Source organism: Schistocerca gregaria, chromosome 5, assembly GCF_023897955.1.
Source record: "Schistocerca gregaria isolate iqSchGreg1 chromosome 5, iqSchGreg1.2, whole genome shotgun sequence".
Lineage (NCBI taxonomy): Eukaryota > Metazoa > Arthropoda > Insecta > Orthoptera > Acrididae > Schistocerca > Schistocerca gregaria.
In genome coordinates, this window is record NC_064924.1 from 393,808,816 (window position 1) to 393,880,904 (window position 72,089).

Below are 72,089 nucleotides of genomic sequence, written 5' to 3' on the forward strand. Positions count from 1 at the left end.
GGGTTTTTATAGAGGTTGGCCTTCCTCGCAATCCAGGCGGTCAAGCCAAGATTACCATTCCCCGCAGCACACAACATTTCACCGCCGCGCCGTACGGTGGTCGCTGAAGCATGTCCGGGGGTTACGGTGACAGGACACTGGCGGCGCAGACCAGTCCCCAGCTCAGGACCCCGGCGTCGCCAAGCCCGTACTCAGCAAGTGAAATCTGAGCCCCTGGGGGAAATCTCATCAAAGACGTCGTTACTGTACCCCTGCTGCAGGACCTATTCCAGATCGGTATGAAAATAATCAAACCATTCAAATTCAGTGATGTACTTCACGCTGTATTGGAATCAAAGCGGAAAGAAATGTTTGAGAATTTATCTCTAGCTTTGAAACATCGCTCCCCAATTCGTTGGGCTGAAGCTTTGATGTGTTTGGAGATCCTGATGAAGTACAAAGAGTCTGGTCTTTAATCCACTGCTTCCGCTTCAGTTAGTTTCCTTAACACTGTAAAAGTGCTGGGTTAAAGTCGATTACTACGACATGTGTTAGTGCCATCACCCAACTTGAGCCAGACCACTGCCTGTTGTCTGATGTGCATCATTTTTCTGAAATTGCAATAAAGGTGAACTTTCCAAAAATGACCATTTCACACTATCTCCAGAAGACCAGCTATGTAGCACTTCTGCAGTCAAAAACACAACAAAATCCACTTGCAAGCCTACCCTTGCTGCGGCATCAGTCTGAATACGGAATATGAAAGCCACTGATGGGATGTTAAGGAGGAAGTATGCTAGCCAATGCCGCTGAATTTAGAGCTTGCGGTGGTTTCATCTCCTCGGATGGTGTGTACCGTGTGGAAAGGATTCTGTAACGGTCATCCACTGAGCCATTTCCCCTGGAAACTTCTCACTCTATTACTATTAACAGCTGGAAGGAAGTGCAATTAATCGAGCCATGAGAGAATCCATAGCAAAATTCGAAACAAGCATTCTCCTATAAGAATCGAAAAGTTAGTATTTGTGCAGTGGAACTTAAGTTGCAGAGAAGACACTGGATTTGTGTCTTCAAAAACTTCAGAAAGATGCACTGAGTATACTACAGTTCAGATCGATGACATTGATAGTGATACGGAGTAATGTTATTTTGAAAAGCATCACAGTAACCAAAATCGTAGTCACAACCAACAGTTGGTGGGGATAATTATTTCGTAATTTCTCATAAATTTTCTCAATTGTGTTGAAAAAAAATGGCTCTGAGCACTATGGAACTTAACAGCTTTGGTCATCCCCTAGAACTTAGAACTACTTACACCTAACTAACCTAAGGACATCATACACATCCATGCCCGAGGCAGGATTCGAACCTGCGACCGTAGTAGTCGCGCGGCTCCGGACTGCGCGCCTAGAACCGCGAGACCACCGCGGCCGGTCAACTGTGTTGAGGCGTATTCCAACAATTCGAGTTAATTTCGAGAATATCTGAGAAAACTTCTATCGTATGACTGAAAGGAAACAATGTTAATTAAGGTATGTTTACAGGTAAATGAAGTAACATTCAAAAGTGGTTTCCACAATTTTTAGTCACATTTATTTTACGAGTACCTCACACGATCAAAATTTATATCTATAATTGTTATCATTATTCGATATCACCAGACTGCAACGGATGAAAAATTGTTCTACATAGTTATCGTCCTATCTCCTACTTACAAATAAATAATATGTAAGCAAAACTGAAGCTGTCAAAATCCAATTCACGTGTATTCGAAATTTCTCAATTTTTTATGTGCAACAGAGGAATGTTGCAGTAAAAATAAAACATAACTTTACTGATTAATCGTAGAGCACCAGAAAGCAAAATTTCTTGAAAAAATGTAAATTAAAAAAAATGTATCAAACATTGCGACACTTCCTCAGGCTCATAAAACATGTTTCTGTTATTCATAAACAACTTTTACCTTATCTCTAGTAAGAGGAAAGGCACGCCTTAAATCATGACTAAGAACGTTCTACTGAGTAAAAAATAACAAAATAATTACCTACATTTTGGTGTTTGTGCATGTAAGCATTACTTGCGTCAAAAGTAACTGCTTTCGTTGGATAAAAGCACAGAAGTTAAGTGATCAACTTATTTTTATTACTTAATGAATAAAATCTATATTCTGTAAGGATATAAAATACACAATTGTCTAACACTAAATAATGTACAGTTTTAATGAAGTGCAAAACGAACAAAGAGAATTCGCTGGCTCCCAGTTTCTCTCCGTATCAATGCTAACAATATCACTGGTAATAGCGCCATTTACTACGTCACCAAAATTACCGAAGCCTAATTTTGGCACAGCGCAACTCTTCTCGTGTTTAACTGAAATTTGGGTTCCACGTCTTAAGAGGGTTGCCCAGAAAGTAATGCACCGCATTTTTTTCCTCAGCCGAAAACAATGCTACGTGTGCGAAGCGTTACGTAGGTAGTATTTGAAGTCTCTTCAGGGAGCGCACCAAGTTTCCGTCACTTCCGACAGATAGTGTAACTGCAGGAAAGCTTCATAATGGCGTCTGTAACTGATGTACGTTACAAGCAACGTGTCGTCATTTAATTTCTCACTGCTGAGAAAGAAACTGAGGAATATTCACAAACGCTTGCGCAAAGTCTGGAGAATTTGCTGTCGACAAAAGTACAGTTAGTCACTGGGCACGGATGGCCAGATGATTAGAAGGCGTTTCAGCGGAGCTCCACGATTTGCAGCGGTCTGGGAGACCACCCACGGCTGTCACATCTGACATGTTGCATTCGAGGCCGAAAAGAAAGGTAAGCAGCGGAGCATACGTCACAGGCCTAAGCTCGCTCGCTCAACTCAACGGGCAAATGCGTTTCTAAACCTGTTAACTCGCAACTAGCTGCGTACATCCTAACGAGAATTGCATCTTCTACTGGAATTTATTATTATGAAATCTTGCTGATTACTAGTCGTACGATAAAATTTAAAATCAATGCTCGACATAAATGGCTTGCTTATAGCTTTTCGTCTCTTCTGTGTAGAAGTCATTTCATAAAATAGGTGGTGCCTTATGCAACTGATAATCATCTTGCCATGATTTTAGTGGCATTGTATCCCAGTATAGCAGTAACAAATTATTAGTAGGCCTATAGACCTCCTATCATTGCAGAACAAATAACAGAAAGCTTCCATAATAGTGGATTCCACCAGAAGATGCAATTCTCGTTTGTACATACACACCTAGTTACGAGTTAACAGTTGTAAAAACGCAGTTCTTCTGGTGAGTTGAGCGAGCTTGGCCTTACTTCGTGACGTGCGTGCCGTGACCCGTCTTTCTCTTGGGAGTCAGTCGCAGCTAGCTGACGTCACTCGTGGGAACAGACGCATTAGGACTCTGCAGTTGGTGCTGCGTCCGTCAATCAGCAACGGAAGTGTGGATACAGTTACGCGCACTCTTGGATATTCAGAAGTGTGTGCAAGATGGATGCCACCGTGTCTAACGGTGGATCACAAGTCGCACAGAAGAAATCCTTGGTCTTGGTTTGTAGCAGCGTTTTGAAGCTAAAGGGGAGGCCTTCTTGTCGAGGATTGAGACAGATGATGAAACCTGGGCTTCACATTTTGAGTCCTAATCAAAACTACAGTCGATGGAACGGCGCCATTCCCACCCCACACAGAAGAAAAAGTTCAAAGCAACTCCTTCCGCCGGTAAGGTCATGACCACCGTGTTCTGGGATTGTGAACGTTTGATTCTCATTTATTTAATCCAAAGACATGGTAACATTAATTCAGGAGCATATGTCATCACATTAACAAAACTCAAGATGCGCTTCCGGTGCCACAGCAACCCAGGAGATGTTTTGCTGCAATACGATAACCCTCGGCTCCACACAAGTCTGAGAACTTCTGAACACACCCCAAAACAGGGTTGGATAGTGTCACCCCCCATCTACCCTACAGGCAGTACCTAGCTCCTTAGGACTTTCACTTGTGTGGGCGATTTAAGGATGCCATTCGTGGAACACATTTTGAGGACAATGAGGAGGTAATTCACACAGTGAAGCACTGGCTCCGCCACCAGGACAAGGATTGGTATCGACAGGACACTCTGGGAGAAGGCCATAGAACGAGATGGAGATTGCTTGGAGAAAAAGGGTGCGTAGATAAAACACCATTCTTTCGTGCGTGTGATTCTCATTATGTTTAATAAATAATTGTTGAAGAAAAAATGCAGTGCATTACTTTGTGAGCAACCCTCCGATAAAGTTAACCCTTGTGAATAAAATTCTTCTGGGTTAGAGACCGCATTGTCATTTATAAAATTCCAACGTTTCGGCGTCTGTTGCAAGACGCCTTCCTCAGGGTGTGTTAGCAACACAGAGTCCGCTCAGACAGACACCCTGAGGAAGGCGTCTTGCAACAGACGCCGAAACGTTGGAATTTTATAAATGACAATGCGGTCTCTAACCCAGAAGAATTTTATTGACATTGACAACGGCCGCGGAAGCCTACGGTTACAAAGTTAACCCTTGTTAAAGTGAAAAATACATCTTGAGTATTATTTATATTTAATTGAAACAAGTGAAAGGTTTGTATTCAATAATTCTAATAAATCAAATATATAATGGTGGCCATAGTTTATTTGATAAATATTTCAAACTTTTCACGTCCAGCCCGCATTACTACTCGTTGTTATTGTTGCAATACAGTTTTCACTGTGGCTGGTATCATTTTGGAGTGTTTCACATTAAAAGCACGACAATCCTACTGAAACACAGCATATGAAAGTTAATACTTGTAATTCACATAGAGTTTTTAACTGTAACCACTTGGTTCACTGTAAATCGGAAGACGGCTTACGACAATATTTTCGTTGTTATTATAAATTAACATTCTCCTCCTCATTTAATTTCCCCCGTCTTATCATAATCTACATTAATCTCATACTTTCTATTCATTACTACTCTGTGTGATCCCACTCTATGCCTTCACTTGACTTCAATAACCCAAATGCGCTCGATTCAAAACCCTACCACTATCAGCACAACAATGCCTACAACGCTCGATGAAGTCTGCAGGCTACCAGAGAACTTGGCCTTGGTAGATAAGGTACACCTATGAATCAAAAATCTAGCACTGTCAACACCACAACGCTCAATGACTGTTTGCCAGATTACCAAAGAACGCTGCCACAGTAGATATGGTACACTACTATGAGTCGAAGTGCTTACGCTGGGCCTTCCAGGTGAGATGTATTTCCCCATAATAATAAATTTCACAGAACTTCGACGAAACTCACAGAAAGAGCAGTCCTCTCATACCTAGCTGTTGCCACACAGATGCTCTGGTGGCAGAATATTTGCGTGAGAGGCTGAATCAGAGGTGCATGTAACTACCACCTGTTTCACAGCGTTTTCGTTCACCTTTAGAAATGCCATTCTGCGTGGCACGGATTGGACAAGTCGCTGCCGGCCGGGGTGGCCGAGCGGTTCTAGGCGAGACAGTCAAGAACCGCGCGACCGCTACGGTCGCAGGTTCGAATCTTGCCTCGGGCATGGACGTGTGTGATGTCCTTATGTTGGTTAGGTTTTAGTAGTTTAAGTTCTAGGGGACTGATGATCTCAGAAGTTAAGTCCCATAGTGCTCACAGCCATTTGAACCAATTTGACAAGTCGATGGTAGGTATCCTGAGGTATGTGGCACCAGATGTGTTAGTATTTGCAACGCAAATCCCGTAATTAACGGCCTGCTGGTTTGCTGGTTAGTGGTCACTGAGGTTGTGGCCGATAGCGCCAGGGCCCCATATGTGTCCAATCGGTTCAGATCGCCAAGTTATCAACGTGAGTTTACTATCATTCTCTTCAGACCACTGTAGCACTATTCTGTACTTATGACACATACAGTTGTCACTCTGGGAGACACTATACTCTTTGGTGAGGATATCAAGTATGAAATGATGCAGATGGTCCGAAATAATATTCACGTGGTATACAGCTGTCGTTATCTTTGATTGCCTCCGTGGGTCGATAGAAACCCAAGTGAAGTCCATCGTAGCACAATACCGTTTCCACCGTGCACTGCCATTGTTCCCCTGCCCATTGAAGCCGTTATTGACGATGTCAGAGGTCGTCTGCTGTTCAGCCCCATGTTCTACAATTTGTACTGGACACTGTACCCCGAAACACTTGCGACTGCACAGCATCATAGCCTGTCGTTAGATCTGCAACATATAGCCGCCTCTTCTGTGATGAGGCGTAGCACCTTGTTACCTACCCGTGGCATTACCATACTTCTACTATGTGTCACAGACCCTCACAACTGTTGCATCGGAACAACTGATCAGCTCTGCCATTGTATAGATTCTTGCCACATACTCGTGGTTTTACCATCCTTCATCTACGTGTCACAGACGCTCACGACGGTCTCAGCCATTCCGTAGATTCTAGTTTCCGGAAGCCCTCCCATAATAATCAATCGTTTGTAAGAGTAGCTTATGTCACTCAATCTCCATCTGCGGTCCGTATTGTTACTAAAACGATTAAATGATTTCTCATCTGTCGCTGCTCCACTGATGTACCATGTGGCATTGAGTTCAGCCGTGGACAATGATCGTGTTTTTGCTCAGCAGTGTGTGTGTGTGTGTGTGTGTGTGTGTGTGTGTGTGTGTGTGTGTGTGTGTGTGTGTGTGTATTTGGAGAAAAGAAATTTAAGAGACAAATTGTTTTTAATTAAGAGATGTTCGACTGATATGACACATGATCCGATATCAAGGTATAGTGAATTTTTAATCTGCGAAAGTGGCGGAGGTTGGGCTGCAGTAAGAAGCTTCAAGTTTGTATATTTTGCAATAGGTATGCAGAGATGAAGAGGTTTTTCATTGTAAAGCAATGTGTGAAGAGTTACCCAGATAATAGACTGGGAGACACAAACGTTTATAACGGGTGACAGGAACAAAGAAACCAGCAAAATTTTGTTTAGTCCATTTTCTGAAAATTACCTTCAGCAGTTAAACAGAGAACCGACTCGAAGCATTAACATATTAGACCTTCTTGTGACTAACAGACCCGAACTAATTGAAACATTTAACGCAGAACAGAACAAGCGATCATAATGTGGTTACTGCATCGACGATTACAGCCTTAAATAGAAATATTAAAAAAGGTAGGAAGATTTTTCTGTTTTGCAAAAGTGACAGAAAGCAGATTTCAGAGTACTTCATTCTCAGTGGAGAGAAGTCTTTAAAAAGTACAAGTGATTTCAGGTGTGCTACAGGGGAGTGTCGTAGGACCGTTGCTATTCACGATATATATAAATGACCTTGTGGATAACATTGGAAGTTCACTGGGGCTTTTTGCGGATGATGCTGCAGTATATCGAGAGATTGTAAGAATGGAAAATTCTGCTGAAATGCAGGAGGATCTGCAACTAATTGACCCATGGTGCAGGGAATGGCAATTGAATCTCAGTGTAGACAAGTGTAATGTGCTTCGAATACACAGAAAGAAATATCCTTTATCATTTGGCTACAATGTAGCAGTTCAGCAACTGGAAGCAGTTCATTCCATAAATTATCTGGGAGTAGGCATCAGCAGTGATTTAAAATGGAATGACCATATAAAATCAATCGTCGGTAAAGCAGATGCCAGACAGATTCATTGGAAGAATCTTAAGGAAATGCAGTCCGAAAACAACGGAAGTAGGGTACAGTACACTTGTTCGCCACTGCTTGAACACTGCTCATAGGTGTGGGATCCGTACCAGATAGGGTTGATAGAAGAGATAGAGAAGATCCAACAGAGAGCAGCTCGCTTCTTTACACGATCATTTAGTAATCGCTAAATCGTTACGGAGATGATATACGTATAAACTCCAGTGGAAGAGTCTGCAAGAGAGACGCTCAGTGGCTCGGTACGGGCTTTTGTTGAAGTTTCGAGAACATACCTTCACCGAGGAGTCAAGCAGTATATTGCTCCCTCCTACGTATACCTCGCGAAGAGACCAACAGGATAAAATCAGAGAGATGTGAGCCGACACAGAGGCATACCGACAATCTTCCTTTCCACGAACAATACGAGACTGGAATAGAAGGAAGAACCGATAGAGGTACTCAAAGTACCCTCCACCACACACCGTCAGGTGGCTTGTGGAGTATGGATGTAGATGTAGAACATAATACCATACGACATAAGGGAATGAAAATAAGCAAAGCAGACTAATTTTCGTGTCGAACGATGACTCACTTCAGATACAGTTCGAATAGTAAAAAGTGCAGCATTAAATCTTTGAACAATATCATGAACATGGGCTTTCCACAACAGTTTAATATCTATATGAACACCTAGGAATTTGAACTGTTCAGTTTCACTAATCATATGCCTATTCTGTGAAATTAAAACTTCAGGTTTTGTTGAATTTTATGTTAGAAACTGTAAAAACACACTGTGATTTAGCGTTGGTTTATTTTCTACAAGCCATGAATTGAGGTTCAAATGGTTCAAATGGCTCTGAGCACTATGGGACATAACATCTATGGTCATCAGTCCCCTAGAACTTAGAACTACTTAAACCTAAGAAACCTAAGTAACCTAAGGACATCACACAACACCCAGCCATCACGAGGCAGAGAAAGTCCCTGACCCCGCCGGGAATGAATTGAGGTCATGAAATGCACTATCTGAAACCGAGCCAATGTTGCACACAACATCCTTTACTACCAAGCTAGTGTCATCAGCAAACAAATGTTTTGGAGTTACCCGTAATACTGCAGGACATACCATTTGTATAAATAAGGAACAGGAGTGGCCCACAACACTCATCCCTGGAGCAACCCCCACTTGACCACCTGACTGTACCCCACTCAGACCCACAATCACAACCATTCTCAGCACTGTGAATAATAACCTTTTCCTAGCTGTTGCTAAAGTAAGAGGTGAACCAATTGTGAGCTACTCTCCTTATTCTGTAATGCTCCAGCTGTAGAACAATATTTTGTGATCAACACGATCAAATGCCTTAGTTAAATCAAAAAATTTTCCTAGCGTTCGGAACCTTTTGTTTCACCCATACAGTACCTCACAGAGAAAACAGAGTATAGCATTTTCCGTCATTAAAGGACTTTTTAAGGTGAACTGTACATTTGATGGCAAATCGTGTGATATATATAATGACCAATTATCCTTACACACACAGCCTTTTCAGTAACTTTATCAAACACTGATGGCATAGAAATGGGTCTAAAATTGTCTACATTACCCTTTTCTCCCTTTTTATAAAGCGGTTTCACTTCTGAGTACTTTAATCTTTCAAGAAACTGACCATTCCTAAAGGAAAAATTACAATTACGGCTAAATACAGGGCTAACGCGTGCCGCACAGTACTTTAATATTCTGTTAGGGACTCCATCATAACCTTTAGAGTCCTTAGTCTTCAGTGATTTAATTATTTACTCAATATCCCATTTGTCTGTGTCACAGAAGTATTTCAGCTATCAATCTCAGAAAATCATTTCCCAAAAACGTTATATGATTCCCTGTAGAAACTAAACTTTTATTTAATTCAGCAGCATTGCTCAGAAATTGATTGTTAAATACTGTGCAAATATCTGATTTATCAGTAACAGAAATATTTTTACTGCGAACTGACTTTCTATCGTCGACCTTGTGCTGCTGACCAGACACTTCCCTTCACAACTGACCATATGGTTTTAACTTTATCCTGGGAATTATCTATTCTATTTGCATACTACATACCCTTTGCCTTCCTCATAACATTTTTAAGCATCTTAAAATACTGTTTGTAATGGGGTACTGTAGCTTGATTGGTTTGAGTACAGTAGCATTTAGTGTAAAAATTTGTGCATCATGGTCTGAAAGGCCATTCACGCTTTTACTAACAGGAACCCCATCTAGTAATGAAGAATGGATAAAAATATTTTCTACGGCTATGTTACTGTTCCCCTGCACCCTAGTTGAAAAAAAAAGACAGTCCACGTAAGATTTCAATTTATGAAGTCTACCAACATCCTTTTCCTCGCATCATCATATACTAAATATATATTGAAGTTGTTTGCTACTTCCTACGAAATGAATCAAGGACCCTATCTAGCTTGAACAGAAATGCTCTGAAGTCAGAGTTAGGGGCACCATAAAAACAACAATTAGAAGTTTAGTTTTACTAACTTAAACTGCCCCTGCGCAACATTCAAATATCTGTTCAGTGCAGTGTCGTAATACGTCTATTGACTCAAATGGAATACTGTTTTTCACGTACATAGCCACTTCACAACCCTGCAAGGAATTCCTTGGTAAACAGCCAGCTAATCTGTATTTTGGTAAAGGAACCCTCTGAATTGTCAAATTATTTAAGAGGTGCTCTGATACACCAATAATATCAGAGTCAGTATCTAGAAGCAGATTACTAACTTTATCTGTAATACCTCATATTTTGATGAAATATGACAATTTTTCTCTACTGGGAGATATTACATCCTCTGAAGGTGGGTCTTTAGTGAGAATACTTCCGTTAAGCAGGTATACCTATCAGCTGACTTCAATTTTAAAAAGTGGCAGCACTAACACCAACTACTACAGGAACTTTCCCATGAGTGATCCCATCACTACCAACCACAGCACTGTCACCTATAAGCTTTGCCACCCTCCCCTCCCTAAACCTATTGAGGTGCAGGCCATGCCTAGTGAATTCCTGTCTACTGGCACCATTGAGATGTGATCCATGCCCTCTGACATCAGCGCCCTCCCCAGCGCCATGTCAACGCGCCGAACAGCCTGATTCAGATGAGGCCAATCATGACGCTGAAACAGTTGCACAAAATGCATATTAGCGCCACCAGTTTGAGTAGCTATCATTACAGAGTCACCACCTACATCATATTCCCCGTCCCTATCAAGACTGCTCCCTGCTGCACCCACTATCACAACCTGATTCTCTTTCGTAAAATTCCTACGTAACTCCCCTATGCCGCCAGTCATTTGAGCCAACCCTGCACTAGGCTTCACAATGCTGATGACCTACTACTCACTCCCCACCACTTCCTGCAACTGCTTGCCCATATCTTTACTGTGCGCACTACCTAGCAGATGCATCTTCTTTCTGTTTGACTTTGCAACTGACCTAGGCCTCCTATATGCTGAGGACTGCTGCATGTTCCCTACATCTACATCTAAAGCTACACAAGGCTCTTCTCCACTCAACTCTGACAGTTGGTGAAATCTGTTGCATTTACGCAAACTTCCTGAATATCTCCTCTTTCTTGCTGCCTTCTTGCCAACTGCCAGTTACCATTCCGTGTCACCATTCACCCTCCTCAATCTATCTAGTTCCTCCATTGCGCGTTGTAAATACACCTGAAGGGCACAGATGTTACGATTCTGCTCCTTTATCAACTTATTTCTACTACAGATTCTGCATTTCCAGGAATGCTAGAATGCCCAGTGTCTTCCCCACTGCATTACTCCAATGAAAATTCTTTGAACAAATCCCACACCGTACTCCACTACTCACAAACCTACGACACAGCCCACACTTCTCACTCATGGTAAAATTTTACAGTCACTGATAAATTCTATACACCTACGTTACCAAAGCTGAGCTACTACAGTAGAACTATTTATAGAACTACCAATAGCGGTCTCGAAATTATCTGTCTACCAAGAAAGCAGCTACTTGTATTGATACTACTACACTACAACTAATACCAATACCGACAAAACGTCACAAAATTACTAGTTAAAACCAAGAATTCAAACAGCCACTGGAACACTTAACGAAGTTAAAACACTGAATAAAAGTCTTAGTGAAATATTCCACTAGAAACAATAAGAAGCTTCAGCTAAAAACCAAAGCAAGGAGTTTACTAAACGACTTCAAGGCACGGAAAACTCTAAAATACACAGCGAGCGAACGTTTCCAAAAGTTTATTAAATCGTTTTTTCGTTATAAACAGCACGAAGCACCGCTTCTCAACTATTAAATTTATTAACTGTGTAACAGTGCACAAATAAGTTTGTCAGTACTTAGCTTTATAAGCGCTGCAGCTACACTGCATGCCGCCAGATGTAAACACACTACTGAGGCTTAGACGAACGACGTAAGCACACTCACGAATAACGGACCACTCTGGTCAGTAACACAGGAAGAAAGACTGAGATTAATGAAGTCAATAATAAGTTACTTTTACAGCACATATTAACACAAATAAACCTTAAAATAAGTAACAGGATACTAAAACCATATAAAATATCGACGAACAATTTCAACAGCAGTCCAGAACACGTGACGTCACTCCAAAGAGCAACATACATAATTACATTTCGTTGGATAAGAAGTGATCACTGCTGCACTTCAGCGCTATTGTTAACAGAGGGATTCAGAGGAAACGGAACATTCTGTTTTGTCTATGTGATACACATTCATCGAGTACCGGTTATTTTTAAAAAAGTAGTCGTACCAAAATTCAGCAAAAATTAAATATTATACTTTCTTTCAAAGACTGCAGAAGGATCGCTAAGAGAACAATTAAATTGTACAGCATTGGCGTAAAAAGGTTTTGCCCGCCAGGCACTAGAACCCTATGCAAAAGGGTAATGGACAAGCCCGAAATGATGATCCGGCAGGTGTTGCTCATAGTCAACATCTTAGCTCCAGAAAAGTGTCGAGTGCCTCTTGAATGAGTGCTTTGTTCTCATTTGTACATACGAAGCGTCACTCCATCGGCAGAACACTAAGGAATTCTGTGACTTGATTCTTACGCAACACGAGGACTGTAGCTTCTTTATTCTTGGAATTCGTGAACTTCTTTGTCCATTTTCAAATCACGAATAGAAGAATATTCATACACAGAAACTGAACTGACGGAAACAAAGTGAATATTAGAGTTAATGGAGAGTGAACGTTTGGTATGCCATTATTGGAGACTACTGTATCGGGCCTATGTTCATTGAAGGAACCTGGAAAGAGATACGTACAGCTTCTTGAGCAAAAGATACTTCCTCTCCTTTAGGAAGTACCAACTTAAATAAACTGATGGATGTGGAGCCAACCCCATGGGTGGTCAGCTTGCTCGCTTGTAGGTAACTAACAGTTCAACAAATGTTATCCCTGCACGTTTACTTGATTTGATGCCAACAGACTTCCTTCGCTGGAATAAACTCAAAAGTGAAGCCTACATATATGTTTCAATGTGCAATGATGATTTCAAACATAACATTGCTGTAGCATGGCAGGAATGTCCTCAGAATATGTAGAAGACCTCCAACCGTCGTCTGTAAACATTTGACAATAAGTATTTATGAGCAGTCTTCTAAGTGCTGAATTGCTGAAGTAATATCTACGTTTATAGATTCCTGTTATATAATCCTATTTAATTAATTTAAATGCACCATAAACAACAGCAGTGCTGTAACTGTTAACTGGTGAATTATACTTACATTCCAAGGTCCTTGCAGTCCAGTCGGTATGCCGATTCAGCCATATGTAACGAAATGTGATCAGTATTCGTTTCCTTTTGCTCCGAATTTGCAACTGAATGTAGCAGCCCATTAGTAGTACGAGGTAGTTCAGTGTGATAACAGGATTTATAGTGTACTTTTTCGAATAGAAGATACTAACATATTCATTCTAAATTCCAGATATTGCAATTTCTGTGAAACTGCATGGCGGATTTCGGGGAGAACATAGCTGAATTCGTCTTTTTGACATCTACACTAATTACTGCAGAACCTTCAATAGTTCCATTTGAAAAAGTGAGATTGTTCATGATATCTAATAACTATAAACCATCTCTGTCTCTAAAAACTAATAAATCGCGGATAAGTGATATAAATTTCAGTCATTATTATTATTATTATTATTATGAGAACAGATCTTATTATGTTTGGCGGTTGGATAAGTGTCAACCGCTGTGCAGTGCTCTTATAGTTGCGCAACTAATGGTTAGCGACGAAACTATTTATTCGTTTGTAGCAGAGAATAATTAAAACAAAATTCAAAGATATAAGCTCTGGCGCTTGGCCATGAATCGTCAACTTATACCGTAACACACAAGTCGTCTCCGTATTCAGAAAAATGGATTATTATACTGAATAATTTCAGGAAACCAATCATTACACGGAACAATCTCATCAATTTATTTGTCGCAATCTGCAGTCAAAATCAGATACTAACACGCCACTATTGACATCGAGTAAGTTTTAATAAAACCGACTGAATCAAACTCCCTTCATTTAATATGTTATTCTCTGTGTAAAGGCAAAGTCTGAGCGATCTTTTGAACATCTCACTTTTTGGTAAGATTCGGTGGGACAATTGAAATGTAGCAGCGATAACATTATTTGCACTGCTCTCGTTAATGCAGCTATTTTCCATTACTGCAACCACTCACAGAAAAGCTTCTTTGAATTACACACAACGTTTAACTTTTTGAGTTGTTACAGCTACACATAGAGGAGGAACATCCTTTAGTGTGTACATGCTACAGTTTTCCTGAGTAAAACAGAATTACGATAACTTAAACGGTCCTGAATATATTTAAGATAGACAGCTCAGCTCATATATAAATGAAAAGAGATAAATAGGCATTAATGGCAACTAGAAAGAGACTGGAATAAAGTAAATCTGCGTACACAACTTTCCGCAGTCTACCTACTTACATGTATCTAATTTAGTTATAGAAAGGACTGCAAAAACGTAGAACTTGGGCTAAGAGAGCATAAATTAACCACAAATATATGCATTGTATTAAATAAACCCACACTGTATGAGCTACAATATTATTTCGTATAAGTAACTGACCTCCACGCTTCAAATTTTGAGTGATACTCTGGACATATATGAGAGAAGGGGAAACAGAAACAACAGGGAAAGTCGGTGATACGTCAGTAGGATAGGCGAGTAAGAGAAAAAAGATGAGAAATGTGAATCCAATTTACTGAATTCTGCTACCTGAGCATCAATAATTTATATAATAAATAAATAAATAAACAATATTATGATGAAAATTGTACTTGCCGCACAAGGCTTTGGGAAGTATAAGCGGCGATCAAAAAATTACTCTTTGAGATATTTGCTGCAGGGTATATGCACGTAGAGTGACTCCGATGAGAGTATATAAGCACAGACATATACGCATGGGAATAGTGTACGTACCTTTCGTGTCTTTCCGACGTTCGCGCGGTAAATGTGGAAACGTGAACTATGGCGGAGTTAATACCAAATACGTCCAAAGAGGACCAACGTGCTCTTATTGTTCTTTTTTTTGGGGGGGGGGGGCTTCCGGTAGATATCCCTCGGAGAACGAAAAATATGTATCGGGTAGCATGCCTGTCGAAAACCACTATTTTGAAATGGTGCCCAAATTCTGTGCTGGTCGAGATTCGACACAAGAGGCCAGTCGATCTGGGAGGCTACTCTCATGTATCACGGTTGATGCCAACTCAAGTGGGAGGCACTCAGGCACCCGCCCTGTAGTCGTGATCTCTCCCTACTCCATTATCACACCTTCGGTCTCTTAAAAAGCCCTTGAAGAGTCGACTATTCCTGTCGGACGAAGGTATGCGGCAGGCAGCTGCAGCATCGGTGGGATGATTCCCCCCAATGCTCATGGCGATTATGTATTACTAGCATACCGATTCAGGATTGTACGACCTTCGAAATGGAAACTTATTGATTGCTCCTCATACGAGCCATTATAAGAAATATTTAAATCCAGAACTGAGGAATGAATTAATCAAGCTAAACTACAAGAAACTGCTAGTGCAAAGCCGAAAAACGTTTCCCTTTCTAACGTCTTCCACTGGAATTGGATGACTATCTCCGTGATGATTTCAATTTTTCTAAACGAACCCTTGAAGAAACAAGCTTCTCTTCCCTGGATCTACCCTTTTTCCTCTATCAATAATATCTCCTAAGGATTCCAGATTAGTAAATAAACGCCGGTCGAGAAAGACTTGTGTAAATACCCCTATCGGGACTCTGTCAACTTTATGAGGATTCTTCCAATGAATATCTGTCGGGAAACTCTCTCTGCTACCATATGCTTTACGAGATTGTTCAACTTTCGATCGCTCTACACACATACTCGCTGATAGTAAATATCATTGCTTCCAGTGTGTTTTTGGCGATCCCACAAATAAGAGGGCAGTGGGCGTTCTCGCTAAAATCGATTACATCAGCATTGTTTGCATTCGATGTCAGATAAATATGTTCATTTATACTTACATTTATTTACATTTTTAAGCAACAAAACATGCTCCTTACCCAGTACTAGCTTAACTACATGACCATAACACACAGGTGCCGTCTACATGACCACGTCATCAGCCACAGTCCCTAATTATCTACGTCTACAGCTACATACATACTCCGCAAGCCACTTTACGCCACCTAGCGGAGGGTACCCTGTACCACCCGCTAATAGACGGAGGGAGAAACGGGTATCTATGTGCCTCTCTACGCGAATTGTGTGTTGGCAACACAAGAATCGTTCTGCAGTCAGCTTCAAATGCCAGTTCTTTAAATAATGTTCTCTCCAAGGACTCCCATTTGAGTTCCCAAATCATATCTGTAACAGTTGCATGTTGTTCAGATCTACCATTAACACGTCTAGCACCCCTTCTCTGAATTTCTTTGATGTTTTGCTTTAATCTGACTTAGTGCGTATCTCAAACACTCGAGCACCCTATCATCCTACAAGTGGTCTCTTTTACAGATGACTCACACTCTCCCAAAAGTTTGCCAATAAACCTAAGTTGACCATTCCCCTTCCCTACCACAATCATCACTCGATCGTTCCATTTCATATCGCTTTGCAACATTACACCCAGATAGTTAAAACGACATGATTGTGTCAAGTGGAGCACGTATAACGTATCGAAACATTACGGGTTTGCTTTTACTACCCATCTCGATTAGCATTCCTTTACATACACGTCGAGCTAGTTTCCATTCATCACACATACTAGAAATTTTATCTAAGCTACCTTCTATCCTCTTACAGTTACCCAACTTCGACACCTATCCATCAGCAAACAACCGCAGATTGCTGAAAACCCTGTAGCGGTCCTATCACACTTCCCTGAGGTGCTGCTGGCGATACCCTTGTCTCTGATGAACGCTCGCCGTCTAGGACAACATACTGGGTTCTATTGGTTACGAATTCTTCGAGCCGCTGACATACCTGGAAACTTATTCCATATGCTCATACCTTCGGTTACAGTCTGCAGGAGGCCAATGTGTCAAATGCAGTTAGAAATCTAGAAATACGGAAAACGCCAGTTGCACTTCATCCAGAGTCTTCTTTAGTTATCGGACTTTTCTGTACCACCACCACAGTACCAGCGGCAGCTATTGCCAGAATTTCCTCAGCTCGCTGTCTTCAGTTATGGATGGATGGATGGATATGGTGGAAATGGGCGCTCAACAGTGTAGTCTTTAGCGCCCGAATGGAAATAACAACGGACAAGTGTCACTAAAATGCCGCAAGTGCTAAAATAGGACTAAAATTAAAGGTGAAAGGCTACATAGGCAGTTTGCACGTCAACAGTTGCAAAGTGGAATGCTGCACAGAAAGAGGATAACTGCAAAAGAACGTAGGTGAAAGGGTTAAAATGAAACACATAGCACATATTTGGAACTGGCCTATTACAAGTATAAAAGGAGTGGTAAGCCACTCGGCAACACACTAAAAATTCCAACCCAAAAATTTTTGGCTGAAGGCCAGAAACATCACAGTACCTTAAAACTTTCTTGACACTCGCCTCGTCATCGGCTAGAATCGAGGGCAGATCCCCACTAATATTAACTTCCGCCCTGACAGAACGATATAAATCACACTCAACTAAAATATGGCGTACAGTGATTCGTACGCCACAGGCATCACACAGTGGGGGTTCTTCTCGCCGTAGTAAGAAGGCATGCATAAGGGGACAGTGGCCTATGCGAAGCCGTGTAAGGGTCACTTCGTCACGCCCAGGTGACCGGCACGAGGAACACCACGGCTGAATGGTGGGTTTCACCAATCGCAGCTTATTTTCCCTCACGGCCAGCCATTCCTCCTCCCACAATTGCATATACTTCCGCCGCAGCACAGAAACAATACCTTGCAAAGGAATAGAACATTTTGTCACTTCCGGTAATCTGCAGGCGTCCTTTGCAGCTCTATCAGCTTGTTCATTTACCCGTATGCCCACATGCCCTGGCACCCAGTAAAAGGACACTTGCTTGCCCTGTCGTTGGAGGATGTACAGTCGGTCGTAAATCAGCTGTTCCAACTTCTCCGCTGGGTACAGGTTCTGCAGTGACTGTAATGTGCTCATTGAGTAAGAGCAAATTAGAAGGTTTTTGCCCTGAGTACACCGTATCTGCTCCAATGCCTTCAGGATCGCGTGAAGTTCTGCGGAAAAAACAGTGTATTCCTAGGGAAGACGAATCCTGATGACACGTTCGGGGAACACTACTGAGCAGCCAATAAAATCCCCCTGTTGGGATCCATCAGTGTATACTACAGTAAAATCATGATGCCTATCTAAAATGTTAAAAAATAAAGATTTGAAAGTAAAATCTGATGTACTGTCTTTCTTAAAATTTGCCAAATCTAAAATCAGTCTGGGCCTCTGGAGGAGCCAAGGTGGGTATCTGCACCAACCTCGACATAAAACATTGAAACCAGCCACACCCATCTCTAAAATGCAGTCCTTTGAACGAATCCCATAGGGCCTTGTTGCTCGTTGCCGGTTGCGAAAAAGCCTTTCCAGTGGAGGCTGAGCAACAGTGTGGTATGCAGGCGTGTATGGTGTGGATAATGTTTGATAGGCCTGGCGCACCATTAGTAGACGCCACCGGAGGTGAAGTGGCGGTTCACCTGCCTCTGCACACAGGCTCGGTATGGGGCTCGTTCTGAACGCCCCAGTGGCCAGCCGAATCCCCTCATGGTGCACCACATCCAACAGCTTCAAGTAAGACCCGAACACCGTGCATCCATAATCAAGCCGGGACCGCACGAAGGCTCTGTAAAACCGGAGCAGACAAGTCCTGTCTGCCCCTCATGTGAGGTGACTAAGACATTTTAAAATAGACAGCGCCTTAAGAGACCGTTTTTTCAGTTCCTTAACGTGTGGCAGCCACGTAAGCTTAGAATCAAAAGCGAGGCCCAGAAACTTCACAGTGTCTTTAAAATTCAGAACGGTGTCCCTCATCCTCAACTCAGGCAAGTCAAAAATGGAACGAGAATGGTTAACAAGAACACACACCGACTTATCAGTTGAAAACTGAAAACCAATTTTCTGTGCCCAGTCATCCAAACGTCGGAGTGTGAATTGCAACTGATGAGTCGTCGTTGCAAGGCTTGAAGAGGAGCAAAATACAGAGAAATCGTCCACAAACAAGGAACACTGCACAGGACTTTTCACAACAGACGTAATACTATTAATAGCAATAGCAAAGACCGTCACACTTAAAACACTACCTTGAGGGACACCGTTCTCTTGTTCAAAGCGACTAGACAGTACGTCTCCGACTCGGTACCGAAAATAACGTGGCGACAGGAAGGACCGAATAAAATTGGGAAGACATCCACGAAAACCCCAATCGTGGAGCTGCCTGATGATAAGATGCCTCCAAGTAGTGTCGTATGCCTTTTCAATGTCAAAAAATATTTCCAACAGGTGATGCTGGCGCAGGAAAGCCTGTTGTATGGCCGCCTCCAGGAGGGCCAGGTTATCAAAGGTGGAGCGATACCTCCTGAACCCACACTGAAAGCGACTAAGGAGTTGTCTGGCTTCTAGCATCCAGACAAGGCGGCGGTTGACCATCCGCTCCAAGGTCTTTCCCACGCAGCTAGTGAGGGCAACACTACGGTAACTACCCGGGCACGTGCGGTCTTTCCCAGGTTTTAAAAGAGAAATTAAAATTGCTTCACGCCACGAGTCGGGGAAGTGACCGGATATCCAAACTAGATTAACAAGTCGGAGGAGGATTTCTTTATTTCTCCCTGTGAGGTGCCGCAGCATGCTATAGTGGATTCTATCCTGACCAGGGGATGTATCACGAGCCCCACACAATGCAGAATCCAGTTCCCACATGGAAAACGGGCAGTTGTACTCTTCTGTATTGGGTGAGCAGAAGTCAAAACTGCTCCTCTCAGCAGCCACTCTGTGGGGCTGAAAAGCTGGATTCTGACTGGCGGTTGCAGTAATAGCTGCAAAATGAGCCGCCATAGACTGGGCAATATCTTTTGGGGTCGTGTGGAGAGTACCATTCCACATTATAGCAGCCATAGGGCATCTCCCACCTCTCCCAGAAATCCTCCTGATGGTCTCCCATACAATGGAACTTCGTGTAGAACGGTTAATGGTGTTAAGGAACTGCTGCTACGACCTCTTCTTGCTCTCTCGTATAATCCGACGACACCTTGCCCTCGCCACCCGAAAAGCTGCAAGGTTCTCTACAGTTGGCCGGCATTTGAATCTACGCAGAGCTGCCTGCCTAGCCCTGATTGCACAGCGGCATTCGTCGCTCCACCAAGGGACAGGCTGCCGCTTCGGTTGTCCCGTGGACTGTGGGATGGACGCTTCACTGGCGCGGTGGATCACTTCAGTAATATGATCCACCCATTCCTGGACACTGACCCGATGTTCAAACTGGGCGAGTTGACTGTACAGTGCCCAGTGGGCTCTACCGAGCACCCATCGAGGCGGTTTCCTTTCTGGTTCCACTGCATGTGGCAGGTGAATCCGGATGAGGAAGTGATTGCTGCCATGTAAGTCATCAACCACTTCCCATGCAGCAGTGTGGGCGATGGCTCGAGAGCAAAGCGATAGATCAATGGCAGAGAACGACCCAGTTTCAATGCAAAAATGCGTGCTTTGGTCTGTATTTAGCAAATGGGCACTGGCAGACAGAAGAAGTTGCTCTACCCCCAGGGGTGAGTACTTGCTCTACCCCTGGGGCAAGTACTCACAGAGCCGCAAAGCATATTGTGTGCATTAAAATCACCACAGAGGATTAAGGGGTGGGGGAGCTGTGTAAGAAGATCACTGAGAGCCTCTTCGTCAAGCACATCATGTGGGGGCAAGTAAAGCCAACATACTGTTATCATATGGCGCACATGTACTAATATTGCAACTGCCTGTAAATCCGTCGTGGGGGAGAGAGGCGAGGAGTGGTAGTCGGTGTTGACGAAGATACCTACTCCTCCTCGAGCTCTCTGTCCACTCAGGTCGTCCTTTTTGTGGAGGACATAACCACGTAGCTCTGGGGTGTATGTTTCACTGAAATTTGTCTCTTGCAGACATACACACATAGGTCTATCCTGAATCAATAGACGTAGTTCCTCCACATGTGTCCTGAACCCTTGCAGGTTCCATTGTAGTATGGGAGCCATCACGGTGGTTGTATGTTCTGCCTCTGTTTCTGCCGAGGTGGGGAGACTGTAGCGGGTGGAGGCTCAGTCTTGGGGCGAGATAATTGCCCCATATTCTCAGACTCCATCAGCTCTGGGGAAGAGTCTGATGAAGCGTCTAGCGGGACCACATTAACATGATCCGAGGGTTTACCAGCCAATTTAATCTGTTGGTGCTGCTTCACATGTGCTTTCCTTTGTTTAGAGGGCTTTGCTGGAACCGGAGCTGGGCTGTTTATGACCATGCTGGGCTTTGGAACATCCTCAGCAGTCGGATATGCCTGGGGCTCTTCAATGTGAGCTACTGTACCTTTCTCTGCTGTTCTAGGAGAGGCTACATGCTCTGATACAGTTGCTGTCTTACAAGTGCACTGACATGTGCACGTGTTCGTGCCAGCACTAACAACCTCCCTCTGTGTAGATGCATCGACCGTCAGAGGCGGCTTCTGAGCAATGGAAGCAAAGGACGTAACGAATGTGGGGGCTGCATGGCCTTATAGATCTTTTTGGCTTCACCGTAGGGGATACGCTTAGTTGTTTTTCTTTCTTGTATTTTACGTTCCTCTAGGAAGATTCTACAGTCCCTACTCCAAACACGGTGGCTTTCAGAACAGTTTATACATGTGACAGGCGACGAACAGTCAATTCCGTCATGGGCAGCCTTACTACAGTTGCCACACATCGCTTCTCCCTTACACCCTAGAGTTGTATGCCCAAAACACTGGCACTTGAAACAGCGCATTGGGTTTGGGACATAAGACCGTACGTTTAGTCGAAGAAATCCTGCCTTGACGTACTCTGGGAGTTTGGGGGTATTGAACGTAAGAATGAAGGAGTCTGATTTCACCAGGTTCCCATCCACCCTTTTCATGATGTTCTGAACGTCAACAATACCCTCCTGAGCCCACTCACTCTTTAATTCTTCTACAGGAATGTCCACGAGATCCCTACAGGTAATAACACCGTTACTGGAGTTCAGGGTGCTGTGAAGCTCTGTCTCGATAGTGTATTCCCCCAAGCTTTTAGCTGTTTGAAGGTTAACTGCTTGCTGAGCAGTTGATGTTTCAACAAGCAGTGTCCCATTCCGTAAACGTTTCACTGATTTTAAAGTTCCAACTATTCCTTCTAGACCCTTTTGGACATAGAATGGTGAAACCTTTTCAAAGGAACCCTCTTTCCTTTTTATAATTAAAAACATATTCTGGTTTTCAATATGTGCTCTGTTACTCTGAACTGCTGTACGTTTGCTGACGCCGGAGTCAGGAGGACTGGCTAACCTAGCCCTCTTGTTGGATTGGGCGGTAGTGCCTACCAGCGGTCCACCCATCCCACTGGCCAGCGAAAAATTAGGAGGAGGAAAAGAGGAAGAATTCGTGGTATTCATGGTCGTCCCACGAGCAGCTAGGGAAACTTACGTCAATCCAGACAGAGCCCCACATGCCTGGATAAGCCTTGTACAACTGAGGTGCGGCAGTTTCCCCAGAGGTTGCCCGCTAGCGACTGTTCCACCTCAACAGCCATGCATCTTATCGGCCCGCAGCACACCTCAAGATTGAAGGTTTTTTTTATAGAGGTATGTACCGTCCTCGCGATCCAGGCAACCAAGCCAAGATCCCCGGTCCCTAAGACACACAACGTTCCACCGTTGCGCCAAACGGTGGTCGCTGAAGCACGCCCAGAGCTTACGGTATCAGCAGACTGGCGGCGCACACCAGTCCACAGCTCGAGGACCCCGGGTTCGCCAAGCCCGTACCCAGCAAACGAATGCTGAGCCCCCTGAGGAATGTCTTCAGTTAAGTGCTGCGCTGAGCAAGTGTGATGTGTAAATTGTGCTACCAATTTAAATGAACCGATTAATGAGAACAGCTTGCCGAATACCACAAACAGCATCACACTCAAGGAAAGGAGCATGTAATACCAAAAATCTGTTTTGTAAACTTTTGTTACTTTTGATCAGACCTGACTGGGGTGCAAGCACTGAGTAATACAATGTGATAGAGTGACAAGAATTTTACTAATGGCTCTGAGCACTACACAAAAGCATTCTAATGCCCTTATTGTTCTTGAAATGTGAAGTTATCTTCGAACATTTAAGGCCGACAAGAAGCAATTGGCGGTCCGTTCTGTAGAATCAATATTGTCTGACAATGTACCACAAGCAGGTCGCTGTATAATATAATTAACTACGTACAGTGTATATTTGCTTTTTATGAGACACCACAACAAGCAGTCACTTTATTATTCGGGCACATGTCGTATAGGCGGCGGTGGTTCCAGCAGTAGACGGAGCAGGCTCATTCTGTGCTGCGTTTCCGTGTTGTTAACACGTATGGTGCACAGTACGATGGGGCGAAAAGGAAACAATCAGTGATTTGAAAAAGAGACAACTTGTTATTTTCCATTACGCTAAAGGACGTTCCGACAGACAGACTGCCGCACTGTTACAAATGCGTAAGAGTGCTGTATGTGGCATTATACGAAGATTCAACACAGAAGATAGAATCGAAGATAAATAAAAAAGACGGCACCCAAAGAAGCTGCGTAGAAGAGAGAAACGCGGCGTAATAAGAATAATTAAAACATATCCAAGATTGTCGGCAACGAAAATTGCTGCCGCAGTGCAGCAGGAATATGGGAAGGACGTGCACTCTGAAACAATCCGACGAATTATCAGAGGAGAGGGGTATAATGGTTGAGTAAGAAGGAAGAAAACTATGATAAATGAGAGGAATAGAATGCAACGATTGGACTTAGTGAAGCAGCACATAAATATAATTGTGAGTTGGTGGGACGAAGTAATTTTTGTCGATGAATGTCAAGTGCCGGCCGGAGTGGCCGAGCGGTTCTAGGCGCTACAGTCTGGCGCCGTGCGACTGCTACGGTCGCAGGTTCGAATCCTGCCTCGGGTATGGATGTGTGTCATGTCCTTAGGTTAGGTTTAAGTAGTTCTAAGTTCTAGGGGACTGATGACCTCAGAAGTTAAGTCCCGTAGTGCTCAGAGCCATTTGAAACATTTTTGAATGTCAAGTGCAGAAAATTAAGAGAAGAATTTCAATCGAAGCGTCTGCAACCCACAGTTCAACACGGTGGTGGAGGTGTCATGATTTGGGGTTCCATATCGTCTTCTGGGATAGGCGAATTAGCATTCATTTAAGGTACAATAGACAAGCATAAGTATCTGAACATCCTATGGGAGAACTTACTGCAAAGTGCTACAAGTTTCGGTCTTTCGAGGACGCTCAAATTGTATCAAGGCAATGATCGGAGGCATAAAGCGGATATTGTGAGACTCTGGACGCTGTAAAATTACCCTAAACTTTTGGATACCCCTTCTCAGAATCGAATCCAGTACAAAATCTTTGGAGTGAATTGAAGCGAGAAGTACGACAAACGCCAGTGACATCATAACAAGCCCTAAAAGGAACGAATACTGGGAGAATGGTGACAAATAGGTCCTGATTATAAGCGAAAGCTTGTTCACCGTATGCCTAAACGCTTGAAACATGTGATTAAGCAAAAATGACTGCATACATGGTATTAAAATGTACAAGGTTGTGATTGTTACACTTGCCGGCCGAAAACTTTTGTGGCTGTGGTAGTGCGCATGTTTCTTTGTATGTTATTGTTTGTGGTCAGAAAATGTGTGTGAAATCTTATGGGGCTTAGCTGCTAAGGTCATCAGTCCCTAAGCTTACACACTACTTAAGCTAAATTATCCTAAGGACAAACACCACACCCATGCCCGAGGGAGGACTCGAACCACCGCCGGGACCAGCCGCCCAGTCCATGACTGCAGCGCCCAAGACCGCTCGGCTAATCCCGAGCGGCTTTTATGTTCTTTGAGCTAAGTTTGCAAATAAGAAAGTGCTGTTCTGTTATTTATTACATAGTCCTATACCATTTTGTGCCGAAACTACTCCTGCAATATGTGATGCATGTATATAATGAAGTAAAAATAAAACATAACACTGGTGGGCGAATACTTATGTGAGTCACTGTAGGTATCTTATGTAAATGTTTCAATTTTTGGTGCTGCTTCCTTTATCTTGGCACTGCGTGAAAGATAAGTTCAGGCAGGTACTATGACATGACGCACTGTGTATGGGTGAAAAAGATGGTTTGGTTGCGATCAGTGTTCGAATGTTGCACGCACCGTGACGCGGGGGCTAGACGTAGCGTAAGGTATGCTTATGTGTGTGTGTGTGTGTGTGTGTGTGTGTGTATTGCTGCATTGGATCTGGGTCCGCGCGCTAACTGGTGTCGGCGCTGTTTCCACTCTGATCACTGTCTGTGGACGGATCGACGAGTTTCTTTCAAAGTTAAAATAATACGGACGTGACGTCAGCTCACCCTTGAACGCATAATGGCAGATGACTGTTGTCCACGTTTGCTCTCATACAAAGGAACTGTTAACCATAAAACGGAGGATGACACGTCATACGAAAGAGGAGAACTCCACGAGTTTACCAGCGTTCTCGTATTATTTGTAATCATCGTATAGAAACAGATGCAGCATCGAGAAATTTTCCTGTAAGCACCAGTCAGCAAAATGACAAACATGACATTATTTAATGTACAGTGAAATTCGGCCAATCGATTTGTACCCCTCAACGAGGCCCTTCAACTGGTGCAGTGAAACGACTTCTAGCATAATTAGTAGAAGAATGAGACACATTTTCATTGGACCTCAGCTGAAATTTGGTATAAAATCTACGTCAAAACAAGTACACATTTAAATGATAGAGCAGAGCACTCAGTCGTCCTTTACTTTCAGCTTTTATTAGGCAAATCTAGATTTCGGCTAGTGCGTAGCCATTATTAGTGTACTATTTTGTCGCATCAATGCATGTCCTAATACGCCAGTTCCCTGTTGTTCAGGCTTGTGTCACAGTTCGTTCAAGACTATTCTTAAAGACATAAGGTCATATAGCGAGTGACCTACACAGCCTGTTGAGTGAATGTAGCACAATAATGAGAACAGTTTCAGTTATTAAGAACCGAGCTTTGCGTCGTAGCCTCACGCTCGCTCCAGCTGTCCAGTTCTCCAGCTCTTGTGATGAGTTGTGCAGTGCGATCGATGGCATTCGCAGTAATAACACTCGATTACATGTCCACGATACTGTAGTGAATAAATGTAATAGATGCTCCAGCACAGTCTGTTAGGAAGCCGAAGATTCAAGATGATGACTTTTACAGGATGATCATGGTGCTCGCCGCCTACCATCTACTAATGGAAACACTGGCTGTCTTCCGACAACATCACATCACAGAGTGCTTTCAGTATCGGACTTCAAGGCGATAGCCAGCAATAAGGCTTCATGTAATCCACCTTCCTGTTCAACACTGAGGCGGCTTCGGGTGCTGATATCTACCATAAGTGGGGAAGAGAGCAACCAACCACACGACTACCGGCAGCAGAGAAATCGCAGATGGGTCATCTGTGTCATCGTAGAATTCAGAGTGGGACCGAGCACACTCCACAGCCGGCGTGAGAACCACTTCTTGATGGGCACCCGCAGCGCCGCCAGGTTAGCTGGCACCACCTCCTGCGCGCAAACGCTGAGCTGACTCGGTGGATGTAATGTGGTATCCAACACACAGCTGAATTAGTAACAGTCTAGGCTGCCGCAGAAGAACATCGAACTGACCTGTAAACGTTGTGAATAAATATCTGAACTCTATGTCTCTGCTGTCCACACACCCTAACCCTCCAGCCCCCCCCCCCCCCCCCCTATAAACTAGAGTCATAAGTCCGAAGTGTTGCACTCCGACACACCCATCAGAGGGTTTGACGTCAGAAGTGTTCACCTCCAATGCGTGCAGTTCGGTGGTAATGGTCTGCATCTGCGACGGTCACGCGTCGTGACAGTAATCGTAACGCGGTAATCATAAAAGACTCTCCTTTTACTAGGTTGTGATATGGAAGAGTTTAGGCGTACTCATGGGCATCTACGTTGAAAGTATCTGTATTGAAAACTACGAAATGTGTTCATTTATCAGAATATGGAGAAAATTGTAAAGAGACACATTTGCGATCAGTAGGACGTACTGTTTTTTATTTAATGCGTCATAGTGACCCATGTACTACGTTGGTGCTAGTAACGTGTTTCGGTTGTAAACGGTACTGTCAGCAGCACACGAGTGTAGGAAGTGTGGCTGGGCGATGGTCACCAGTCAAGTCTGTAAGTCGTATTGGTCTTGTTTGGTGGGTACGTGTTGCTCTGTTTCGAGCACGTATAAAATTAAGTTAAAGGTAAATTCCACAAAAATGCTAGTAGCAAGTTTAGCTAGTCCCAGTGAGAATATAAAAGCTCTGACAGAGCAATTTCCGCAGTTGTTAGAGGACAATGCTCAACTAAAGTTACGCCATAATAAGTTACAGTTCAATCAGAATCTTTGCGGCTGCCCAAGGGTCACAGCCGGGTTCGAGTGAATTTAAGTCGCCAGTAGCAATGCCCCAATTTTCAATAGATCATTCAGTAGCTAACCTAATCACATCCTTCGAGGCAGAAAAACAGAGGACGTGTCGGCACTCGTTAATGATGTATTGGCAGCAGCCGGAATGAAAAATGGTCCGCCGAAACTACGCAGCGGATGGCCAATATACGCCCAACGAGTGAAGCCAAGACATACGTGCTCTATTACGAAACACTGAGCAAGGAAAATACATTTCAATAATTCCCGGAAGGTTTGCATAAGAGATACCGTAAGCAGAACAGTACTAGGTTGTCTCGAGAAAACTTGAATGCGTTTACGCAAAAGGCATAGAGACTGTGGAGACAGACGGAATTCTTAAAGTAAATGTGGAAACATATGAGTTGACGGGGAATCCAGAAGCGGATCACGTCATTCCCAGTGAAGTAGAAAACAAAGGTGACGGTGTATATTTGCGAGCAATTCCTGCGGAGTTTTCTCGAAGATTACACATAGGAAATCAAGAGGATTTGACCTACAGCATTAAGTCTTGCCACACATTCGCAGGAAACAGATACTGATTCACGATTACTAAATGATAAGAGAATTTTACTTCTGAAAAACTTTGTTACAGCTGGGGGAAGAAAGGGCATTTTAAAGTGCATTGCAGCCAACCACAGTGCTACAGATGTGGGCGTTTTAGTCACAAGGCAAGCGAATGTGGAACTAGGAAGCAGAGTAACGTAAACAAGCAACGTAAAATGTTAAGAAGAAACGAGGGTGTTTCGGCCATCGTAAGATATTCCCAGTACGTCAGAATGCTGCAAACACTAATAATGAGACGAATTGTTGTTTCATGGGCTATGTAAAAGGCAAATAATGTAAATCTTCAGGAGATGTCTGTGATTTGTCCAAGATATAAATTATGTGGAGTAGTAAATAAGGATTTGATGTGATTGGGAACAGAACAGCTCGTTGTTACGATTGGATCCTTCGTGAGGATATGGAAGTATTGCCAACTTGGAACAAGGGCGTTCCGCAATTTTTAGACTTGACTTCCTGGATAGGCATTATGCAAAAATTAATATTCCACACCGCCCAATTGAGTTTGATGGGATCTTGTTTCCGATAAGTCTAATAGCTGTAAATGATTCATTGTCGCAAGGCACCATGATTGCTGAGTTGTCACGAACTGAACTGCGTACACATACATTCAAGATAATTACGTACGACAAAGCACCTGTTGGTACATGAACTTTAATTTGGATAACTATAGATGCCGATTGCCACAGCAATGATTATGTGTGGTTCAGTCACTGCAGAACAATCAAGCATTAAATGAAATGCGTTGTTTTGTACGAAGAAGCGTTGTTCACGTAACTAACGTTAGTGAAGAACTGACTCCGGTAAGCTTTATTATCGTTGGGACAGATGAAGTGAATCTCCCGAGAGGATTAACTATAGTGGGCTTAGGGATACTCAGAATGACAATATAGGTAGATCACAACGTGATCGAAGCATGAAACAAACCATTAGTGTATCTGTACTAAGTGCCAAGGTTCGTCACTTGAAAGACAATGAACAGAAAGCCATGGAAACTTTCTTTTTAGGATATTCAGATTTATTCAGTACAGATGGTCCACTATCTGCGACTCCTATCACACGACACCGCATACCTACAGGCGATAATCTACCTGTCTACAGGAAACATACATAATAGGGAAACTCCTGCAGCGACTAGTAGACGAATTTTAGATTAACAACTACGTGAGGATATTGCGAACAAAATAACAGCCTGTAGTCAGTAAATACTACTTTTGAACCAAAACGTCAGCTGAAGGTACTTGAAATGCATGCACTTGAATGCATGAGCTACAGCAGATGTCACATCCGACTCTGGACGTCATGATAAATTAGACGAAGTATTTTTCAACAATTGATCTTAGAAGAGGTTATCACCAACTGGAAGTTTTCCCCATAAACAGACCTGGGACAGCTTTCACAGCCCCTTCAGGTCGTTCCCAAGATCTAACAATGCCAATTAATTAATTAAAACTTCCGGGCTGAATTGCCGTAGTCCACATACAAAACTTCTTCTCCTTCCTGACGTTTCGTTGCCAGCTGCAGGCAACATCTTCTGAGGTGAGTCGGCGACTGGCTGTTAGGCGCTGGTGGTCCCACTTATATAGAGCGCTTAGATGCGCCACCTCTCATCACGTGCTTTCGACATTAAAAACTATCTCTGGCTAGTGCCATCTCTCTCGATTACAGGTAATCGATTGTCACTTCGTTGGTAAAAAGTCGAACGCCATATCTTGTCTTGTTTTAATCCTTCTTCTTTTGTATTAAAATCATTTCCGTGCTTGTAGATCTCTATAGCTTCTCTATACATACGCGTATAATAATGTGAAGTCCTAGCTATCACGTTTGTCTCACTAAATTTTATTTCGTGATCACCATCTTTGAAAACGTATTCTGCTGCAGCTGATTTCTCAATCTGTCCCAATCTACAGTTCCTTTTGTGTCCGTTAGGCGGGTATTAACACTCCTTTTAGTTGTTCCAATGTAAACTATGCCACAGCTACACGGAATTTCATACAGTAGCTAAGGGGTGTCGTGCGTCTTTCACCGATCTTAAAGTTTCACTAATTTTCTTGGTAGGTCGAAAGATTGTCTCCACTTGAAACTTGGCTAAAACTTTACCAATACGGTCGTGATGTTATGAATAAATGGAAGAAAAACTTTTCCAGCTGACGGTTGTTGTTGTCGTGTAATTTCGGAGACTTTTCTTCTAGGGTGGAGTGCTCGATCTATTTCCTTGTCAGTGTACCCATTTCTCTTGAAAGCTGTTCGCAAATGGCTTAATTCATCTTGCAAGTAAATTGGCTCACAGATGTTAGCTCTATCCACTAAAGTTTTTATGACTCCTCTCTTCTGCCTAGGATGATGACTCGAACTCTTATGTAGGTAACGATCGGTATGCGTGTCTTTCCTATATATCTTGTGCCCTAAAGTCCCATCTGCCCATTTAATAACAAAACATCGAAAAAATTTTATTTTCCATTATTTTCTTTCTCCATGGTAAATTGTATCCTCGGACTGAAACTGTTTATGTGCACCAAAAACTCACTCAGTTCCTCTTCAGCATGATTCCATATCACAAAGGTGTCATCGACGTATCGATACCATTTCCAAGGGCATTTTTGGCCGACTGCAGCATCTGTTGTTCGAAAAATTCCATAAATAGATCAGCAATAGCAGGGCTTAGAGGCCTATTCATGGCCATCCCATCAATTTGTTCATAAAACTCGTTGTTATATTGAAAATAAGTCGAGGATAGAAAATGTCGAAACGAATCTATTATATCAGTAGGAAACGTATCAGCTATGTAAGAAAGTTCTTCGTCAACAGGAACCATGGTGAACAAGGATACTACATCGAAACTGACAAGCATGTCACTTGGACTACTGTGATCTCCCTCACTTTTTCGGAATTTTAATATGTCAGTTTTACCTATATGCGGTTGCAACAAGGAAGCAAGATATCTAGCTAGCTCTTGAGTAGGAGCCCCAATGGAACTTACTATCGGTCGCAATGGTACATTTGGCTTGTATATCTTAGGTAACCCATTCAGTCTAGAAGGGTAAGCTTTAGTTTTGCTAAGGTATCTTTTATCTTCTGTAGGAATGGAAGAGCTTATTATTAATCGCTTGGTAGCACTTAACACTTTCGCTGTAGGGTCCTTTTTCAGTTTTTTAATGCAAACAGGAATATTATTGTACTTACTGCTGATAAGGGTAATGCTGCTGTCACGCTGAACAGTGAGGATTTTCATAGAAAGATCAGTGACCTCTTGGATCCTGCCACCTGTAAAAACTGAAAAAGGACCCTACAGCGAAAGTGTTAAGTGCTACACAGCGAATAATAAAAGGCTCTTCCATTCCTACAGAAGATAAAAGATACTTTGCAAAACAGAAGCTTACCCTCCTAGACCGTAAGGGTTACCTAAGATAAAGAAGCCCAATGTCCCATTGAGACCGATAGTATGTGCCATTGGGCTCCTACTCAAGAGCTAGCTAGATATCTTGCTTCCTTGTTGCAACCGTATATAGGTAAAACTGACACTCACATTAAAATTCCGAAAAAGTGAGGGAGATCACAGTAATCCAAGTGACATGCTTGTCAGTTTCGATTTAGTATCCCTGTTCACCATGGTTCCTGTTGACGAAGCTCTTTCTTACATAGCTGATACGTTTCCTACTGATATAATAGCTTCGTTTCGACATTTTCTATCCTCCGCTTATTTTCAATATAACAACGAGTTTTATGAACAAATTGATGGGATGGCCACGAATAGGCCTCTAAGCCCTGCTATTGCTGATCTATTTATGGAATTTTTCGAACAACAGATGCTGCAGTCGGCCAAAAATGCCCTTGGAAATGGTATCGATACGTCGATGAGACTTTGTGATATGGAATCATGCTGAAGAGGAACTGAGTGAGTTTTTGGTGCACATAAACAGTTTCAATCCAAGGATACAATTCACCATGGAGAAAGAGAGTAACGGACAACAAAATTTTTTGGGTGTTTTTGTTATTAAACGGGCAGATGGGACTTTAGGGCACAAGATATACAGGAAAGACACACATACCGATCGTTACCTATATAAGAATTCGAGTCATCATCCTAGACAGAAGAGAGGAGTCATAAAAACTTTTGTGGACAGAGCTAACAACATTGTGAGCCAATTTACTTGCAAGAAGAATTAAGCCATTTGCGAACAGCTTTCAAGAGAAATAGATACACTGACAAGGAAATAGATCGAGCACTCCACCTTAGAAGAAAAGTGTACGAATTTAAACGACGACAACAACCAGCGGCTGGAAAAGTTTTTCTTCCATTTATTCATAACATCACGGACCGTAATTGTAACGTTTTGGCCAAGTTTCAAGTGGAGACAATCTTTCGACCTACCAAGAAAATTAGTGAAACTTAAAGATCGGTGAAAGACGCACGACACCCCTTAGCTACCCCAGGTGTGTATGAAATTCCGTGTAGCTGTGGCATAGTTTACATTGGAACAACTAAAAGGAGTGTTAATACCCGCCTAACGGACACAAAAGGAACTGTAGATTGGGACAGATTGAGAAATCAGCTGCAGCAGAACATGTTTTCAAAGACGGTCATCACGAAATAAAATTTAGTGAGACAAACGTGATAGCTAGGACTTAACATTATCGTACTCGTATCTTTAGAGAAGCTATAAAGATCTACAAGCACGGAAATAATTTTAATAGAAAAGAAGAAGGATTAAAACTAGGCTAGATACGTCATTAGACCTTGCACCAACGAAGTGACAATCGATTACCTGTAATCGAGAGAGATGGCACTAGCCAGAGATAGTTTTAAAGTCGAAAGCACGTGATGAGTGGTGGCGCCATCTAAGCGCTCTATACAAGTGGGACCCCAGCGCCTAGCAGCCAGTAGCCGACTCACCTCAGAAGATGTTGCCTGCAGCCGGCAACGAAACGTCAGGAAGGGGAAGAAGTTTTATGTATGGACTACGACAATTCAGCTCGGAAGTTTTAATTCATTAAGATTCCGGCCGTGAAAACTTACACACTATGAATGCCAATTAAATTGAAAAATGCTCCGCCTACATTCTAAAGTATTTTAGATATCGTACTTCGTGGATTAAAACCAAGTATCTGTATGGTATCCCTTGACGATGTAAGTGTCAATTCAAGAACTACAGAAGATCAAAATTTCTACCTGAAGTATTTAGCAGACTGAGGAGTGCACACCACACACTTTGTTGGGGGGGGGGGGGGGGGGAATACCATTTTGATCAGATACATGTAATTTATCTTTGGCATATCATGTGTCAAGATGAAGTAAGGACAGATTCTCGGCTTATATCCGCCATACGTGATTTTCTGATGCCACAAACTACTAAACAATTACAATCATTTATTGGATTACGCAATTAACACAAGTTTATGAAGGTATTCGCTAAAATTGCCCCATTGTTAACTGAATTACAACGAAAAGGTGATAGTTTTCAGTGGACAACGCAGTCGCAAGAATCACTGGATTCGCTCAAAGAGATATTAACATCAGATCCGGTGTTAATATTACCAGACTTTAAACAGGATTCATACTTGCGTGTGATGCATCCAACAATGCTTTGAGCTATATTTAATGTCAGAATGTTGAGAGGACAGAACATCCTGTGAGACATGCCTCCAGATAATTGAATAAGGCTGCAACTACTTATTCAGCTCCCGAAAAAAGTTGGCAGTTATGTATGGAACCTCTTATTGTCGTTGTTATTTGTATGGCCAGAAATTTGAAGTGATTACAGACCATTCATCATAGGATTGAAACGTCCATCAAGTCAATTATAGACATGGGCATTGAACTTAAGTCAGTTCGACTATGAAGTAGCTCATACGCCAGGAGTCAAACATAAAAATGCAGTTTTACGGGCAGTAGGTGGAAGCCATGAAGATTGGGTAAAGGGGAAGCAGCTGACTGTGTGTGTCAACTGTTTGAAATGCATCTTAAATTTGAGATGAGGGAGGGCTTACTACGCTGATCAATAAAGTGCGAACCCCGCGTTGTACTCGTACTCCCTGCAGTGTTAGGCATGGAAATATTAGGTCAAACACACGACCATGTCTTATCAGGGCACAGAACGAAAAGAAAAACTGCTAGACAAGTAACGGAAAGATTCTGGTGGAAAATTCATCATAATCATGTAGAACAATACGCAAGAAACTGCATCCTTTCTGCACAAAGAGCAGATTGGAATAATCAGGAAAGTGAGCTGCCAGCCATGATTGCTTTAATTCTAAATATAGGTCTGAGTTATGCTAAATGTTATTATCTTTACATAAAGAAAAGTATTATCTTCTCAGTGACCTTCAAATCGTGAGCTACACCCTTAATTTTTATATATGAAATTAGTGAATTCACTCACGGCACTTTCGTTATCAGTGACTGTGGTTACTTTCAGAACTCAAATTATTTTCATGATATTGAACCTTAATTGCTTGTGTAGCTATGTACCACCACAATAAAATAAAAACCGTGAATAATTGAGACCGCATGCATGAAAACAGTGTCTTATGTAGGTTTACAAAATAACAGCAAGTTTTATTGATAGTTTTGTAGTTACAACTACCTGATAAGTGTCACATAAAAGTGATAAAGACATATCAGAAAAGGCAAGGGACGCGTCGTTATCAAGGAAAGAATGGCCATGTTTTTACAAAAAAGTCTACCAAGATGGGACCTCAGCCCTCATTTATAGAGAGATCAAATCTTTCTGGGTTGACCATTTCTAATTTCCGGAAAAAGGCTGTTGAGCTTCTCAGACAGTCATACCCATGAAATATATGTTTTTGCTGCTTGCTAAAAGAGCCTGACGACTTCCTGGCGTCAGGGGGTTATAGTCTTACCTCCAGTAAACACGTGTACCAGCTACTCTGCCCATATCATTTGAGTTTCTAACAGGAGAATGTGGAGTTTCGTCACCTTCCCACCATTTGCACAAAGGTTCAAACTACACAGCCTCTCTCAAATGGCTTCCTCGACCTAAATTCCACCAACTGGCTACTTTCGCAATGGACTGCCTACTGGCCCAGTTAAAATGTTTTTTGAGCTGGTGTCTTGCTGTCTGACCCTGAGAAGAAAAAGGAGAGTGCTACGGCCAGAAGTCCCTCTGCATGTACGGTCCACTGACTGCTGCTTCCCAGAATCACTTACACAGCCTGGTCGCTGCACTTATAGTTTATGGTCCCCAATCCATCTCTCTCTCCCTGTTCTGAGTCGCCTCCACTACGGCCCCTCAGGTACAAGATCTCTACATGATATACACGCAGTTAAGAAGAACAATCTGCCCACAATATTTTCATGTAAAAAAGTTATAAACTGCCGATATGAAATGTGTACTGGGGAACACCAAGATCATGACATCCAATACTGACCTGACTGTCAATGTTGTTAAACTGAGAGAGTTGTCCCCACATCTTACAACCACAGAGACTATTAGAATCTGGCAAACCATTTTATACGTCAGTTTGGGATGTTTTTGGACCTTTTAATAGAACACAAATTGGTAATGAATATGTCCTTACGACCCATCTTTCACGATTATTAGTCATGGTAGGCAACCCAGATCAGAAGGCGAATATATTAGCACAGGCCAAGGCAGACAACTGGTTACTAAAATTTGGTGTGTGAGAAAGCATTATTGTGTGCCAGCATATTAATTTTGTAACTGTAAATGTTACTGACTGAAAATTAAGAAGTTACCTACCAGCCTGTCCCATCATCAAACAAATGGACGGACAGAACAAGTTCGCCGTACTTTATCGAAAATATTAATCCATTATGTAGATTTACAGCATTCATATTGGAACATATATTTCAGTTTTGTCGTCAATGCATATAAATCAAGAGTTCATACTAGAGCTGGACTCTCACTGAATGAGGTAGTACAAGGGTGAAAAATGCTGTCTCCTTTAGATATAATTCAACCTAAACTGGATCCGCAGGGTGAACCAGTGAAAAATTTTCTAAGGAAATTGAGAGAAATTAGGCAAGGAGTAAAACGTACAAACACAAAAGCTTTAGAGAAGCAAGATCATATTGGGCTATGGACAAGCAAATTGCAACTGTACAGAATAGGACACTAAACTGGATCCACAGGGCGAACCAGTGAAAAATTTTCCGAAGAAATTGAGAGAAATTTGGCCAGGAGCAAAACGTACAAACACAAAAGCTTTAGAGAAGCAAGATTATATTGGGCTACGGACAAGCAAATTGCTACAATACAGAACAGGACAGTAGGTATAGCTAGTGTATCTGCATACCCTACAGGATGAAACAAAAAGGTTTTTAACGAAATATCATGGGCCTTACCAAGTAATAGAAATGACTTCGACAATCCATGTAAAATTACAGTTACCAACTAGAACTTCTTTTATCCATGTAAGAAGTGTCAGTTTAAAGGTGAGATTGATGCATTGTAATAGATTTGCTTCAACTATCGTGCAAAAAGAAGAATTACCAAGTCATAAGGAACATGAGAAAAACGTATGTTATGCACTTAGATCTAGTAAGTAGCGTAAATGAAAATATGGTATTTGTTAGTTACTTAGGTTAATCTTATTTCCTTTACTTGTCATATTCTGTGTTTACGTATTTGTATAAAAGAGGGTAGGGATTGATGGTAATACTTTTTCTTTCAATAATTAAATCTCTCAAATGAAACATTGATGACTCAAGTGCAGGTGGTAACAAAGTAGTACCAATAAAACTATTATCTAAAAAAAAAAAAAGAGTTCGCTTAGATGCACGAAGAAATCTGTTAGAAACTGTGTTTGCAACAGTTGATAACGAAGATATAAAAAACTGAAACAGCACAACTGGAAAATGGATACAGGTACAAACTCATGAAGTGTTGTTAGTTCCTAGATGGAGAGACGCCCATGTCATTATGTCTGCAGCATATTTAAATAATTGTATTAGAAAAAATGTTATTATTTGTCCCCAAGGGTGATACAAAAGAACAACTGTTCATGGGAAATACAGTCACTGTTATGGGAAATGGAGGCAATAGAGTGTGAGGAAAAACATTTAGCACCTCAGCCAGAATTCCAGAAAACTGGAGAACACTGGTTTTAATTCCTATTTATGCCTGAAACGGGATAGTAATTATCGCTTGCTATAAAAAAAGGTAAGCCAATCAGGACAAGGAAACTAGAATTTCAGGGCTGTGGATTGTTGATGAATGGACCTAGATGCAAAATAGCAGGAAAACGTTCTCACCTTCCCGCTACCATCAAGGGAAAAACAATGATTAATGGGTCTCGATCAATGTTGTACTGACCAGAGGAACCAACAACCATATAATGTAAACAAAACCTAACCTTTACTAACGATACCTTAGTTTCACACTGCTATAATTTCTAGATGAATTATTAACTTCAGAAAAAGGAAAAATTTCCGCCAAACACGTAATGCAACCTGTGATAGAATATCTCGAGAAACGTAAACAAAATATAAATATTCTCAGTATATCAACAACACTAATAATGCTGGTTCTTATGTTCATTTATGAAACTTATTTCTGCGTCAAACATAAGATACCTGATTCAAAAAAGGCACCATGCTTTAAATGCCTGTAGAATGGATACTAACTAGCAGTAAGTAATGTAAGTGTACAACGTAAATGGTATTTTAAACCAGGACCGATTGATGAAGTACATTAATTAAACTAAATAAGTTCAAGACTTAGATTAAGAAGCATCCCAGAAAACAGTTATAGAGTAATAATTTTTTAATTACGAGGCAGGTATAGATTAATTATTAATCAATGAAAGTAAAGGCAAAATAGCGATGAATTTTGTAATGAGAAAGAATGTGTTACCACACAGAATATTAAAAGTATAAATTGTAAAGAAGTTATTAAATTTCACTCACATTGCCTCAGGCAAATTCAAGTCATGCCAGAGACGGAGTCAAAATCAGGTAGCGAGCCATTATGTCGCAAATAAGTCAGGTCGACGACACACACTGCCGAGCAAGAAGTAAGCAGAGAAAACAGAGGACGGAAAACGAAAGAAAGCGAGACAAGAATATTCATTAACTCGTAAGGCATGTTGCATGAAACTGTATCTGTTTCACAACAGCACACAGCGAGCTACCAACACAGCAGATAACAGCATGTTAATTAAATGTGGGAGAATAGTAAGAACACATTTGGCCATTATGAACCGCTCTTTGCGTTATTGCTTCACGCTAAATCTCCTTAAATTTTCCAGTCCTCCAGGACGTAGAAAATTTTTAAATAAACCGATTTTGCAAAAATATTTTCATTTTGTAGTGCATATGTTTCTGAAGAGTTTTGTATACAAGACATGTATCGTCGAGAGAATATAAGACTTCTTATTTGGTCTTCAGGGTGCCAAACAGCACATTTCTCTCGTACTTCATTCGCTTTCGCTCTGTGGGGTTCAAAGGCATATATTTTGTAATGAAAGCCATCAAACCTAAATTCAGGACAGTGAAAACTAAAATGTCGTATGGTGCCTCTTCTGCTCCCAGTCGGCCGGTTTGACATCCTACCGACCTTTAAAAAAAAAAAAAAAAAAAAAAAAAAAAAAAAAAAAAAAAAAAAAAAAAAAAGACGGTTAACACTATGTGCGATTATTTGTGACCGGTAGAATAGATGATGATGATGTTTGGTTTGTGGAGCGCTGAACTGCGCCATCATCAGGGTCGTACAAATTCCTAATCTTTACACAGTCCTATCTATCCACTATTACGAATGGTGATAAAATGATGAGGGAAACACAAACACCCAGTCCCTGTGCAGAGAAAATCTTCATCCTGAACGGGAATGGAAACCGAGACGCCGTGAGCCAGAGGCAGCAACGTTAGCCACTACACCACGAGCTGCGGACACCGGGAGAATAAGAACTCTGTAGCAAATTTGCACTCTTTATGCCTATTAACTAACAACTTTCTCTTCTGTGTCCCATAAAATTAAATATAGGAAACATACAACCAGAACAGATAAGAGACAAGCAAGACCAGACACATTTCTTCAGTTCTTAGATCCCAGCATCTTTTCCTCTCTAATCTTGCTACAGCTTTACACGGCGTGCTCTCCTTTCTGCGAAAGACTATGTTACCCCATCAAAGTTCGTCAAACGTTTTGCTGCACGGAAAATCAAAATGCCGTGATCTAATACTAAAAAAGCTGTTAATATGTATAGTACCCTAGACTACTATGGTTTATCGATTTGTTTACATCTATTTTGGCACTGTCTGCTAGATGAAACGAAACTGGTCTTTTTAATACTGCAACAGTTGTAACACACGCCAAATAATTGAGATTATTTTGGCACAAATGGCCATTTTTATGTACCTCATTCACATAAATGACACGACAGGATTATAATCCACGAAATACCAATTAAATGTCTATTAGTCCTGCTAAAAGCAATAAGTCTTATGTCAGGAAATAGTTACGCATTTCATTCATACGTCTCAGTTTCTCAAGCATGAGATCAAAAAGTAGTAGTACGAAGTCTTTTATAAATTTGGAATAGTCATACTCTTACATATGATTTGTGTCATGTGCCCGCTTCTTCTCCTTCCTCCTTCTAAAAAATAAATCTTGTCATCACTAATTCTGTAACTATTCCTGCCTCTGCTAAATCTTATTCTCCGGTTAACTTCGCTAACCCTGCCGGAATCACCGGTTCAGTTATACCATGTTTATTCTCCAGTTCTCCGTTATTACGTGTTCGTAAAACGCGCTTTTCGCGCTATTCCGATAATAGAACTTAAGCGGCAAGGGGCATCGCGGCAATGAACTTGCTGTCACCGCACGAGGTGTTTGCTCTGTGAGCAGTTCGTGTCTACAAGTGCTACTTGAGTAAATGTGATGTGTAAATTGTGTTACGAATTTAACTGAATAGAGAATTTCGAGAACAATGAGAACAAATGAGACAACAATGAGAAGAAATTGCAGAGCACTGCAAACGACAGACTGAAATAAATGTGCACTTAATTCCATAGGACTGTTTTTGTAAATTTTTCTTACTTTTGATCGGACATAATTGACGCACAAGAACTGAGTAATCAAATCTGATACAGTGACATGTGATTTACATGGTTTTTACATTCGCACAGGAACCATTACACAAACAGTTAGGTCAATTAATTATATCTATATTGTAATTATATTGTTTGACCAATGTATAAAATATTATTCTGACAAACTAATACTTATTTAATTAAGACGACAAACACGGACCGCTCATATTGACCTGGACAATGCCAAAAATTATTTACATTTACATTTATTTATTGATATGATATTTGCATACTGCTACGTGAGTGTGTCCCATAATATTTCAATTCTTCGTGCTGCTTCCCTTATCATGGACACTGCGTTCAAGATAAGGCATCGAAGGTATTTTGACAAGACGAACTGTGCCTATGTGTGAAAGAGAGGACAGAGAGGGTTTAGTTTCGAGCAGAGTTCGAATGGCGCACACACCGTGACATGGAGGCAGGACGCAGTCTGTGTGCGTGTGTCGGCAGCTGCGATGGAGCTGGGTCCGTGAACGAACTGGTATCAGGCCCATTCCCATTGCAGTCCACTGTCCGTGGACTGAACAATGCGGTTGTGTCGAAACGGAAATGTACGAACGTGACATATGTTGAACGCTGTATGCCAGATAACTATTGTTCACGTTTGTGTTCGCACAAAGCAAATGTTGACTGCACCACCAAGGATGATACATGATATGAAAAAGGGGAGCATCTTGAGGTGTCATTGTGCAGATATTATTTGTTGTCATCTTGTATCAGAAGACACAGCATCGAGAAATTTTCCTGTACGCGCAGTCAGCAAAAGTATAATAATTCCTTTAGTAATCAATGTTGAATGATGTTTGGTCAGTCGGTTCGTAGCCTTCCGAGAGAAATTCCGACTGGCGCTTTCATTATTATGTCAGCAAGGAGGCACTTTCCAATTGGATTTTAATTGAAAATTAATACAAAATCTATCGCAGAACAAGTACACACACCGCAAGGCAGTATCCGTTGCCAGAGATCGTAATTCACAATTTACACTCATCATATCTTCAGATTTATAATTTTTTTAAATATTTCGTTTGCTTGTTTATAATTTTGCCTTGTTTCCTCCATAGCTAATAAAGCATAAAATGTATGAAAATCTGACTAGTGCATATAAAGAGCGTTAAAAATCCGTTGTGGTATTGGTTCTAAATTAATAGTTGTAATAATATTTAATGACGCAAAGAGAAAGAGCATTCCAGCAAAGTTTGCAATTATTCACTTTTAATTACTGCGCCAACATTTACACTTACAAATTAATATAATATATAATTTCAGAAAAGAATTTCAGTGCGGAGCTAACGCCGGCGTCAGATAATTCACAATTACTCTGTATCAAATGACATAAACGAAGCCATTGAAACTGTGAACCTCATTAAGTGACGCATACAGGAATTTCAAGCTTTGCAAGGGCGACAGCCAGGACGATGTGTACAAAGTTGGGTGTGCCCTGGATGGGCCACGACCTATGCTGGTCGGAGAGTGTTCTGTGCGAGATGATGATGATGATGATGATGATGATGATGAGGTCCCTTACTCCGAGGAGCGTAGGGAGCGATGCGGGAGATCCGAACCGCTGACTAGGCAAGGTCCTAGCGGAGGTGGTTTGCCATTGCCTTCCTCCGACCGTAATGGGGATGAATATTGATGATGAAGACAACAAAACAACACCCAGTCATCTCGAGGAAGGGAAAATCCCTGACCTCGCCAAGATTCGAACCCGGTACCGCGAGAGCGCTACCGCAAGACCACGTGCTGCTGTGCGAGATAGTTTAAGCAAAACCTAGATCAGGGTGAGAGGTGCACGCTTACAGAAGAGAAAAGTTTTACCATTAGTCCAGCAGCTGGACTTAGAAAACTCAGGACCTAGTCACGTTTCTGGTTATTTTCCGCCAAAAAACTCAGGGACCGAGCGAGGTGGCGCAGTGGTTAGCACGCTGGACTCGCATTCGGGAGGACGAGGGTTCAATCCCGCGTCCGGCCATCCTGATTTAGGTTTTCCGTGAATTCCCTAAATCGCTCTAGGCAAATGCCGGGATGGTTCCTTTGAAAGGGCACGGCCGACTTCCTTCCCCGTCCTTCCCTAATCCGATGAGACCGATGACCTCGCTGTCTGGCCTCCTCCCCCATAAACAACCCAACAACAACATCCCCCCATAAACAACAAAACTCAGGACCCAGTCAAGTTTCTGGTTATTTTCCGCCAGGTAACTGTCTGGACATGTCTTTCTTCTGTGTCCCGTTTCTGACTGTTTCTGGACGATGATGTTGTACTATGTCTCAGTAATACTGTGCAGGACTCTGATGATTTTAACCACAAATCGGCACTTGGAATTAAGCGTAATTTGTCGTTTAGACTAATTAGGAGCGAGGTAGTCGGCGGTTTATTCTCATTTAATGATTTGCAGTGAACACTGTTAACGTCCTCTATTAAATTTTATGCAGTGAGCTTACCTTCCACTAAGAGGGTCATCCCAAAAGAAATGCACTTTTTTTTAATCCATCTTTTATTCTACATGTTTGAAAGTTTTACAGAGTGTAGATACTTTTTTAGGAACAATATTTTCATTTCTCCACATAATTTTCATCCCTCTCAACTGCCTTACGCCATCTTGGACCAACCTGTTGGAGCCACTGTTCGGGAGCGTGCACAAGGGAGTCATCATCTTCAAACCTTGTTCCACGAAGAGAATCTTTCAGTTTCCACAAAGAGATGATAGTCACATGGTTCCAGGTCAGGACTGTAAGGCGGGTGTTTCAGTGTTGTCCATCCGAGTTTTGTGATCGCTTCCATGGATTTTTGACTGACATGTGGCCGTGCATCGTCGAGCAACAGCAAAACTTCCTACTTTGGCCGATGTGGTCGAACACGACTCAGTCGAGCTTGAAGTTTCTTCAGTGTCGTCACATATGCATAAGAATTTATGTTGGTTCCACTTGGCATGCTGTGACGGAGCCACCCACGGGAACACGTTGAACTAAGTTTGAAAACAAGCGGGACGGTTGTATCTACACACTGTAAAACTTCCACACAGCCATAATGAAAACTGTGTTTTTACAAAAATAATGTGCATTTCTTTTGGAGTGACCCTCGTATACTTGGGGCTCGATTCGCTTTTAACCACTTGCTGAAATATTTGGTTTCATCCGTCTTGGTCTTCATGTAAAATTTTCAAAGACAACAAATTTTCATTAGTGAAAATTGAAACATCGTAGTTGCGGGTCCTCATTTCATTTAAATTGCGCCTGGATAATATGTAGTGATTGTATTACGCGTCAACGCATCAGGAGCAATTTTATTCCTTGATTTAAATTGTTAAGGATCACTGGAAAAGGCAAATGCACTTATCATCTCGAGTGAAGACAACTAGAGCCATGGTATTTAATGTGTTGCCGAACATTATATTTTTCCCCGTATCGCCGGGAGACGGGCCTGGCGTATCCTGCCCATATGCGTGACACATACACTGTGACCTGCTACAACGTCCAGAGTGCGTATCCCTGCCCAGAGGTCCCGTCTCAAACAGATGAGAGCGAAGGAGAATAATCAGAGATACATTCTGCACTACAGAAACCTCCGAGAACTTGTCAGTTTGGGTGTGGAGCTTACTAGGATCACCTGCTCCGTATCCTTTAAGCAGCGCCTCTGGTTGAAAAGGTACAACGATGTAACTACGGGAAAGATTGGTCTCACAACGTGTGATTTTGAACAGGATTTTCATAAATTAATGAATAATTCTGTTTTGGGGAAAAACATGGAAAAGATAAAAATTCAACGTGATTTGCATTTAGTTTACCACTTGGAAGGCCTCATGAAAGACGAGGCGAATGGGTCAATAATAGGAAATTGGTGGGGCTCCGATAGAAAATGTATGTACACTGTATACATGAAGATGTCACGCAAATGTCAGCTGAGGACGTTCATTGTTCGGCCTCAATAGACGCCATGATAAAAAATTACAAGAAGGACATGCGCAAGTGCATTGGTGGTGATCCAAACACGGTGCACCGAGTAGTCTTTAGATGGCGACATCATGAGGTAATTACTGCACTACAATTGAAAAGTAAGCCTGTGACATCATGGTGTTATACGGGCTCATCGAAAGGGATGGGAATTGGAGCCTTACATCTCACACCACTCACTTGAGTGACTATGACCTTGACAGTTATTTGTAAATAGTGGATGAGTGTGTGGAGTAGGTGGATGAAGCAATTGACTAGGCACGTGAATACTACTATTGATGCCTTTAGCAAAGATGTACCTAGTTTATCGACTATAACGGAAATGCTGGCAACACTACAGAATAATTTGGCGTACAGAGTATTTATTCATTTTTGCTGGAATTGTCGCACTCACCGGTAGCCTACGATTCTCTCTAAGGTGATGCGATATATTTTGAACACGGCTGCACTACAGCAACGATTACAGAACAGCTGGTCTAATACATAGCCAACCATTTGCAATAAATAGTTGTTTTCAAATAAACTTTACCATGATTTCGATGGATTTAAACCAGTTTCGCTTAGAAGGACAATAAACTTCCCATTAGCAGTCAATAAAGCTATCTCCCCATGAGATGTGTCAGCAACGGACTGTATGTCCACACGTAAAAGTTAAGGCCTCTAGAATTAAGGGTTTGTCACATCAGAAAAACCAATCCCAGAACTCGTCTGGCAGTGCCCTTCCACCACTCTGGAGTCTGAAGATGACTCTGTGAAAGAGTCGAAACCGGTCACTAACTCCAATAAAAATTATTTTAACAAGACTGTTTTAAATTTTAATTTTAACAAATTTTATGATCGCTATGTTTTCAAAAATTTCAAAAAGATAAAATAGCTATCATATCACCCACCGCAATATGGAGTGCTGGTTGCTCCAAGTGAGTGTATCGTACGATACAGGGGAAGAGTAATTCCACGTCATCTGATGTGTCTAAAATTGTTTATGTATGTCAACAAATGCTAACTCAGTCTGAGCAGATAGTTTCTAGGTACAACTGTTTTGGGATTAAAGCAAGTTCTTTTCTACCCAGTCTCTCTCATTCGATTCTGAGGACGCTATTCGGTAAAAATATGATTTTCTTACAATCTGATGGTCTGATATTTGCAGCTTGGTACGGAATTGGTTTTCTTTTCGACGTTGACAATGGTTACTGTAATACGACGAAATAAATAAAACGCAGTTCGCAGTTTAACAAATTTGCAGTAAAGCTATAGTCGCTATCCAGATCACTTTTCGTGTGATAGATCATACAATACTGCTTATCAGATGTAGCTAACATATCACCTAATGTAAGCTGGCGTAGTGGCACGAAACTCGAAGGAAAGCCAGTTCGAATCCTAAGGGTGGAAAAGTTTTCACTGCCATTATTTGGCCGACAAGGGGAAGAGAGCTCAGTCCTCGCACCAGCGCACTGGATTACATTCCAAATCTCACCACAGTGTCTCGTGGAGTGGAAATATGTGACGCTGTTGAGGGTGATCCGTCCGTAGCATAGGAACTCGAATCTTGGCTGCACGCTTGGGGCTATTTGAGGGGAACACGCTACCTGTTGACCCATGGTTCCACTTTCTCGCGTTTCTCATCAGCATTATACAACACAAACATTCCACTTTTTTTAACGGAGTTCCTGTTACTACTTTCGATTATTTCTTCCTCTCGAACATCGACAGCGCCCGCTCCGGCTTCGAAACGAGAATCGGAGCCATTTTAGTGGATTATTTGCACTATTCTAACATTGTTTGGCGGTTACCGGCATTTTAACTTCACATACAGAAAACATACTTCATTTATGTGAGTACGTCTACCATATAGTATCTTTAGTTAACGGCACGGATCAAAAACACTATTTTAGTCAACGTGAAGAATGAACAATACTGATTAAAATTCGCAGATGACAGTCCTAGCCACCGGGACCATTGACTTCTGAAGCGAAAGACAAAAAGATTTAGAAACGCGTCTTCAATCATGGTTTTACGTGCTTAATATCGAATATTTAACGCGGTAACTCATTTTTAATGTGGTGCTTGAGGCTGATTTATATGTGGGAGTTCGATTCTTTAACTCTGTCAGAACCAAAGTGATTTCAGTAACGTGTACCACCAAGGGGGATACTTTTTACCCAGACGACAGAAGAGTTGTTAGTCGTTGTTAATTTATATCAACAACATGATTTTTAAAGAAGTACTAATGTATAAATAGAGTCCAGAATCTATAAATATCTTTTCGCATACTCTTCACAAACATAGTTTCATTAACATATAAACCTGCCAGCAAGGTAAAGGTCCTTTATCACACACAAGAAAACAAAATTGAAGAAATACAAATTTCTAAACTGTTGTTGTCTGTTGACTTTTACCTGCAACTGACTGCTTAAAGAGATGTTGGTGGAGAAGTAGGATCCTGAACTTGAAGGTATTGAGTATTATATTCATTGTAAAAAGTCACATCTACTGCTAAAATTTAAATTTTGTGTTAATTAGAATTGAAAGATCGTTTATGAAATCTGCTGGAAGACTTCATTAAGAAGAATAAATGTTTACATCGAAATTTTAAAATATTTAAATACACGACTAGATTACAACACTTTAAAAAGCTGGGCACAAAGTGCCAACCTCTCCCTCCACCCCCTCTCCAGCCCATTAACTGGTACTGGTTGAGCGTAGGGGGTGTTAAAGGAAAACAATCCTTTACAAAAACTGCGAACAGACATTAGTTCATGGCTGAAAGGACTTACAGGGAACCTAACAGAAATGTTTTGCCTCTGCAGCGTTTTTCCTCTCTACTTTTCTTTTTAGTGCTTATGAAATCGCAATCATCATTTACTTTGTGGAATTGAAATGCTGTCCGTAAAACTGTGAAAGTCGCAGCACTGTTGCAGGACTTTTTATCCTCCACAATACTGCGGAATGACGAACATGTTTTCTTGCAAACTAATTCCAAATGAAATTATCTTTTAACGATGAATATATCCAGAGAGGTTTTATTTTGGCGAAAGAGAATTCCTGGTAACGAATATTTTTTAATTTAGCTCTTTTAATTTTGTTCTGAAATTAACATTACAGCTTTAAGTGAGCAAGCTCGGCAACACATGAAACGTAATTCTCTACATAGCGATCAGCCTGGTCGTTTTAATCGCAGTGAAACAGCAAAGTAAATCTTCATTTCTGTGGGTAACTGGATGTATTCGAGCCAATATAAACTCTGAAAAAGACAATCACAGCTCGCAACTCTACCATAAAAGACAGCTCTAAGGAGATTTGTAAGGTAGAAATGACCGCTGGAACGATTAAAAAAGTTGCCTACATTATTATTGCCTTTCATACTAAGAATTTTTCTCTCGCTAGCAATACAGTAAGTATCCTCCAAAGAGGAAGCAAAACTTCATTTTATCTACATCCAAGAATGATAACCGTAATCACAATCCTACTACAGGCCGATCATCGTATTATCAGTACTATGTTAAACCTCGAGAGCATTATTCACGGACGGCAGATATGTTTTCGTACTGAAAACTTATAACATCCTTGTCAAATATACAACAACACCTGCAGTCATGGTCAGACGTGTGGAGACCATTTAACACAGTGTGATTTCGTAATGGCGTCCAGTATGAAAGTTTTTCAATATCGTGTTGAAAAAGAAACATTTCCGCTGCACCGTTCGACAGCTACCTGAGGAACGTATGTCAGCGAGTTGTCTGTGGAACAGAAAAGTCATAATAAAAGTAGATTGACCCTGGATTCTGTCCTTGATTCGTTGGTTTTCCAAATATAATTTACTTAGGCAGTTGGGTATTGGTGTTCTGCCTAAGCAATAAATAAAAGACACAGAATGTGACCACAGATAAAACAGCATCCGTCGCAGGGGCAACTACTGCAGTCACTGCGATCGCTCAGTTCACCGTACATAGTCCATCACTCTGCTCACCACTGACATCACTAGACATTTCTTGTTGCACAAGGGTCCACTGAAATCACTGTGCAGATTCTGTCGCCCGAACGACCACTGAAATCACTGTACAGCAATCGTGGTAACACATATAACGAAGCAGCACTCTCAGCTTTATGTGTGCACATGATATGAGAGTCCAGAAAAGGTACAGAGAGCTCTTCTTCTCAAGTTAGCCAATGGGGAATAGCTCAGACCAACACGACGACTGAAGCATTGAGGCATGTCTTGAAACTGGTGTCGAGGTCGACAAGAGTGATGGAGACAGCAATACCGTAATGTGTCTTGGAAAAGTAGAGCAATTTTCAAAGTGCAGTTCCGTCGTTTGACCATTGCTAGTTGGGTGATGTGCAACGTTATGGAGCTGATGAGCGGCATAGAGACAGTTAATCTCTTTGAACAGGCGGGATTCAAATTGTCTGCTGCAGTCTATGGTGACGCTGTGTTTGCTGCGATAACAGGAAATGGTATCGTCTCCATCCAGTTCGTGAAATAGCCATCAGACATAAGAAGGGAACTAACAAAGTCTGTAGGCCGAGGTGTCCAAGCGGTTCTAGGCGCTAGAGTCCGGAACCGCTCGACCGCTACGGTCGCAGGTTAGAATCCTTCCTCAGGCATGGATGTGTGGTGATGTCCTTAGGTTACTTGGGTTTAAGTAGGTGTAAGTTCTAGGGTACTGATGAGCTCAGACGTTAAGTCCCATAATGCTCAGAGCCATTTGAACCATTTTTAACAGAGGCTGTTTTTCCTTTTATTTTTATCAGTCCTGTGAATGGTTTGAGGCTACCCGCCACTAATTCTTCTCTCGTGGCAACCTCTTCATGCCAGAGTACACTTGCAACCTGTATCCTCAATTATTTGCTGGATGTATTCGAGTCTCTGTCTTCCTCTACAGTTTTTACCCTCTTCAGTTCCCTCTAGAACCATGGAAGTTATTCCGTGATGGATCAAGAGAAGTCCTATTATCTCCTTCCGTCACCGATCCTGTGGGGAACCACATCAGTCCTTACCTTATTACTCCACTTAATTTTCTACAGTCTTTCTTTTATAGCACCACTTCTCAAGTGCTTAGATTCTCTGCTATTCCAGTTTTCCCACAGACCATGTTTGACTACCATACAATGTTGTGCTCCAAACACACATTCTCTGAAATTTCTTCCTCAACTGAAGTCCTATCTATGATACTAACAGACGTCTCTTAGCTAGGAATGCGCTTTTTGCCATTATTAGTTTGCTTTTTATGTCCTCCTTGACCCGTCAGTTATGGACTTATTTTGTTACATATGTATCACAATTTCTTCATTTCATCTGTTTGGTGACCATAAATGATGATGTTAAGTTTCTCGCTATTGTAATTTCTACTCTGTCTCGTTACTTTAGTCTTCCTTTCGACTTACTCTTCATTTATTTTCTGTACTCATCAGACTGTTCATTCTATTCAGAGCATAATGTAATACTTCTTCACGTTCACTGACGATAGCAATGTCATCAGCGAATCACACTTGCACACTTTTCACCATGAGTTTTAATTCCACTCCTGAACTTCCATCATTGCGTCTTAGATGTATAGACTTAACAGTAAGGTCTAAAGACTCCATCCCTGTCTTACATCCTTTTTAATTCGAGGACTCTATTCTTGTTCTTCCAGTCCACTTGTTACTTCTTGAATGTTGTAGGTATTGTATGTTGTCCCTCTTTTTCTATAGCTTACCCCGACGTTTATCAGAATACCGAACACCTCGCATCATTGTATAGTGTCTATCGCATTTCCAGATCGACAAACGCTAACAATGTGTTTTGTTTTCCTTCCGTATTGCTTCCATTATCAACTGCAACCTAAACCCGAACTTATCGTTATCTAAGAGATTCTAAATTTTATTTTCGATTCTTCTACGTATTATTCTTCTCAGCAATCTGGGGGCAGAAGCTGTTAATCTGATTATACGATAATTTACATGCTTTCGGCTCTTGCAATCTTCGGAATTGTGTGAATGGCTTTTTCCGGAAAGTCTGATGGCATATCGCCAGTCTCATACATTCAACACACCACCGTAAATAGTCGATTTGTTTCCACATCCAGAAAGAAATTCCTATGAATGTTATCTGTCCCTTCTAGCTTACCTGATCTTATTTCTTCAAAAGTTCTTCTAAATTATGATTCTAGTTCTTCTCGCCTCATAGAAGTCTTCAGTGTATTCATTCCACCTGCCCGCTCTCTCTTCTCCATTTAAGAATGGAATTACCATTGCACCATTAATGTCAGTGCCCTCGGTCTTAATTTCGCCGAAGGGCCTTTTCACTTGTCAATATGCTGAGATAATCCTCCCGATAATCATTTCGTTTTCGATGTCATCACATTTTTCATGCAGTTATTTCGCCTTAGCTTACCTGCACGTCCCGTTTATTTCATTTCTAAGTTACTTATATTTCTGTACTACTAGTTTTCCTGAACAATGTTGTACTTCCCTCTTTCGTACCTGAACCGAAGTAATTGTGCAGAATTTCATGAATAGCCGTAACGGCTGTCTAAATCTGGTGACCCAAGGATGTCATCTGGAAGCCACCAAAAATTGCTTTTGGAGAGATTAGTTATTACCTCAGAATTGTTGAGCTGTTGTCAGATGGTCACTGTGTTATTGTGGTGAGAAAGGAAATATGAATAATTCGTCGACGTAGCCTAATGAAAGAGGCACGTTATTAAGTACACCATCAATTAATTGCTGCCATGTCTGGAAAGCATTTCGCAGGCCAGTTGTATGAAGTGTTACAATGGCTCTCATTGGGATGTCTTCGTTGGCAACTGATAGTTGTTTTAATACTTTTATGCAGTCAAAGACTATGAAACCTGAAGCACCATTGAGGCAATGACGAAACTCTTGAGGTTGAGAACCAAAGTTCAGTCCAGAACTATGTCTGCATTAACAGCACAACAGTTGCCAAATTGTCGCCACGATGTGTCCTTCTATGATGTGAGGTGAAGAAGAGAACACTAAGGGCTGTCTGAACAATGAAAGTTGTCGCACAGCATAACCTCGAATTCGGAATTAGTTTTAATAGGTCATTCCAACACATAGTGTCATAATATACTGAACACCGCTAAAACTAGGTATGCCTTGGGTGGGATGGACTGAGCTGTGCTGTACCTCTTGTGGTGTTGCACCTGGGCATATGATGACTGGAAAATGGTCCAGGTACTGCCCTGCATTAACAGCAAAGATGAGTTTCACAGCACAGTTTTGTGCAATGTAGTGGAAGCCAGATGCTGGGAGATCAGAATGCTTATGGCTGAGAGCCAGCAGCTTCAAAGAGGAGCCAAAAACATGCCAAGAAATCAGCCACAATACTGGGCTCTGTGACATCATCAACAGTGATTTGGCAGCTTATGGTGGACCCAGTTTCATTAGGTGGGCACCATAGGTGGTGACAGACGACTTGTTGGCAGCTGAGAGTTGGTACAGTATTGCTGGTTGATGCCTACGTAGGTTGTTGACTATATACATGCAAAAAGATCTAGTGTCCATAACGAAATAAAGGCTAGACTTTCCAACTGAGATGACAAAGGACTGTGAAGAAGCGTAGTACCCCTTGGTACACCTCCTGCGTGCTCACTCAAAGATGATGCTTGTGTCTAGGTGGTTGCATAGTGGTTCGTGGCAGCAAGCCATGCTCGCCAAATGCGAGGTGGACCAACACCTGGTCGGTTGATATTTTATTTCTTTATCGATGGTTACTGGAGTGCTGGTGAGGTCATGGACGTTTGGGAACAGCAGCTGGCTGGATGTGAGGTGCAAACCCTTATGCCATTAGGGCTTCTGTCCAGACTAAAAACAGGTTGATTTTCCTGCTCCCCTGATAGGTGAAAAACACTGAAGACTTTATTGGCTGGTGGTGCATCTTCTGCTGCTGCTGTTTGTTTTTCTGCAGTGAGAACTTTGAATACAGTGTTGGCTGGGGTTGCTACTTGTAGCAGTGGGGTGTCTACTAACTTTCACGGATTACAGGTGCATTAGGTTCAGAGAAAGCACCTGTAGTCAGATGACACATGACTTCATCTGGAGATACAAAAAGGCAGCATATGAGCTCCCACTTGAGCTGCAAGTATTGTTCAGTGAGTGATGGCGCAGTGGTGTCATTGGCGACCTTGGTAGCATAGTTCTTCTCAAACCGGTTGATAACATGAATATTCTTCAGATGCTTTGACATTATGCCAGTGCAGTAAAGGTAGATCGCAACCTGTCTGAACTAGAGAGTTAGCCGTTTAGGCCAGAAAGTTGGTGGTGGAACATCAACATGGGAAACTGTAGAGCTCAGTGAAGTGGGCAATGATGTCGCAGCTATGGTGGCGCAGTCAGGGAAACAATCTCGTCAGCTTTAATCATGACATACCATGCACGCCAAGGAGTTTGTTTGTGCCTACTGGGTGTCATCAGATTATGGTAAAATATTTAACGAGAAGAATAGGTGTATTTTGCCTCATAAAAGGCACAACTGCTCGCAAAGTAAAATTAACCAAAGCAATGTTTGATTACAAGATTCTAATCACGTAAGGTGAGCACAATATCAAAAAACACCATCCCTTACAGGACCAACCACCAAGTCACCATACACGGCCCGTTGCAGGAGTGACACTGAAGTCGGACACACTATGTCGCAGAAGTGACCACTATAATCGATATTCACTATCTGTCCGATTGAGGACCACTGAAATCAATAGACATATCCTGTTACTGAAGCGACCACCGAAAATCGTCGCACTGCTTTCGTCGTGGTACCATAGATAACGAAACAACACACTCCCCTGTGTGTAAACTACTAGTCTGGCGAAATTGCAGAGGTGGGAACATAGATTCTTCTACTTTATAATCCTTTTGGATCTCCCAAAATGGGCACACAGTATGACGGAAACACTGTTCATAGACAGTAGCCGTCACACTCGGATCTTTTATCGCTAGAGTCTTGTATTTGTATTGTTTGTGGGGTGACATGCCCTCATAATTGTCGCACCGCACTGCAGTCGACGTATTAAGCTTGTAACTTGGCTGATGATTCAGATATCATTGCTTAGCGGTCCATACTGTAGATACGCAGCAATTAAGGGGCTTGTTTTCCTTGTAGGTTGTGGCACAATACTCTATCAAAAAATAAATCTCAGCGTAATCCTTCATGAGCATCTAAATGATGTACAGAAATGCAGCAAATCTCATACTTATACTGACGAGCTATAACATAATGAGCACCTGCTTCATAGTGTTGGTCTATTACCGGAATGTAGCACAGCACTGGACTGAATCGTTATGGCATACATTCCACAAGTTAGTAGTAGGTTCCCAGTGGCATGTGGCACTGGATGTCTGCACATAACTCTGGCAACTCCTGTACAGTACGATGTAGTGGTTCGTTAAAAAAAAAAAGTAAATAAGGATTTGATGTCATTGGGAACAGAACACATCGTTCTTACGATTGGATCTTTCCTGAGGGTATGGAAGAGTTGACTACTATGGGACAAGGGTGTTCCGCAATTCTTAGACTTGACTTCCTGGATAGGTATCATGCAAAAATTAATATTCCACACCACCCAATTGAGTTTGCTGGGATCTTGTCTCTGAGCACTACGGTCATCAGTCTTAGAACTACTTAAACCTAACCAACCTAAGGACATCACAAACAACCACGTTCGAGGCACAATTCGAACCTGCGATCATAGCAGCAGCGCGGTTCCGGATTGAAGCGCCTAGAACCGCTCGGCCACAGCGGCCCACTCGTCGCTTCCAGGCATTTGTCTTGTGTTTGAATAACCACTTCCGATATTTAGACCCGTCAGTCGAGTGGTAGCCTTCGTTACTGCAAAAGCGCATCAGAGTACACCATTTCCATCTGTGGGATGATGCAGATTCTCATGAGAAGCAAATTATTTTAAATTTGCTCTCTGATCTAGTTTAAACTCCTACATTCCTTTTAGTTTGAACTCCTGTATTTCAGGTATGTTTGTGTATTTAACAGGTACAGTCCGAGTTTTACGAGTGACCAGACTGTATTTCTGCCGTCTTTGGTACGGACAGAAAGTGTGATTGCTATGTTCACAAGCGAACTTAGTTTCTAACACTTTTCTCACAGGTCGAGGTGTAGTTGGCTTTGGTCTCACTGCTTGAGACTGTTGCCAATTGGCGTCACTCTGGGGGGCCAGACGTAAGGATCTGAGCGACGTACAGCACTTCCTATATGACCCCCCTAATCAGTCCAACCGTGGGTAATGCCTGAACTGAGGTTGACCATCTGCTAGACAGAGAGGTCGTTCCAAGGTGTGGTGCACAGCTAAAGACATTCTGAGGGGCCGACTGGAGGGCCTTTCCAGTTCGTCTGACCAACAGACTTCGGTCATTACCTTTTTCTAGCAAAACTCCTAACGCAGATGCAGTCACTCGCCCTGTTCCACACGAAGCCTCTCGACCAACACTGTCTTGGCATTCACAGAGGATGGGATTACTGGTAGTTAGCTTCAACGACTGGAGCTTAATGGGCCCAGTTAGAGACACGGCTGCCAAGGAAGGGCGGAATCAAGTGTGCCCTCTCTGTGCATACTCGAAGGAGTCATTCCAGTTGGCCATGCCATGAAGATTACAGCGTGCAACCGACTGCAGATGGCGGCTCATGTCAGTATTAATAACGTCTGTCGCTTTAGATCAGAAGAGATTTTTTAGGCATTCTGGAAAGTAGGTGAGATGATTAAGATGACCAGTCTTGCCTGCGGTGAAGGCGATTCTCACTACCTGCAGCATCGTCGACAGAATCGGCTAAGGTCCTTGGACACAGAGCCGAATGGACAGTGTGAATCAGAGTCTCAGCGGGTTCTGCAACCACGTAGGCTGCAGATTCCTCGATGTATGCCATAGGGTGGTGGGTTTCCAGGTTCCACTTTATAGATCGGAGTCCACTACACACAGTAAGTGGCTACACAGATAGTGGGGCTGTGTAATGAGGCATGGTCGGTCTTGTAAGTTAGAAGGTCTCGGCAAACTGCAGAGAGGGCATCGGTCTAAAAGGGTGCATGGCATACACATGACCTAGCAACAATCCGTATTTTACTTGAAAATTGTCGTAGCTCTGTTGGGAAAGAACCAGAGCCCCAACGCTAATGGAAAGCACATTGAAGTTCAAATCATTTTAACTGAAACCTTTACAATGGGCTTAAAAGTGTTCAAGAAGGATACATGAAGTACAGTTGGTGGTGGAGTGTTTATCGCTCTCAGAAGTTGTTTACCTTGTAGTGAAATTTAAGTAGGTAGTTCCAGGATGTTAGTATGGATAGACGTTATGTATGACAACCGAAATAAATAAACAATTGGTTCCTTTTACCGACACATGGACTCAGATGATATAATTGCCGAACATTTCAAAGAAAACTTTAGTCTCATATCAAACAGGTACACCAATCATACAATTATAATAGGTGGTGACTTCAATCTACCCTCGATTTCCAGAATGACATTTTCACTCTGCAATGGAGTGTGCGCTGGTATGAAACTTTCTGGAAGATTAAAACAGTGTGCCAAACTGAGAGTCGACCTTGGGACCTTTACCACTTGTGGGGAAGGGCTTTACTGTATGAGCTACCCAAGCACGAATCACGCCTCGTCCTCACAGTTTTACTTCCTCTAGAACCTCTTCTCCTACCTTTCAAACTTCACAGAAGCTCTTCGGCGAACCTTGCAGAACTAGCACTCATGGAAGAAAGGATGAGAGAGGAAAAGTTACTCTCTCACCTACTTCGGGCAGACAGGGCAGCCTCTTGTTGAGACAGGTTTCTCCAGCAGAACAATGCCACGATATCTGCCATGGTGCCATCAGTAGCCCAGGCTGGAGCGATGGACTGAAGAAACACATCTATGCAGTGGAGTAATAAACTGGGCATTGTGTGCAGAGCCACACGCAATAAAAATGCACCTGTTTTCGTGTCTGCCAATAGTGCAAATAGGCCAGTGAACCACTTCTATCAGCCGCCTCGGTTATTAAGAAACCTCCAGCGTCTGAGAAACACTTTGAGGTAGAATATTTATTACAACTCATAGCTAGGACTAATAAGCTCCAAGGCATAGGCAATTTAAATAAATATCTTTCAGATTCTATCTGTTCGCTTGTTGTGTGGGAAGAGACATGACTTCAGAAAAAATCATCTTCTACCACTGCAACACTTAAAAAAGCCAGTAATTGGCGATTTCTTTTTTTTTCTTTTTTTTTTTTTTTTTTTTTTTTTTTACAGAGATGCAGCATTCTTAACTCTTACCCTGGTTCGACATGAGTTTGTGCTGTCGTTTAGGAGGGGCGATTTTGTGCCTCTAGAACCCTATGATTGGCTCACGATGGGGCGAAGGCGGTATCGTTCATGCACTTTGCGAGAAAACGGACCTTTTTTTCTGGAGAGGTGGGAAGCACTCGGGTGTGGGACTTTGGTCTCGAAGCACTTCTGGTGAAAGCTCTGGCATTTGTGGCATACTTGGGAACTGTCCTGAGACTGATTTCACTTGCGAGTAGTTTATACTAGGGAACTTGTGGTGAAGCTCGTACAGTAGCGACAGTGTGACTTTAAACACCTCGGACTACTCGTTTGCAGTGGGTACACATTCATTTTTGGTTTACCAATCTTGACGTTTGGTATCCTAGTGCATTCTTTTGTATAATTGAGCCAAATTAGTCCTTGGTACGACCAGCGAATTGGTATGTCATATACTGTAGTCTATCGTGATTTCAGGGCTCTGGTAGAGATTAAATTGCTATCACTCTACCTGATCGCTAGACCACGAGATTTTGCACTTCTTTTGCGGCCGTGATTCATTCACAGGTGCCGCCTTCCGTCTCGCTTCCGCTGCACACATCTCTCCACACGAAGCAAACAGGGTACCGATACGTATTGCCGTCGCTCCAGCATTGTCAGGGAGTACAGATCTCAACCGCTACTTGCACTCAGCTCCAACTATGTAGAGAAACTACAGTAGATTTTATCAATCAAAGTCTGATCAGCGTCAGATCAATTCATATTGCGTTATCCACATTTTTAGGGCCAGAGTACTTGACTCACTCCCATAGTTAAACTTTCTCTGCCGCCCAGGATCTTTGTCCAGTGTAGCCTTAAATCAACTGTTACTTGTTTACGGTATTCAATCAATAACGTGTTTAGAGTAATTTATGTCTCTTTTAAAGAAAAAATAAATGTTTTTAGAACACTAAAATAATGCCAACGTTCTCAGTCCTTTAAACAGTCCCCACATGACTGCGATCGCCGTTGTGCTAATTTGTTAGGACAGACAGAGATTTTTGTTTGTTAACATAGACAAGCTTGCCGTTACTTGAATTCGTTGTTAAAAACTAGGAATCAATAGCTCACTGGATCGTAATTTAGAGTAGAATATGTGTGGTATAGGAATGTGTAGTGTTTAAATCCGTTTGGGTCAGAAATAGAGTACATGCTTACAAGAACCAAGCCACTGCTGCAGAATAGCGGAAGTAATTGTTTTTTGTTAACTATGGATCCACGTCAGATTATTATCGGTGACCAGGTAGATATTAGACGGGATTTTCATGTAAATTCGGATGCCGACCGGACAGAAATTTCAAATATAGAGCCTCCGGAGTATGACGACATGTCTCAGTTACGTGACGGAAGTGAAGGGGAGACCGCAGCGGCAGAAAGGAACAGACAAGAGGCGGAATGGAAGAGGCAAGAGACACAAAGGAAGAAACAAGAGGCAGAAAAAAGAGAAGGGAAGAAGAGGAGGAAAGACGCAAATTAGTCATAAGAACGGTCACAGACAGTATAGATGGAATCAAGGAAGAGATCGCAGTACTCCAAGAAGAGCTAGAAAATGTCAAGAAAACGACAGCAGAAACGCGTGAGGTGACGGACCAGGCGAAGCGTGATGCCAAAACAGCGCGACTGGCAGCGCAAATAGCACGAAAGGACGTATCGGTTGCCAGAGTACAAGCTGAACTGGCAAAAACTGAGGTGTGTAAGACAAAAAAGGCTCTGGAAACTCTCCAAAAGCAAGGCAAGAAGGTAGTTCAAGGAACCGCAGGGAAGAAGTGAGCGAGGCTACGAAGCGAAGCGAACAGATAGAAATCAAACAGGTCAAAATCTCTGAAGATCATCAGATCCGAGTCGCGGTGCAACGAAATAAGTTGGCTAAGGACGTTCGGCAAGCACATGAGCGGGTCGCGCAATTACAGACACATTCTCGTCCGGTAGAGCGCCATCGAGAGCGTCACAGAAGTGAAGAAAATGTTTTGCGCCTCTCCGAACAGCTGTATGAGGACACACTCCCTGCACATGGTGAATGCAGCAGGAATATGCTTCTACCACGGCGAACCGCGTAATAGAACACGCTCCGGTGGTAACACCGAGCATGTCAGAGACCGAGCCGGAAAACGATTGTGCACGTGTACGGAGGTCAGAAACGTTATTACGTGAACTTGACAACACGAGGAGATACCATAACAGTGCACTAGGATTGTTTGGGGCACGGATACATGGAATCATGAGCTTCAGACGAGAGAGAAAATTCGTGCGGCGGATACATCGAACCTTTCGACCACAAACTTTTCTTGACCATCCAGAATCTTCAAGTCTACAACGAGGCAAAAAAAAAAACGCATTACAACCAAAGGCTTAAGCCACTGAAGTACAACCTCCGAATTATCTGTGGTTTCTTAGAAGGGTCGATTGCAGAACATATGCACGGAGTTGCCGAGAGTTGTCGCTCCTACCAATAATTTAAAGACGTATTCCTTCGCACATGTTAATCGTAAGACACACAAGAGAGGATGAAACAGGAGATCATGTTATGAAAGTACTTAGAAGCGTCAGGATTCCGCAGTACTCTCAAAATCTTCGAATCACTGATCAAGAAGAACCGCTTCTTGGATCAGCCGTAAAGTCCCAAGAAAATTATATGACACTGCTACAGTTAAATTACCTTTGTGTTACCAGCTACTGCTCAACGGCAGATGCAGCATTTGTGTCGAAGTTTTCAAGAGTGTGAACTCGATTAGGTGAATGAAATTCACAACTCGCGGAAAAGAAGCAGAAACAATGACCGTAACTGGTCAGATCCGCCAGAAATGCATGACTATGGACGAAATGGGGGAACACATCGATCGAATCGAAACCAAAATTCAAACTTTAATGGGAATAACCAGCCGTCATGGAAAAATAGAAGAACACGAGGAAATAATATTCATAACAACTGCATCTGGAGGATGCACCCGTGGTCTAGGGGTAACGTCTTTGACTCGTAATCAGAACGTCTTCGATCTCGGGTTCGATCCCCGCCACTGCCTAAATTTTGATAAATAATCAGTATTGGCGGCCGAAGGCTTCCGGCATAAGAAGTCAGCCTCATTCTGCCAACGGCCTTGTCAAAGAGGGCGGAGGAGCGGATAGAGGTTCAGGGCACTCTCTTGTGCTAGGGGTGGGAAATTGCCCCTAAAAGCGGAAGAATCAGCAATGATCAACGACATGAGGAAGCTGAAGGCAATGGAAACCACTGCATTAAAGACACGTAACGTGTATCCACAGGACATGTGGCCTGTAGTTGAAGAAGTGTCATGATGATCTCTCCATTGGCAAAAGATTCCCGAATAGTCCCCCATTCGGATCTCTGGGAGGGCACTGCCAATGGGGAGTTTACCATGAGAAAAAGATTCAATAATCAACGAAAGGATTACGTTCTATGAGTCGGGGCGTGGAATGTCAGAAGCTTGAACGTGGTAGGGAAACTAGAAAATCTGAAAAGGGAAATGCAAAGGCTCAATCTAGATATAGTACGGGTCAGTAAGTGAAGTGGAAGGAAGACAAGGATTTCTGGTCAGATGAGTATAGGGTAATATCAACAGCAGCAGAAAATGGTATAACAAGTGTAGGATTCGTTATGAATAGGAAGGTAGGGCAGAGGGTGTGTTACTGTGAACAGTTCAGTAACCGGGTTGTTCTAATCAGAATCGACAGCAGACCAACACTGACAACGATAGTTCAGGTATACATGCCGACGTCGAAGGCTGAAGATGAACAGATAGGATATTGAGGATATTGAAAGGGTAATGCTGTATGTAAAGGGGGACGAAAATCTAATAGTCATGGGCGACTGGAATGCAGTTGTAGGGGAAGGAGTAGAAGAAAAGGTTACAGGAGAATATGGGCTTGGGACAAGGAATGAAAGAGGAGAAAGACTAATTGAGTTCTGTAACAAGTTTCAGCTAGTAATAGCGAATACCCTGCTCAAGAATCACAAGAGGAGAAGGTATACTTGGAAAAGGCTGGGAGATACAGGAAGATTTCAATTAGATTACATCATGGTCAGACAGAGGATTCCGAAAACAGATACTGGATTGTAGGGCGTACCTAGGAGCAGATATAGACTCCGATCACAATATAGTAGTGATGAAGAGTAGGCTGAAGTTCAAGACATTAGTCAGGAAGAATCAATACGCAAAGAAGTGGGATACGGAACTTCTAAGGAATGACGAGATACGTTTGAAGTTCTCTAACTCTATAGATACAGCAATAAGGAATAGCGCAGTAGGCAGTACAGTTGAAGAGGAATGGACATCTCTAAAAAGGGTCATCACAGAAGTTGCGAAGGAAAACATAGGCACAAAGAAGATAGCTGCGAAGAAACCATGGGTAACAGAAGAAATACTTCAGCTGATTGATGAAAGGAGGAAGTACAAACATGTTCCGGGAAAATCAGGAATACAGAAATACAAGTCCTGAGGAATGAAATAAATAGGAAGTGCAGGGAAGCTAAGACGAAATGGCTGCAGGAAAAATGTGAAGACATCGAAAAAGATATGATTGTCGGAAGGACAGACTCAGCATACAGGAAAGTCAAACAACCTTTGGTGACATTAAAAGCAACGGTGGTAACATTAAGAGTGCAACGGGAATTCCACTGTTTAGTGCAGAGGAGAGAGCAGATAGGTGGAAAGAATACATTGAAAGCGTCTATGAGGGTGAAGATTTGTCCGATGTGATAGAAGAATAAACAGGAGTCGATTTAGAAGAGATAGGGGATCCAGTATTAGAATCGGAATTTAAACGAGCTTTGGAGGACTTACGGTCAAATAAGGCAGAAGGGATACATAACATTCCATCAGAATTTCTAAAATCATTAGGGGAAGTGCAACAAAACGACTATTCACGTTGATGTGTAGAATATATGCGTCTGGCGACATACATTCTGAGTTTCGGAAAAGCATCATCCACACAATTCCGAAGACGGCAAGAGCTGACAAGTGCGAGAATTATCGCACAATCAGTTTAACAGCTCATGTATCGAAGCTGCTTACAAGAACAGTATACGGAAGAATGGAAAAAAAATTGAGAATGCGCTAGGTGACGATCAGTTTGTCTTTATGAAAAGTAAAGGCACGAGAGAGGCAATTGTGACGGTACGGCTAATAATGGAAGCATGGCTAAAGAAAAATCAAGACACATTCATAGGATTTGTCGACCTGGAAAAAGCATTCGGCAATATAAAATGGTTCAAGCTGTTCGAGATACTGAAAAAAGTAGGGGTAAGCTATAGGGAGAGATGGGTAATATACAATATGTACAACAACCAAGAGGGAATAATAAGAGTGGACGATCAAGAACGAAGTGCTCGTATTAAGAAGGGTGTAAGACAAGGCTGTAGCCTTTCGCCCCTACTCTTCAATCTGTACATCGAGGAAGCAATGATGGAAATAAAAGAAAGGTTCAGGAGTGGAATTCAAATACAAGGTGAAAGGATATCAACGATACGATTCGCTGATGACATTGCTATCCTGAGTGAAAGTGAAGAAGAATTAAATGATCTGCTGAACAGAATGAACAGTCTAATGAGTACACAGTATGGTTTGAGAGTAAATCGGAGAAAGACGAAGGTAATGAGAAGTAGTAGAAATGAGAACAGCGAGAAACTTAACATCAGGATTGATGGTCACGAAGTCAATGAAGTTAAGGAATTCTGCTACCTAGGCATTAAAATAACCAATGACGGACGGAGCACGGTAGACATCAAAAGCAGACTCGCTATGGCAAAAAAGACATTTCTGGCCAAGAGAAGTCTACTAATATCAAATACCGGCGTTAATTTGAGGAAGAAATTTCTGAGGATGTACGTCTGGAGTACAGCATTGTGTGGCAGTGAAACATGGACTGTGGGAAAACCGGAACAGAAGAGAATCGAAGCATTTGAGATGTGGTGCTATAGACGAATGTTGAAAATTAGGTGGAGTGAGGAGGTTCTACGCAGAATCGGAGAAGAAAGGAATATGTGGAAAACACTGATAAGGAGAAGGGACAGGATGATAGGGCATCTGCTGAGAGGAACGGTACTCTAACCAGGACGAACAGGATTCTAGGGCCAATTGCAAAGCAATAGCAGGACATACGACTTTCGAGGTCAATGGAATAATCAACGTAGCGAATATGTGGAACTGAGGCCACCTAACCCATCGCAGGGGTCTCGCTGAGGAAGCATATATATAATGCAGTATTCCTGTGTAAATATATATATATATATATATATATATATATATATATATATATATATATATATATATATATATATATATATATAATGCAGTATTCTTGTGTAAATATATATATATATATAATACAGTATGCTTGTGTAAATAAGTTACATATTAATTTACACGCAGTCAGCGAGACTTTTCCAGCATCCAGTATGCGCTTTACAACTGTTGCTTGTAACAAAGATCTTGACAGAAAGATATGGCATAGGCCTACTTTGCACAGAGATGTAATTTGTTCTCCTTTCGAAGTATTTAAGTTGATATAAGGGCAAATATTTTAATTAGACTGGCGATAACATGAGAGTACAAAATAAAATAAATAAACTACTACAAGAACAAACTTCAGGTGATTTGATATCTTATTTCTATTTGTATTTTACGTATAATACAGACAGTATTATACTGTAAAACATGGACACCCAGGAATCAATTATACAGAGGTATTGTATCTGCAGTGAGATGCAGCTGTCTGTTAGACTAGGACCTTCATATTTAAATTTAAATTAATAACAAACCTTCAGATAAACTGTTGACTTTTTTCTGTTGTTATGTTAACATAATCTGGGGTAGTAGCAAGCAAGATTCTGTTTATTTTAGCTAAAGCTATATGTATAAAAGCTATAATGATTGTAATGGACTAAAGCTGTTTGTATGCCTGTACACTTTACATTTAAAAACCGTGAACAAAAGTTCTTTAGCTGTTGACTTCTTTTTATTCTAACATTAAAGTGATCTGGTATATTGGTAAAGGCAGCTTCTGATGGTTCCAGTTAGAATTAATATGCATAAAAGTACTGATTTATGTTAGCAGTAGAGGGCTTGGGTTTCATTTTGGCAGCAGCGATCCTGACAGAGGAGACAGGAGGTATCCTTGTACTATGTAAAATTACATGTACACATTCATAAAATGCCACTACAAAGATTCAAGGCAAATCACCCACAACTGAGTGAGTAGACGCGCTCCCTGACCACTTCAGCGTCAGCAAACAACGACAGACATCGAAAAATAAAAGAGGGGTAGAAAAGGAATAAAATGCATGAAATTTCGCTTTGGTAATATTAGCAAAGGCATAGGATAGTACAATTAGTTAGTATTCAGTATTGGGAGAAGTCTGCGTCCTTAGTAATAGAATAAATAAACAAATATATTAAGTAAAAAATAATTCATCATTATTTTCTTCTCTGTAAGTGGATTATATCATTGTAATGACATTTGTGAGAGAATATGGCACTTAAACACACTTGAGGATTGTGCAGACTCCGGAACCAACACGGCAGACTGAACGTAACAGCCCACGCCAGCCAGTAAGGGGCGAAGGGAGTGGGCAGATGTAATGCATCAGCTGTAGAGACCCAGGTGTAGGGGACCTGACCACCTGCTGCGACATACTGGGCTGCCAGCTGACATGCCTACATCACGCAGCCCCACTGTAGACAGCACGTCTCAAGCCACTTCAGACAGCAGGACGCTACCTCGCACCAGCAGCAACAACCACCCCCCCCCCCACCCCTCCCCCCACCCCACCCTGCCCCCAGTGGCCAATCACCCACCAGGCCACTAATAGAGGCTCAAGCGAGTCGTGTGGCACCACGGTCGACGCGTGCGGCTAGCCTAATTGACCCAGCAAGGTGCCGGGAGTGACATATCCCTCCAACTTCAGGGAAGCTAATCAAATGTCTCATGCTGGCAGGTGCGGTCTGATACAGAGGTGAACGGGAGAAGCAGCGGTGTCCCACGTCCCACTAATGCTGAAAGGAAATCCACGCCAGGGGGTGGGTTGCACGTCACATGCAACTCTGTCATGCCAGTCTCTGACGGATGACTGCCTCCTGACCAGGATGAGGCCAAGGATCCAGCTGCATTGTGTAAGCTGCCCGAGATGCTGGTTGCCGCCAAGACGCCAGATGCTGCCCAAGACGAGGGGGAATGCTAGGAACGGCTGCTGCCACTTCTGCCACGTCATGTGCTGAGTGAGAGGCCATTCCACTCTGGTGCAAATTGCTGTTCTTCAGTCGTACAAGTCATAGTTTGTGCGTGTGCATAAGTGCCATGTTCTCAATTCGTGTGACATCTTCAATAGTAAAATTTGTCTCTCCAGGGACCCTTTTGGAGAGAGCAATGGGATACCCTTCTGTAACATCAGTATGTAATATCGGTTTGTGTTTTTGTATGTGCCAATTGAAATGACTTGATTGTGATGGCTGTATCTGTTCTCCATATGTATTAATGCTCTCAACACTGATTAAGTGCCCATATTTGTTTTCATGTTGTAGAAAATAATACTTAAATTTACAAAACTTAGGTAATAAATAAATTATACAGGTGATTTCCTTGTTCACTGAGAATTTGAGAATGTATGGCGCTCATGCCTAAGAAAGGCAAAGGCCCTGAGTTTGAGTCTCGGTCCAGCACACAGTTTTAATCTATCAGGAAGTTGCATATCACCGTATACTCTGCTGCAGAGTGAAAATCTCATTCTCTAGATGTATCCCAGGCTGTGGCAAAGCCATATCTTTTCTTCCAGGAGTGCTAGTTCTGCGAGGTTCGCAGAAGAGCTTCTATGATGTTTGGAAGGTAGAAGACGAGGTATTGGCGGAAGTATAGCTGTGAGGACGGAGAGTGAGTCGTGATTGGGTAGCTCAGACGGTAGTCTGCTTTAGGCGGTGGCGCAGCGTGGGCCTATTGTCCCTGGTGCGGGTACGTGTGGACGAGGACGTGTTTACATCGCCGGTATTGGCGTGTGTGGTTTTCTGACTAGATTACCATGGCGCACAATTTTGGAAAGACTATTTACATTTGATAACGAATATGCCAGACCCAACGTTTAAAAATGGCTCTAAGCACTATGGGGCTTAACAGCTGAGGTCATCAGTCCCCTAGAACTTAGAACGACGTAAACCTAACAAACCTAATCACTTCACACACATCCATGCCCGAGGCAGGATTTGAACCTGCGACCGTCGCCGTCAAACGGTTCAAGAGTGAACCGCCTAGAACCGCTCGGCCAGACCCAAGGCTTTCGTAATAGATCGTTTTTTGAGGGAAGAATTTCGTTTACCTGCTACAGACCTAATTCGAATACACCTACCCATTGTAAGCAGTACAGTGCAGGCCAAGATGACTGATGAAGCTGTGTTTGAAAGAACTACCGCCGCTGCACAAGGAGGATTTAAATTTCGATATTCTTATGGCCATATCAGCGATGTAACAGTAGCTCCTTCTGGTTTCGGTGTGAGAGTCATTCGAATTTCTGAACTGCCGTTTGACATACCAGAATCAATAGTTATTGAATCGCTGCGACCATATGGAGCGGTACTCAATCATACGCCTGAACGCTGGGCGAGTTTTAGCACATATCCCGTGTTAAACGGCGACCGACAGGACCGGATCGTCCTTATCAAACGTATGCCTATTTATTTGTATGTTGGAGGATGTCGAGCTATTGTGATTTACGATGGCCAGCCACGCACATGCACTGGCTGTGGTGGAGAAGGATATATATCCTCGGAGTGCATACAAAGCAGCATCATGCAACTGCCGAGTGGAGAAGCGTCACAGCGAGAAGTTCCCACGCAACTGCCGATGACGTACGTGACTGTGGCCGGCCGGGAGGTGTCGCCGAGTTCGGAGGGTGGCAAGAGCAGAGCATGTTAGGGGAGCATGGAGGTGACACATAATGCCCCTACACCCACTTCAAGTCAGATGAGGGAGGAACCTCACATGTAGCACTCGACGTGGAAGTGGAGGTCGAGACAATGGTGGGAGCAACGGACCAATAAACGCTCGACGAACACAGTAAGGCGTCGCTACGGCGGCAGAGGGCAGGGCGTGCAAACAACAATCACCCAATCATGGGTGACATGTTTTCCCCTAGCCGAGGGGACACGGAAGTTATTCGAGCAGAAGAAATGTCTGACGCGATACACGTGGCTTTAGAGGACACTGAGAGGTTTCCTTCAGATGGTGACCACATGTTCTGCCTTTCAGACAGTCGGTCTTCATTGACACCGACTTATCCGGTACTGCTGACAGAGTAGTCAGGGACAATGCCCCGGCAGCCGCATCGAAATGCCTCAGGGGAAGTTTCTAGGATTGATGACCACTGCGACTGGACTGAACCATTCGAAGAGATACAGGAATTGGCACCCCCACTTGATGACGACTCACTTATAGGATGCACACCACCGAACGAAAACAACAGAAGGCAGCTCGGTGGTGGACGCCCCTCTGTGCACGAATAGTGGACTAGAGTCCTTGGAGTTCACTATGACATGACACGAGCATGACAACGACAACGGACCAAGTATATGAGATGGGAACTGTGACCATTAATAAAGCACGATCGTTTGCAAAGATGCAACTATTCTGGGAAACGATTTTCGCCACAGACGTGGATATTCTCCGGGTGCAGAAAACATGCAATGCTGCCTTTCCTGACATGCGCGGTTAGAAACTTTACCTAGCGCCTGCTCCAGAAGTAGGACGTGGCACAGCGATATTAGCACGGGAAGGGATTCCGATGTGTGACCTTAATTATCTCCCTTCGGCTCGGGGTTTGGCGATGACTGTGAATGGCATTCGTATTGTCAACATATATGCACCCACTGGATCTGACAATCGACAGGTGCTTGCATAATTCTAATCAGAGGAGATTGCGCCCTATTCCATGGTAGATATGACCACATCTTGGTAGGAGGGGAGTAGTATGTCTATGTTCGTTCTGAAACACTTTGAAGACGTATATACCCAACGAGGACGCTTACTACACCGCACCGTACCCATCTGAGTCATCGCGCTCTGGCCGTTGTCATTGTCCGGCAGTCGTCCAGATGAGTCGGTTCCGTACACTCACACACACACACACAATGTGTTTACAACTACAGCTTCCTTTGTGATCAGTATACACACACTCACACACACACACACACACACACACACACACACACACACACACAAAATGTTTACAAGTACAGTTTTCACTGTCTATGTGTACAAGAGGTTAAAATTCGAATAATTTAATGTGGGAATGTTGTGAACTTCCCTTTCTTAAGAAATATCAGTTCCAGTATTAAAAGGTCGAACTAGACCGGTTGAGGTGGAAAAAAAAAAACACGTTGCGTCTATCGTTTTTCCCGTGTGTTGTGCAAGTGTAGGTTAGTTCGATTTGTGTACCACAAAATAGTTCGATCGGTCAAGCACTAACAAAGTTCGATTTAAGTACCACGGAGATAGTTCGTTCTGTGTACCACGTCCTGTGTACTACGATTGATCATGTCTGTCGCTATCCTTCGACTTTACCAGAAGAGTGAGGGCAGCAAGGAGAACTGCAGCGAAATGTAGCAGCCAAGATTCCTCACCCCTTGCAGTAATGGGAACTAAACCAAAAAGGTAGCAGGTAAGAGTTCGCAGATTTTGGAAATGGAAGACGTAATACCAATATCTGCATCTGAGAAAGTGCACTTTACGTATTCTGAAAATTTCCGTTGAGCAGTTTGCAGCGTATCCTTTATCAAAGACTGCCTTCTGCTTGCTTTTTTTTTTTTGACATCAGTCTACCGACTGGTTTGATGCGGCCCACCACAAATTACTTTTCTGTGCTAACCTCTTCATCTCAGAGTAGCACTTGCAACCTACGTCCACAATTATTTGCTTCGTATTCCAATCTCTGTCTTCCTCCACAGTTTTTGCCCTCTACAGCTCCCTCTAGTACCATGGAAGTCATTCCCTCATGTCTTTGCAGATGCCCTATCATCCTGTCCCTTCTCCTTATCACTGTTTTCCATGTATTCCTTTCCTGAATGCTGAGTCTGTCCTTCCGACAACCATATCTTTTTCGATGGTTTCACATTTTTCCTGCAGCCATTTCGTCTTAGCTTCCCTGCACTTCCTATTTATTTTATTCCTCAGCGACTTGTGTTTCTGTATTCCTTTTTAGAGATGCCATACCTCTTCAACTGTACTGCCTACTGCGCTATTCCTTATTGCTCTATCTATAGCGTTAGAGAACTTTAACGTATCTCGTCATTCCTTAGAAGTTCCGTATCCCACTTCTTTGCGTATTGATTTGTCCCAAGCCCATATTCTCCTGTAACCTTTTCTTCTACTCCTTCCCCTACAACTGCATTCTAGTCGCCCATGACAATTAGATTTTCGTCCCCCTTTACATACAGCATTACCCTTTCAATATCCTCATACACTTTGCTTTCTGTTCATCTTCAGCTTGCGACGTGGGCATGTATACCTGAAGTATCGTTGTCAGTGTTGGTCTGCTGTCGATTCTGATTAGAACAACCCAGTCACTGAACTGTTCACAGTATCTCACCCTCTGCCCTACCTTCCTACTCATAACGAATCCTACACTTGTTATACCATTTTCTGATGCTGTTGATATTACCCTATACTCATCTGACCAGAAATCCTTGTCTTCCTTCCACTTCACTTCACTGACCCGTACTATATCTAGATTGAGCCTTTGCATTTCCCTTTTCAGATTTTCTAGTTTCCCTACCACGTTCAAGCTTCTGACATTCAACGCCCCGACTCGTAGAACGTAATCCTTTCGTTGATTATTGAATCTTTTTCTCATGGTAACCTCCCAATTGGCAGTCCCCTCCCGGAGATCCGAATGGGGGACTATTCGGGAATCTTTTGCCAATGGAGAGTTCATCATGACACTTCTTCAACTACAGGCCACATGTCCTGAGGATACACGTTACGTGTCTTTAATGCAGTGGTTTCCATTGCCTTCTGCATCCTCATGTCTTTGATCATTGCTGATTCTTCCGCTTTTAGGGGCAATTTCCCACGCCTAGGACAAGAGAGGGCCCTGAACCTCTATCCGCTCCTCCGCCCTCTTTGACAAGGCCGTTGGCAGAATGAGGCTGACTTCTTATGCCGGATGCCTTCGGCCGCCAACGCTGATTATTTATGAAAATTTAGGCAGTGGCGGGTTTCGAACCCGAGACCGAAGACTTTTTGATTATGAATCAAAGACGCTACACCTAGACCACGGGTATCATAGGTTAAGGAAACATAAAACCAACGTTTATAGCATTTGTAGACTTAGAGAAAGCTTTTGACAATGTTGACTGGAACACTCTCTTTCAAATTCTAAAGGTTGCAAGGGTAAAATACAGGGAGCAAGAGGATATTTGCAATATGTACAGAAACCAGAAGGCCGTTATAAGAGTCGAGAGGCTCAAAAGGGGAGCAGTGGATGAGAAGGGAGTGTGACAGGGTTGTAGCCTGTTTCCGATGTTGTTCAAAATGAATAATAAGCAACCTGTAAACGAAACAAAAGAAAAATTTGGAGTAGTAATTAAAGTCAAGGGAGAAGAAATAAAAACTTTGAGGTTTGCCAGTGACACTGCAATTTTCGCAGAAACAGCAAAGTACTTGCAAGAGCACTTGTATGGGACAGACAGCGTCTTGAAAGGAGGATATAGGATGAACATCAACAAAGCCAAAACGAGGATAATTGAATGTGGTCGAATTATATCAGGTGACGATGAGGGAATTAGATTAGGAAATGAAACACTTAAAGTAGCAGATGTGTTTTGCTATTTGGGAAGCAAGATAACTGATGATGGTCGAAGTAGGGAGGATATAAAATGTAGACTGGCAATAGTAAGAAAAGAGCTTCTGAAGAAGAAAAATTTGTTAACATCGAATACAGATCTAAGTCTCAGTAAGTCCTTTCTGAAAGTCATAGTCTGAAGTGTAACCATGTGTGGATATGGAACGTGGACGATAAACAGTTTAGACAAAAAAGGAATAGATACTTTTGAGATGTGGTGCTACAGTAGAATACTGAAGGTTAGATGGGTAGATCATGTAACTAATGAGGAGGTACGGAATAGAATTGTAGAGAAGAGAAATTTGTTTGGTTTGGTTTGTGGGGAAGAGTTATTTGTGTTACAACCTGACCAAAAGAAGGGATCGGTTGGTGGGACGCATTCCAAAGCATAAGGGGGTCACAAACTTAGTACTGGAGAGAAGCGTGGCGAGTGAAAATCGTAGAGGAAGACCAAAGATTGAATACAGTAAGCAGATTTAGAAGGATTTAGGCTGCAGTAGTAACTCGGAGATGAAGAGGCTTGCACAAAATGGAGTACCATTTTGGACTGAAGACCACAACAATACAACGACCGTTTTATAGAAGAACGCTATATACAGGTACATTCGATAACCAACGAAGAGTTTTTAACTTGTATTGCTGAGAAAAGACAATTACGACATAATTTCACTGGAACAAGAAATCAGCTGGAAAGTCCATCCTGAGGCATCACAGAAATGTCTATTTGGCAATTATGGTAAGTTTTAGGAGCAAAAATTGAAGAGAGGAACCTTGACTTGCCTACATTAATCATGTTCAACTGGATGCAAACTGCATAGTTACATATTAGAAGAGGTTCGCAGAGGATATACTAGAGTGAACATGTGTGTTTTCATTCCAAAGACCACAACAATGCACTTTCCAGTCACATTAATGTGACCTCCTGTCAAAAGGATGATTAACCACCTTTTGGAGCGCAGACTATTGCGAGAACATATGCAGCAAGAGAGTCAACTAGGTTGTGGAAGGTACTGTCAGGGATGTGGAGTCATGCCGACCCCAGTGCTGTGGTCAGCTGCGCTAGGTTTGTCGGTTCAGAATCCATGACGCGAACTCCCTGATCGAGGTGGTTCCATAGATTCTCAATTGGGTTTAAAATCTGGGAGCTTGGTGGCCATGGGAGTACGATAAACAATTCCTGGTGCTCTTCAAGCTACGCACGTGCACTGCGAGCTGTGTGACACGTTGCGTTGTCCTGTTCGTAGATGTCATCATGCCTTGGAAAAACAGACTGCCTTTAGGAGAGGACATGGTACACCAGGAATAGATGAGTACTTTTGTTAATCCAATACGTCTTCCAGAATGAAGAGATCACCCATTGTATGCCACAAAGACATTCCCCAGAGAATAAAGCTCCCTCCTCCAGCTTGAAAGTGTTGCTCTAAAACGTATCTCGCCATACACGCCCACGGCTATCTGTCCGATGGAACATGATTCATCTGCAAAGGCCACCTATTGCCACTCAAAAAAATGTTCAAATGTGT